Here is a 61,004-nt window from a genome sequence, read left to right as displayed (position 1 = left end):
GCTTGCCTAACTTCACTCCGCTGTTGCATAAAGAAGAGAAGGAAGCCTGGACATTTTGGCAAGGGGTTTCCAGGAAGGAACTCTTGGCGCACCCTTTCAGTCAGCTGAGTGATCTATAAACGCGATAACAGTAAATAACTTTTCTTTCGTAACTTTAATTTTTTTTTTATAAAGCGAGGAGGAGCGGGAAACATCAATCTAGGCGTGCAACTAGAAGGGGGAAGGGAACCTAATCTCCTTTCATCACCTCTGTCAAATTCAGGGGCAGCCAAACGTAATGTAAGAAATATAAGATCACCACAGGAAGCAATTAAACTTTCATGCAAAGCTTGTAAATATGCGTATGTAGTGAGAACACTGAACATTCTTGCAACTTGGCAATAGATTTTTCACCTGTTTTATAAGGGCCTTTAACACAGTATCAGTGCCCTTGCCCCTTTGGACAAGTCTAGGTTCAGAATAATTAATTGTTTGGCCTCTCTGCCCTGTTGTTGGCCCTGCAGAGGAACTGGTTGGCCACTGTGTGAGACAGGATGCTGGACTAGATGGACCTCACTGGTCTGATCCAGCTCTTTTAATGTTCTTTTCAGGGGAAGGCCTCGGCCTCTCTGCCCTGTTGTTGGCCCTCCAGAGGAACTGGTTGGCCACTGTGTGAGACAGGAGGCTGGACTAGATGGACCCTCAGTGGCCTGATCCAGCAGGGCTCTTCTGATGTTCTTATGAAGGCCTCGGCCTCTCTGCCCTGTTGTTGGCCCTCCAGAGGAACTGGTTGGCCACTGTGTGAGACAGGAGGATGGACTAGATCAGGGGTCCTCAAACTTTTTAAATAGGGGGCCAGTTCACTGTCCCTCAGACTGTTGGAGGGCCGGACTGCCGTTATTGTACAAGGCCGCGGGCCATCAGTTCTCCATCTTCTGCATCTCTCTCCCTTCCCCACACCACACACCCCGGCCTGGGAACTCACCTCACCTCGGTATCACCTCACACTCTGTCTCCGCTGCCTCAGCCCAGTGCCGGAAGTGTGCGTTGCTAATGCAAGTTTAGGTCAAACGTCACTTCCGGTCTGATTTTGCCATAACCCGGCGGGCCGCATAAACATCCTCAGCGGGCCGCATCTGGCCCGCGGGCCATAGTTTGAGGACCCCTGGACTAGATGGACCCTCAGTGGCCTGATCCAGCAGAGGTCTTCTTCAGCTGAAGAACCTGGTTCCAACTAATGGAGAAACATCTTGTGTCATTCAGGCCTTAGAAAGCCCTGAATCAGGGAAACCCCATTCATTAAAGCCATAAGTCTGTTTCTGACAAAAAAAATTCTTAGAAACAGCTCTCAGTGTTTTCCCTCTGGTGTTAAAGGAATTCTTCCATTTCTACTAGAACTTCAGAAGTTTCAGCAATGTTATTTTTCTCCTGTTTGCTTGTTTGTTTTTAAGGGATATGGTGTACCCTCTCAAACCTTTTCTCTCTCTCCTTATTCAAATTTTACATCTTTCTTCACCTCCATGACAACTGTTGGCAGTTGACTGAAATCATTTATATTATCTCACTAGCAATAACACAATATCAAAACAAAAGCCATCAGCTGGCGGAAAGGGGGGGGCGGTACCCAAAACCACTTTTGCATTGAGCAATTGTTTTTTTTGGGGGGGTATCACTGCTACCCATGAAGTGCTAGGCGCTGTACAGTCTTTTCCGGCCATTTCATCTCTTCACAACTCAAGAGCCGCACCTTCTCTTCTAAGTCCAAGCTGCGTTTCACGATCTGCCCCAAATTCTGCCACCACCAGTGGGGCTGTCCAACCGGTGTCCCCTCGGCCAATTACTGGGTCCAATTCCTCTGCACCAGTCTGTGGTAGGGTCCCCTCCGGCTCATCAGCTCCTCGTGGGTCCCCTCCTCCACCACTGTCCCGCCTTCCAGCACCAGGATCTTGTCGGCACTCTCCACCGTCTGCATGCGGTGAGCGATCACCAGCACCGCCCGGCGTCGGCCGCTGACCACTGACCTCTGGATCTAGCGGAAGAAATGGTGAACGGTCAGGAGTCAGAGTGGGAAAGATTCCGGCACTTCCCGCCGTATTCATGCGCAGCCCCCATCCTTCCCCATCTACATGTGATTAAGCAGAACTGGAACGGAAGTGGTGCTGAGCCCCTGACCCAGGACTGCCCCTAGGGCGTGTGGCGCCTCAGGAAGGCTCCCTGGCTTTTAAGCGGAACCCAAAAATCCTGTCTCTTCCTCACAAGGCTCTAGCTCATTCTTTGTCAAGACGGAGCCATCGGTCTTGAAAGAGGCAACAAAACGCTTGACACCGGCTAACGTGGACTGGCTCTGTGCGGATGAACTTATTCTTTATCCCACACCTCACTGAAACAATAGGGGACTGAACACGCAAGACTGTGAAGCAGGATGAATATATATATGTACATATGAAGCTGCCTTATACTGAATCAGACCCTCAAAGGTCCATCAAAGTCAGTCTTGTCTACTCAGACTTGGCAGCAGCTCTCCAGGGTCTCAAGCTGAGGTTTTTTACACCTACTTGCCGCGGCGCAGAGTGGTAAAGCAGCAGTACTGCAGTACTGTGATCTGTACTCTCTGCTCACGACCTGAGTTCCATCCCAGCGAAAGCTGGTTCAGGTAGCCGGCTCCAGGTTGACTCAGCCTCCCATCCTTCCGAGGTCAGTAAAATGAGTCCCCAGCTTGCTGGGAGGAAAGCGTAGATGACTGGGGAAGGCAATGGCAAACCACCCCCTAAAAAGTCTGCCGTGAAAACGCCGTGAAAGCAAAGTAACCCCAGAGTAGGAAACAACTGGTGCTTGCTCAGGGGACCTTTCCTCCCGGCGCTCTAGGCAAATGCCTAGTTGCCTAGTGGGCGAACCAGCCCCGCTCTTACCTGCAAGACCCCTCATGGATCCCTGGACATATGAAGCTGCCTTATACTGAATCAGACCCTCGGTCCATCAAAGTCAGTCTTGCCTACTCAGACTGGCAGCGGCTCTCCAGGGTCTCAAGCTGAAGTTTTTCACGCCTATTTGCCTGGACCCTTTTTAGCTGGAGATGCCGGGGATTGAACCTGGGACCTTCTGCTTACCAAGCAGATGCTCTACCACTGAGCCACCGTCCCTGTCCGAGAAGATCTGTTTACTTGGCTGCAAAGCCTCTCTCTCCAATTTTCAGCCAGTCGTGCTCACTCAAATGATTTATGATTTGTTTAAAACATCTCTATACGGTATATCAACATTAAAACAGCATTTAAAAATAAAGTATATATATGGAATAATTATATAAGATGGGGGGATTACTTTGTGGGGTTTAAATCATAATGCTTTTAAAACAGCCTTGAGACAGGAAGAAAGGTGGGATACAAATAGTCTGATAAACAGAATATTTAATAAGCAAAAAGGGGTGCATCACATGACTTCTGACCACACCCTGAAAGGTTAAAACGGTTGGGGCTCTTTAGCTTGGAGAAATATCGACTGAGGGGTGACATGATAGAGGTTTACAAGATTATGCATGGGATGGAGAAGGTAGAGAAAGAAGACCTTTGTTTCTCTTTCTCACAATACGAGAACTCATGGACATTCAATGAAATTGCTGAGCAGTCGGGTTAGAACGGATAAAAGGAAGTCCTTCTTCACCCAAAGGGTGATTAACACGTGGAATTCACTGCCACAGGAGGTGGCGTCAGCTACAAGCATAGCTAGCTTCAAGAGGGGGTTGGATACACGTGTGGAGCAGAGGTCCATCAGTGGCTATTAGCCACAGCGTATTGTTGGAACTCTCTGTCTGGGGCAGTGATGCTCTGTATTCTTGGTGCTTGGGTGGGGGGGCAGAGTGGGAGGGCTTCTGGGTTTTTTTTGGCCACTGTGTGACACAGAGTGTTGGACTGGATGAGTCACTGGCCTGATCCAACATGGCTTCTCTTCTGTTCTGAACATTTCCCACCAATCAATATACAAACCATTCTTGGTTTCGCAATAAGCAGTTTGCTTTAGAAAGAGAAGCAAAACCCCTCAGAACAGACAGAAATGGTGGATGAGGAATGAGTTACAAACCCCACCCTCTTCTCAACTCTAAACTGTCTTCTCTTGCAGCAATTTCAGTTTAAACAGCACCAGGACTTGCTTATCAATATCTACAAATATCGGTTAGTCATAAAGGAAGGAACCCCAGACATGCTCAGGGGGACTCTCATTGTTCAGGCTGCAATGATGAGTAGGAGTCTGACACCAAGAACAAGGTCCAGGGTCAAACCACTTAACAGCCACCTGTCTCTTTTAGCCCTGCCCAGTGGCGAGTGTGAATCCTGCCCCTTCCCCCAGACTCACAGCTGCTTCGCACTCCACATCCAAGGCACTTGTAGCTTCGTCCAGGATCAAGACCTTCGGGTTGCGGAGGAGAGCTCGAGCGATCGCCAAGCGCTGCTTTTCTCCTACAGACATCTGGCCCCCCTTCTCACCCACATCTGCCGGGAAGCAGGACAGGAAAGAGATCGCATGAGCGTGTGGAGCTGCCTCATACCGAATCAGACCGTTGGTCGATCAAAGTCAGTATTGTCTACTCAGGTTGGCAGTCGCTCTTCAAGCTGAGGTTTCTCACAGCACCTACCACCTGGTCCTTTTAACTGGAAATGCCAGGGATTGAACCTGGGCAGGGCCAGCGTGTGGGACTAGGCAACCTAGGCAATTGCTTAGGGCACCAGCTCCCAACAGGGGCGGAGGGCAGGCACCCCCCCCCTTGCATAATCCCTGAGCTTCCAACTGAACGCTGAGGAGACGGAGGAACTCCCCCGACCCCTCAGCGCTAGAAACAACTGCGCTTTCAATCCTCGGCACTCTCTGAAAGCACCACACATTTTTCTGGCAGATGAGGGGCTGGGGGAGTTTCTCCGGCCCCTCAGCGCCCAGAAACAACGTGCGGTACGGCACTTTCAGCCCTCGGTGCTCTCCAAACTCTGAGAGTGCCAAGGACTGAAAGTACCATACCGCACGTTTTTGGGTGCAGAGAGGCCAAAGGAACTCCCCCGACCCCTCAGCGCTAGAAACAACTGCGCTTTCAATCCTCAGCACTCTCTGAAAGCACCACACATTTTTCTGGCAGATGAGGGTCCGGGGGAATTCCTCTGGCTCCTCAGCGCCCAGAAACAACGTATAATAAGGCGCTTTCAGTCCTCCGAACTCGGAGAGTGCCAAGGACTGAAAGTACCACACCACACGTTTCGGGGTGCTGAGAGGCCAGAGGAACTCCCCTGGCCCCTCAGCAGCCAGAAACAACGGTGCTTCAGTGAACAACGTGATGATGTCACCTCTGGGTTTTCCCTGGTGTGTGCGTGAAGGGGTGGGCATGCATCGGAGTTTTCCTGGGGTGTGCGCGCGCGCTGGGATTCTGCCTCAGGTGGCAGAACCCCATGTGCCAACCCTGAACCTGGGCCCTTCTGTGTGCCAAGCAGATGCTCTACCACTAAGCTGCATCCCCTTCCCTTCTCAGACTGAGCTGCGTTTTGTGTATGACAAGTCAGAGATGAGGTAGGATTAAAACATCTTGGAAAACAAGAAGAAGGGACTGAAAATGCCTTGGTATATGGGACAGAGCAAGAGCGATGCATGCGACTGTGTGGAGACGTTGGAGCTTGCATTCCCAGGATTCATAGCACCTGTAACAAGACATCCTGGCTCGGGGAGAGGCTGTGGCTCAACGGAAGAGCATCTGCTTGGCATGCAAAAGGTCCCAGTTTCAATCCTTGATATCTCCAATAAGAGTCAAGTTGTAGATGATGTGAAAGAGCTCTGCCTAAGAACCAATGGTCTGATTTGGTGTAGAGCAGGGGTGGCCAATGGTAGCTCTCCAGATTTTTTTTTGCCTACAACTCCCATCAGCCCCAGCCATTGGCCATGCCGGCTGGGGCTGATGGGAGTTGTAGGCAACAAAACATCTGGAGAGCTACCGTTGGCCACCCCTGGTGTACAGCATGCGTGTGTGTGAGAGAGCATTTGCCAAAAAAAGGGGAGGGGGGAAAGAAAAGCTAGCAGGAGACCCTCCCCTGGGGGGAGCTGCGCACTATTGCTCAGTGAGGTGGGTTTTTATATTTCAGGGGGGCAGGGCTGCTAAGACCCAAGACAGCAGGGTTCTGAGAGCCATGGGGGGGGAGCAGTTTGTCATTTTAAGGCTCCCTCCATGCACTAACCCAGCTACACCCCAAGGGGGCTCCACGAATAGCAGCAGAGAATTTGGAGATTCTCTAACTTTGCAAAAGGGGGAGGGGCAAGGGAGCAACCAGCTTTTGCAGGCACCTGCGTCAAGCCCTCCTTCCAGGTCCTGGATGAACTCCCAGGCATTGGCGTCTCTCGCTGCTCCGATCACGTCTTCCTCTTTGCAGCCTTCCACCCCGTAGGCGATGTTGTCCCGAATGGACCCAGAGAAGAGGACGGGCTCCTGGCTCACCAGCGCCACCTGCAGGCGACACCGGAGGGATCTCGCCTAAATCGCTGCTTTTCGTTTAAAAGCCCAGTTCTGAGTTCCGCCCACCCTCTTTAAAAGACAAACTGCCAACACGCAAATGCTGTTTCCGATAAGCCAGCCAAAAATGCAACGCATTTCGGAACCAGGAATAAAGTCGGAGTCCCATGGCACCTTTGAGACCAACACAGTTTTATTCTGCGTGCACACAAAAGCTTATACCCAGAATAAAACAAATCACAGGAACTGCTGTCACCCTTCTCAAACGGAGACAGTTCTATTCAGGACTCCATACGACTAAGTTTAGTTTTCATTTCTTGGCAGTCCTGAATTTAAATTGTGCCTTTTAATGTGTTCTTACAAGTGTTTTATTAACTTTCATTTGTACAGTTCTTATTTTGGATTTTTTTCATTGTTTTATTCATATTTATTTATAACGATTCATTTATAATTACCGGGCTCCTTTTCTAGCAGGAGCTCCTTTGCATATTAGGCCACGCCCCCTGACGGAGCCAATCCTTCTGGAGCTTACAGTAGGCCCTGGAAGAACCCTGGAAGCTCTTGGAGGATTGGCTACATCAGGGCTGTGTGGCCCAGGGGTGGAATTCTAGCAGGAGCTCCTTTACATATTAGGCCACGCCCCCTGACGGAGCCAATCCTTCTGGAGCTTACAGTAGGCCCTCAAAAATAATTATTTATAATTATTTATTTATAATGGTTTTATTTTATTTTTTATAACTGTTTTATTTATATTTGAGAGCCACCTTCAGTTTCTCAAGGCCAATCCTAGATTTGGGAGGGGTCTCCCGGGTCATCTAGTCCGGCCCCCTGAACAACATAGGACAGGGGTGGCCAACGGTTGCTCTCCAGATGTTTTTTGCCTACAACTCCCATCAGCCCTAGCCATGCCGGCTGGGAGCTTCAGGGATTCAGATGGTGCAGGGAGTTTCGGGCGTGGGGAGCTTCAGGGCTTCGGGCAGCTTCGTCATCAGCTCCCTTTGAGCAGGGGCGTTGTGAGCCAGCCTGAGCACTTTGGGCGTCGGGAGCTTCAGGACTTCGGGCGGCACGGGGAGCTTTGGACGTGGGGAGGCAGGCGGTAGTGGATAGCCGCAAGTGCGGGGAGGTGGGCGGCAGCGAGTATGGGGAGGCGGGCGGCAGCGGGCGCCGGGAGCCAGAGGGCAGCGTTCGCAGGAGAGGCAGCCGCCTACTTAGCCTACTACCACATGCCAGCCCTGGGGGCCACACCTCACTGCAACACACATGCCCCAAACCAGTGCTCCATTCCTTGTTCAATGTCCTCTGCCATTTTACAAAGAAGGATCCTGCCTTTCCCTCTCCCGGCTGCTACCCTCCCTCCATCCCTGGCTCATTTGGGACTAGCAGGACGAGATTTCTGGTTCCTTGTTCTTGCTCTCTGACTCAAATCGGGGCTGCCCCTTACCTGGCTGTGCAGGTATTTGTGCTCATACTCGTGGATGGGGGTCCCGTCCAGCAGGATCTCCCCAGACTCAGGCTCGTAGAACCGCTCCAGCAGGGCCACGCAGGTGCTCTTCCCGCTTCCGTTCAGCCCCACCAACGCCGTCACCTCTCCGGGGCGGAGCTCAAAGGATATGTTCTAGGGGAGAAGAGAGATCAATGTACAGCTGCCAAGCCTCACTCAAGAAACTACTGGGGACTTTGGGGGTGGGGCAAGGGTGCAACAAGCACAACTGAACTCCAAAGGGAGTTCTGGCTATCACATTTAAAGGGACTGCACGACTTTTAAATACCTTCCCTCCATTTGGAATAAGAACATAAGAGAAGCCATCTTGGATCAGGCCAATGGCCCATCCAATCCAACACTCTGTGTCACATAAGAACATAAGAGAAGCCCTGTTGGATCAGGCCAATGGCCCATCCAGTCCAACACTGTGTCACATAAGAACATAAGAGAAGCCACGTTGGATCAGGCCAATGGCCCATCCAGTCTAACACTCTGTGTCACATAAGAACATAAGAGAAGCCTTGTTGGATCAGGCCAATGGCCCATCCAGTCCAACACTCTTTGTCACATAAGAACATAAGAGAAGCCCTGTTGGATCAGGCCAATGGCCCATCCAGTCCAACACTCTGTGTCACATAAGAACATAAGAGAAGCCATGTTGGATCAGGCCAATGGCACATCCAGTCCAACACTCTGTGTCACAGAAGAACATAAGAGAAGCCATGTTGGATCAGGCCAATGGCACATCCAGTCCAACACTCTGTGTCACAGAAGAACATAAGAGAAGCCCTGTTGGATCAGGACAATGGCCCATGCAGTCCAACACTCTGTGTCACATAAGAACATAAGAGAAGCCACGTTGGATCAGGCCAATGGCCCATCCAATCCAACACTGTGTCACATAAGAACATAAGAGAAGCCACATTGGATCAGGCCAATGGCCGATCCAGTCTAACACTCTGTGTCACATAAGAATATCAGAGAAGCCACGTTGGATCAGGCCAATGGCCCATCCAGTCTAACACTCTGTGTCACATAAGAACATAAGAGAAGCCACGTTGGATCAGGCCAATGGCCCATCCAATCCAACACTGTGTCACATAAGAACATAAGAGAAGCCACGTTGGATCAGGCCAATGGCCCATCCAATCCAACACTGTGTCACATAAGAACATAAGAGAAGCCACGTTGGATCAGGCCAATGGCCCATACAGTCCAACACTCTGTGTCACATAAGAACATAAGAGAAGCCACGTTGGATCAGGCCAATGGCCCATCCAGTCCAGCACTCTGTGTCACATAAGAACATAAGAGAAGCCATGTTGGATCAGGCCAATGGCCCATCCAATCCAACACTGTGTCACATAAGAACATAAGAGAAGCCACGTTGGATCAGGCCAATGGCCCATCCAATCCAACACTGTGTCACATAAGAACATAAGAGAAGCCATGTTGGATCAGGCCAATGGCCCATCCAGTCCAACACTCTGTGTCACAGAAGAACATAAGAGAAGCCATGTTGGATCAGGCCAATGGCCCATCCAGTCCAACACTCTGTGTCACATAAGAACATAAGAGAAGCCACGTCAGATCAGGCCAATGGTCCATCCAGTCCAACACTCTGTGTCACATAAGGACATAAGAGAAGCCATGTTGGATCAGGCCAGTGGCCCATCCAGTCCAACACTCTGTGTCACGGAAGAACATAAGAGAAGCCATGTTGGATCAGGCCAATGGCCCATCCAGTCCAACACTCTGTGTCACAGAAGAACATAAGAGAAGCCATGTTGGATCAGGCCAATGGCCCATCCAGTCCAACACTCTGTGTCACATAAGAACATAAGAGAAGCCACGTTGGATCAGGCCAATGGCCCATCCAATCCAACACTGTGTCACATAAGAACATAAGAGAAGCCACGTTGGATCAGGCCAATGGCCCATCCAATCCAACACTGTGTCACATAAGAACATAAGAGAAGCCACGTTGGATCAGGCCAATGGCCCATACAGTCCAACACTCTGTGTCACATAAGAACATAAGAGAAGCCACGTTGGATCAGGCCAATGGCCCATCCAGTCCAGCACTCTGTGTCACATAAGAACATAAGAGAAGCCATGTTGGATCAGGCCAATGGCCCATCCAATCCAACACTGTGTCACATAAGAACATAAGAGAAGCCACGTTGGATCAGGCCAATGGCCCATCCAATCCAACACTGTGTCACATAAGAACATAAGAGAAGCCATGTTGGATCAGGCCAATGGCCCATCCAGTCCAACACTCTGTGTCACAGAAGAACATAAGAGAAGCCATGTTGGATCAGGCCAATGGCCCATCCAGTCCAACACTCTGTGTCACATAAGAACATAAGAGAAGCCACGTCAGATCAGGCCAATGGTCCATCCAGTCCAACACTCTGTGTCACATAAGGACATAAGAGAAGCCATGTTGGATCAGGCCAGTGGCCCATCCAGTCCAACACTCTGTGTCACATAAGAACATAAGAGAAGCCATGTTGGATCAGGCCAATGGCCCATCCAGTCCAACACTCTGTGTCACAGAAGAACATAAGAGAAGCCATGTTGGATCAGGCCAATGGCCCATCCAGTCCAACACTCTGTGTCACATAAGAATATCAGAGAAGCCACGTTGGATCAGGCCAATGGCCCATCCAGTCTAACACTCTGTGTCACATAAGAACATAAGAGAAGCCACGTTGGATCAGGCCAATGGCCCATCCAATCCAACACTGTGTCACATAAGAACATAAGAGAAGCCACGTTGGATCAGGCCAATGGCCCATCCAATCCAACACTGTGTCACATAAGAACATAAGAGAAGCCACGTTGGATCAGGCCAATGGCCCATACAGTCCAACACTCTGTGTCACATAAGAACATAAGAGAAGCCACGTTGGATCAGGCCAATGGCCCATCCAGTCCAGCACTCTGTGTCACATAAGAACATAAGAGAAGCCATGTTGGATCAGGCCAATGGCCCATCCAATCCAACACTGTGTCACATAAGAACATAAGAGAAGCCACGTTGGATCAGGCCAATGGCCCATCCAATCCAACACTGTGTCACATAAGAACATAAGAGAAGCCATGTTGGATCAGGCCAATGGCCCATCCAGTCCAACACTCTGTGTCACAGAAGAACATAAGAGAAGCCATGTTGGATCAGGCCAATGGCCCATCCAGTCCAACACTCTGTGTCACATAAGAACATAAGAGAAGCCACGTCAGATCAGGCCAATGGTCCATCCAGTCCAACACTCTGTGTCACATAAGGACATAAGAGAAGCCATGTTGGATCAGGCCAGTGGCCCATCCAGTCCAACACTCTGTGTCACAGAAGAACATAAGAGAAGCCATGTTGGATCAGGCCAATGGCCCATCCAGTCCAACACTCTGTGTCACATAAGAACATAAGAGAAGCCACGTCAGATCAGGCCAATGGTCCATCCAGTCCAACACTCTGTGTCACATAAGGACATAAGAGAAGCCATGTTGGATCAGGTCAATGGCTCATCCCGTCCGACACTCTGCGTTCCTCCCCCCACAACAAACATCCTATGAGGTGGGCGGGGCTGAGAGAGCTCTCCCAGCAGCTGCCCTTTCAAGGACAACCTCTGCCAGAGCTATGGCTGACCCAAGGCCATCCCAGCAGCTGCAGGTGGAGGAGTGGGGAATCAAACCCGGTTCTCCCAGGTAAGAGTCCGCACACTTCACCACTACACCAAACCGGCTCTTTACTAAAATAACTCCCTTCAAAGGAAGAGGTGCAAGTTAAAATAGCCCCGGGAGTACCCAAGGGGAGCCCCCATCTCTCATACACCATGACTTGTTCCTTGAATATCGAGTACCTTTAAGACCTGGATATCCGGGCGAGACGGGTAGCAGAAGGAAACATTTCGGAAGGAGACACGGCCTTGGGGAACTGCTGGGGCCAGCGTCCCATCTGTGCGGACTCCCGGCTCTCGATAGAGATACTCGAACACCTTCTCTGCGGCCCCCACATTGCTCAGAAGATCTCCGTACATGTACACCAGAGTCTTTTTGGGGAGGAGGACAGAAAGAAGGGAAGGGTTAGGGAGGAGACGAAGAAGGCCGTAAGAGGGCTGAACAGACCGGTGGCAGAGATCTCAGAGAGATGAACAGACCGGTGGCGCATGTCAGACAGAAACCAGCGGGGTGACGTAAATCTCATCCGACCGATGCAGTCAGCTAGCAGACACAAACTGTGAACGGACTGCCTTATACCAAAATAGCCCTTCGGTCCAGTGGCTCTCCAGCATCTCAGGCAAAAGTCTTTCTTGTCACCAGTCGGTCTCCGTAGGGAATAATGGGTAGCACAGCAGACATTTCCTCCCCCCCCCCCCAATTTCTGATGACCCTGAAGCGGGGCGGGGGAGGGCCTCCAAACTGGGGATTTCACAGTATTGACGGGACCACGATGGAGAAGCTAAGCCACAACAAAGGAAAAACTTGTCCGTGTAAAACACAATTCTGACTTGTTAGAAGAAGAAGAAGATATTGGATTTATTTCCCGCCCTCCACTCCGAAGAGTCTCAGAGCGGCTCACAATCTCCTTTCCCTTCCTCCCCCACAACAGACACCCTGTGAGTTGGGTGGGGCTGAGAGGGCTCTCACAGCAGCTGCCCTTTCAAGGACAACCTCTGTCAGGGCTATGGCTGACCCAAGGCCATGCCAGCAGGTGCAAGTGGAGGAGTGGGGAATCAAACCTGGCTCTCCCAGATAAGAGTCCGCACACTTGACCACTACACCAAACTGGCTAGGAATAACAGGTATCAAAATGCAAAAAGAGTATCGGCAGTACCCAGCACCTCAGTCATGCACAAAGTTAAAACCTCTTTAAGTTCCACAACACTCCTACTGTCCTTTATGTGGCTCAAAGCCACTACATTATATTCAGTGCAACATTTGAGAAAAAGGTCCAGTGGAGAACCGGTCTGCTTTGCAAGCCATTTTGGATCTCTTGTCCTTCTTCTAGGGACCAATCTTGCATATTATATGCAATTTTCTAGGCCCCGTAGCGCCAAAAATTATTCAGTCGTCAAGCATGTCAGTCCAGAATTCCTAGCTTTCTCTAATTTTCACACAGAATAGTGGGAACGCCATAGTTAATACATTCCTTGTCAGGCTGATGACTGAATAATGCGGACTGGCAAACCCTATCTAGTCCAGCTCCCTGCACAATGCAGGGACTTCACAAATCCCTCTCCCTATGTAGCCCCGTGGCGCAGAATGCTAAAGCTGCAGTACTGCAGTCCTAAGCTCTGCTCACAACCTGAGTTCTATCCCAGGTGGAAGCTGGGTTTTCAGGTAGCCGGCTCGAGGTTGACTCAGCCTTCCATCCTTCCAAGGTCGGTAAAATGAGTACCCAGCTTGCTGGGGGGAAAGCGTAGATGACTGGGGAAGGCAATGGCAAACCACCCCACAAAAAGTCTGCCGTGAAAATGTTGTGAAAGCGACGTCACCCCTGAATCGGAAACGACTGGTGCTTGCACAGGGGACCTTTCCTTTATCAGAGCCCCGTGGCACAGAGTGGTAAAGCTGCAGTACTACAGTCGGAGCCCTCTGCTCATGACCTGAATTCAATCCCAGTGAAAGCTGGTTCAGGTGGCCAGCTCCAGGTTGACTCAGCCTTCCGTGGTCAGTAAAATGAGTCCCCAGATTGCAAGGGTGGGGGAAGTGTAGATGACTGGGGAAGGCAACGGCAAACCACCCTGTAAAAAAGTCTGCCGTGAAAACGTTGTGAAAGCAACGTCACCCCCGAGTCGGAAACGACTGGTGCTGGCACAGGGGACTACCTTTACCTTTATGTAGGCGCAAATAGGGTTGCCAGCTCTGGTTTGGGAAATACCTGGAGATTTTGGGGGGTGGAGCCTGGGGAGGGAAGGGTGGAATACCACAGAGTCAAGGCCGGCTCGCCCACTAGGCAAACTAGCTGGTTGCCAAGGGCGCCGGGACAGGGGCTCCCTTGGGCTCCCCCCCTCCGGTGCCCAGAACAACCACCAAGTTTGCCTCTCCCTCCTGTCACCGCTGCTGCCGCCACCATCAGCCCCCTCTCTTCTACCGTGCTTCCCCCCACCCCCTGCCGAAGCTTGCCACGATGAGGCTGGGCCCTTCTGCCTTTGAGGCAGCCGCCTGTTTTTTAAAGCCAGTGCTGGAGGAGGCTTTGCTCCCCTTCACTTCTGGTTCCGGAAAGGGTCGGGGGAGAAACCTCCTCCCAGGCTGGCAAAAAACGTGCGGCTGCCTCGAAGTCAGTAGGGCCCAACCTCGTCACGGTGAGCTTTGGGAGGGGGGGCACATGATGGAGTGCAGCACGGCTGAGGGTGGGCAGGAGGCAGAAGTGGCTGGGGGGGGGGCAGGGAGCCTTCCTGGGGCATGATGCGCCCTAGGGCCGGCACTGCACAGAGTCCACCCCCTCCACAGCAGCCGTTTTCTCCGGGGGAACTGATCTCGCTCGTCTGGAGATCAACTGTGATCGCGGGAGATCTCCAGGTCCCACCTGGAGGTTGGCAGCCCTAGGGGAGGATCACCCACCTGTACGTGTTTCCCCACGTCCCCTTGGTAGAGGATGAAGGAGATGAGGTTCCCCTTGGTGAGCAGGCCGGCCTGGATCTGCTGGTAGCCGCTGTAGAGAATGAGGAGCTGGACGCCCAAGCGGATGAACTGCAAAGACAGAGAGGAAGGAACAGGGAACATCAGGCTGACTGCCACCTTTCTTCATTTATATCCTACTTTTCAACAGGAAAGGAAAGGTCCCCTGTGCAAGCACCAGTCTTTTCTGACTCTGGGGCAACGTTGCTTTCACAACGTTTTCATGGCAGACCTTTTTATAGGGTGGTTTGCCATTGACTTCCCCAGTCTTTTACATTTCCCCCCCAGCAAGCTGGGGACTCATTTTACTGACCTCAGAAGGACGGAAGGCTGAGTCAACCTGGAGCCGGCTACCTGAAAACCTAGCTTCCGCCGGGGATCGAACTCAGGTCATGAGCAGAGCTTAGGACTACAGTACCACAGCTTTAACACTCTGCACCACGGGGCTCCTACTTTTCAACAACAACCACCTTTATTGGCATAACGGCATAGGGTGACATGATAGAGGTTTACAAGATAATGCATGGGATGGAGAAAGGAGAGAAAGAAGTCCTTTTCTCCCTTTCTTACAATACAAGAACTCGTGGGCATTCGATGAAATTGCTGAGCAGACAGGTTAAAATGGATAAAAGGAAGTACTTCTTCACCCAAAGGGTGATTAACATGTGGAATTCACTGCCACAGGAGGTGGTGGCGGCCACAAGCATAGCCACCTTTAAGAGGGGTTTAGATAAAAATATGGAGCAGAGGACCATTAGCCACAGTGTGTGTGTGTGTGTGTGTATACGGTATATATATATATACCGTATATACCGTGTGTGTGTGTGTGTGTACACGGTATATATATATATATATACCGTGTGTGTGTATATATATATACCGTATTTTTCGGACCATAAGACGCACTTTTCCCCCCCAAAAAAGTGGGGGGGAAAGTGTGTGCGTCTTATGGTCCGAAGGTACGTACCTTCGGGGGGCGATCTGCTGCCTCTTCCTCCGATCCGGCGCTTCCCCCGCGCCTGCTTGCCTGGCTCCATCTTCTTCAGGCAAGCGCTGGGATCGCTCCACGTGGCCCCAGCGCTTTGCAAGCGCCGGCTGCGGAGGGGGCAGCGTGCTTCCTACTTCCCTCTGTGCCTGCCTTCAGCTGTGATGTTTAAAGCAAGCTCTGGGATCGGAGGGGGGAGGGAGTGATCCCAGTGCTTGCTTTAAACATCACAGCTGAAGGCAGGCACAGAGGGAAGTAGGAAGCACGCTGCCCTCTCCACAGCCGACGCTCGCAAAGCGCTGCGTTTGCGGAGGGGGCAGCTGCTTCCTACTTCCCTGTGTGCCTGCCTTCAGCTGTGATGTTTAAAGCAAGCGCTGGGATTGGAGGGGGGAGGGAGCGATCCCAGCGCTTGCTTTAAACATCACAGCTGAAGGCAGGCACACAGGGTAGTAGGAAGCACGCTGCCTCCTCCGCAGCCGGCGCTTGCAAAACGCTGGGGCCACGTGGAGCGATCCCACGCTTGCCTGAAGAAGATGGAGCCAGGCAAGCAGGCGCGGGGGAAGGGCCGGATCGGAGGAAGAGGCAGCGGGTCGCCCCCCAGGAGGAAGGTGCGTCCTATCCTCCGGAGCGCCTTATGGTGCGAAAAATACAGTATATATAAATTTTTGCCACTGTGTGACACAGTGTTGGACTGGATGGGCCATTGGCCTGATCTAACATGACTTCTCTTATGTTCTTATATGCGCAATCGGCAAGGGAGAAAACATCTATCACCGCAACATTTGAGACATTTCTCTCCTCTTAGAAGCACAGCACAGATATTTAGCCACAGTCTCAATAATTTCAGGGTTACAGGAGGACAATGGGAAGAGAGTCTTACCCTCATCAGATTGTCCCTCATGATTTCGAAGAAGAGGACCTAAGTACATGGCACTAATATCACAGTAAAATGTGCAATGCAGGAGAACATGTTCAGTGCTTTCTATATCCCTTGAACCACAACCACAAAACCTGTTGGAATATGGAATTTTCTTAAACCTCCCATAAGCACAGCAGAAGGGAGGACATTAAAGTGAGCTGACATGAAGGCTCTACGAAGTTTAGGGGAAGTCAAGGTGATGATGATATACTACTTTGCACTCACTCTCCAGTTGGGACTCAAAGCGGCTTAAAACACTATTTGCCCTTCCTCCCTTTTCTCACCGCCACAACAACCCTGTAAGGGAAGCCAGGCTAAGAGTCTGTGACGGGTCCTAGGCCACTCCACCAGGGAGGAGCTCACAGGAGCAGTGCTCCAAAACCTCTACATTTTATTGTGCTCTTTCTTTCTTTCAACCCCCCCCTGAACCAAATACTTGCTCCAGGGCTCCATTGTTCAAACCCCTTGTGTGAATTTTGCCGAACTCTAAGATCTGACAGATGCTGAAGCTGAAGCTCAAATCCTTTGGCCACCCAATGAGAAGGGAGCCCTCCCTGGAGAAGCCCCTGATGCTGGAAAAGACAGAAGGCAAAAGAAGAAGGGGACGGCAAAAGAGGAGATGTCTGGACAGCATTACTGATGTAACAAACATGAATTTGAGCGGACTTCGGAGGATGGTGGAAGACAGGAGGGCCTGGCGTGACTTTGTCCAGGGGGTCGCAAAGAGTCGGACTCGACTGTGCGACTGAACAACAACAAGATCTGACAAACTTTCTAATATTTTCCCCTCAAAAAATGGGGAAAATAACCAAAACACATAAAGCAAACAGATGGAAAACTATCGTGCCACTGTGGCCACATAGGAGACAGCAATTTAAACAGTGTGAGGGGAGTCAGGTTTTATGATCATTCTAATTCAAGAAGCATTTTAAGGTAGATGCTGAGATGATATAAGGTAGATTTAAGGTAGATGCAGAGAGCCAGCATGATGTAGTGGTGAAGTGTGCGGACTCTTATCTGGGAGAACCGGGTTTGATTCCCCACTCCTCCACTTGCACCTGCTGGAACGGCCTTGGATTAGCCATAGCTTTGGCAGAGGTTGTCCTTGAAAGGGCAGCTGCTGTGAGAGCCCTCTCAGCCCCACCCACCTCACAGGGTGTCTGTTGTGGGGGGAGAAGATATAGGAGACTGTAAGCCGCTCTGAGTCTCTGATTCGGAGGGAAGGGCGGGGTATAAACCTGCAGTCTTCTTCTAATTTAGTACACCTTTGGGTGATGTCAGCGGTGTGCGGCAGTTGCAAAAGAGTTACGCAAACGAGTTGTGCTAATGAGTACGGCATCTCTTCTTCTGCAAAAACGACCCGCCTGGGACTCACCCGCTGGACGAGCAGATACAGCGCCCGCTCCAGATCTCGCTGGTTCTTGAGCCTTTGGGTCTCAGCCAGGGCCGCATCGTAGCGCCGGGACTCTTCCTCCTCCGTGGCGAAGCTGCGCACCGTCCTAATGGAGGAGAGAGTTTCACGCACCACCTCCCCAGAGCGCGCCAGAGAGTCCTGGATGGCCTGAAGGAAAGCCTGGAGACAGAAGTTACAAGGGGACAGGGTTACAAAGGACACCAACCGGTGTGGCTCAGAGGTGGAGCCTCTGCTTGGTGCACAGAAGGTGCCTGGTTCAATCCCGGGCATCCCCAGTTTAAAGTTTCAGGCAACGGGTGATATGAAAGACCTCCGCCTGAGATCCTGAAGAGCTGCTGGCAGCTGTGGCAGGATTTCTTTTGGGTTGGCCCTCTTTTATGAAAATTGGCTACAAGAGCTTTTTATGAAAATTGGCCCTCAAGGGTTCAAGCATTCATAGTGCCAGCAGCCTAGGCTGAGAATCTAGGTCAACGGGTGAAAGTTGAAAGCCGTCTCAGCGCAGGAATGGCCTTTGGTACGAGCCTTATATGGTATTGCAGGAAGCACGAAGCAGCTGGAGATTGTTGACGTATATGATAACACGGATGACGAAGTTTTAGAGATTAAGTGATAAAGTTTTGTGGGCGGAAGCCTTTAAATGTCCTGGATTTCTGAGCAGAAGCTGCTAATCTGCACTGGAGACAGGAGACTGCCTCTGTGCTGGTCATGACAAACTAGCTGGGACTTAGACTCTGGGCTGGCCTGCATGAGAGACATGGGGTCTCTCTGCAGGTCATTCCAAGAGATTAACAGCCTTTGTTGATTTCAAGCCATCCCCTGTTCAAGGCCTCGAACATAGCCTAAGTGCTCAAACATAGAACACAGAGCCTTTCTCAGCCTCCTGTCCAGAGAAGAAACTTGGGAGTCTGATAACTAATAGGGAGAAGTCCCTGTTTGGACTTATATTTTGGGACCGGGTTTGATTCCCCACTCCTCCACTTGCATCTGCTGAAATGGCCTTGGATTAGCCATAGCTCTGGCAGAGGTTGTCCTTGAAAGGGCAGCTGCTGTGAGAGCCCTCTCAGCCCCACCCAGCTCACAGGGTGTCTGTTGTGGGGGAGGAAGGGAAAGGAGATTGTAGGCCGCTCTGAGCCTCTGTCCTTGAAAGGGCAGCTGCTGTGAGAGCCCTCCCCAGCCCCACCCACCTCACAGGGTGTCTGTTGTGGGGGAGGAAGAGAAAGGAGATTGTAGGCCGCTCTGAGCCTCTGTCCTTGAAAGGGCAGCTGCTGTGAGAGCCCTCTCCAGCCCCACCCACCTCACAGGGTGTCTGTTGTGGGGGAGGAAGGGAAAGGAGATCGTAGGCCGCTCTGAGCCTCTGTCCTTGAAAGGGCAGCTGCTGCAAGAGCCCTCTCCAGCCCCACCCATCTCACAGGGTGTCTGTTGTGGGGGAGAAAGGGAAAGACCATTGTAGGCCGCTCTGAGCCTCTGTCCGTGAAAGGGCAGCTGCTGTGAGAGCCCTCTCAGCCCCACCCACCTCACAGGGTGTTTGTTGTGGGGGAGGAAGGGAAAGGAGATTGTAGGCCGCTCTGAGCCTCTGTCCGTGAAAGGGCAGCTGCTGTGAGAGCCCTCTCAGCCCCATCCACCTCACAGGGTGTCTGACGTAGGGGAGGAAGGGAAAGGAGATTCTAGGCCGCTCTGAGCCTCTGTCCTTGAAAGGGCAGCTGCTGTGACAGCCCTCTTAGCCCCACCCACCTCACAAGGTGTCTGTTGTGGGGGAGAAAGGGAAAGGAGATTGTAGGCCGCTCTGAGCCTCTGTCCTTGAAAGGGCAGCTGCTGTGAGAGCCCTTTCAGCCATACTCACCTCACAGGATGTCTGTTGTGGGGGAGGAAGGGAAAGGAGATTGTAGGCCGCTCTGAGCCTCTGTCCTTGAAAGGGCAGCTGCTGGGAGAGCCCTCTCAGCCCCACCCACCTCACAGGGTGTCTGTTGTGGGGGAGGAAAAGAAAGGAGATTGTAGGCAGCTCTGAGCCTCTGTCCTTGAAAGGGCAGCTGCTGGGAGAGCCCTCTCAGCCCCACCCACCTCACAAGATGTCCGTTGTGGGGGAGGAAGGGAAAGGAGATTATAGGCCGCTCTGATCCTCTGTCCTTGAAAGGGCAGCTGCTGTGAGACCCCTCTCAGCCCCACCCACCTCACAAGATGTCTGTTGTGGGGGAGGAAAGGAAAGGAGATTGTAGGCCACTCTGAGCCTCTGTCCTTGAAAGGGCAGCTGCTGTGAGAACCCTCTCAGCCCCACCCACCTCACAAGGTGTCTGTTGTGGGGGAGGAAGCGAAAGGAGATTGTAGGCCGCTTTGAGCCTCTGTCCTTGAAAGGGCAGCTGCTGGGAGAGCCCCCTCAGCCCCACCCACCTCACAGGGTTTCTGTTGTGGGGGAGGAAGGGAAAGGAGATTGTAGGCCGCTCTGAGCCTCTGTCCTTGAAAGGACAGCTGCTGGGAGAGTCCTCTCAGCCCCACCCACTTCACAGGGTGTCTATTGTGGGGGAGGAAGGGAAAGGAGATTGTAGGCAGCTCTGAGCCTCTGTCCTTGAAAGGGCAGCTGCTGGGAGAGCCCTCTCAGCCCCACCCACCTCACAGGGTGTCTGTTGTGGGGGAGGAAGGGAAAGGAGATTATAGGCCGCTCTGAGCCTCTGTCCTTGAAAGGGTAGCTGCTGTGAGAGCGCTCTCAGCCCCACCCACCTCACAAGATGTCCATTGTGGGGGAGGAAGGGAAAGGAGATTATAGGCCGCTCTGAGCCTCTGTGCTTGAAAGGGCAGCTGCTGTGAGACCCCTCACAGCCCCACCCACCTCACAAGATGTCTGTTGTGGGGGAGGAAGGGAAAGGAGATTGTAGGCCGCTCTGAGCCTCTGTTCTTGAAAGGGCAGCTGCTGTGAGAGGCCTCTCCAGGCTAGGTTGAGGGACTGGGGTGGGCCCCAGATCACCCAGCAAGCTTCCCTGGTTAAGCCAGTTTGGTGTAGTGGTTAAGTGAGTGGACTCTTATCCAGGAAAACCGGGTTTGATTCCCCCACTCCTCCACTTGCACCTGCTGGAATGGCCTTGGGTCAGCCATAGCTCTCTTATCTGGGAGAACCGGGTTTGATTCCCCACTCCTCCTCTTGCAATTGCCGGAATGGCCTTGGGTCAGCCAGAGGTCTCTTATCTGAGAGAACTGGGTTTGATTCTCCACTCCTCCACTTGCAGTTGCCGGAATGGCCTTGGGTCAGCCATAGGTCTCTTATCTGGGAGAACCGGGTTTGATGCCCCCACTCCTCCACTTGCACCTGCTGGAATGGCGTTGGGTCAGCCATAGCTCTCTTATCTGGGAGAACCGGGTTTGATTCCCCACTCCTCCACTTGCACCTGCCAGAATGGCCTTGGGTCAGCCATAGCTCTCTTATCTGGGAGAACTGGGTTTGATTCCCCACTCCTCTGCTTGCAGCTGCCGGAATGGCCTTGGGTCAGCCATAGCTCTCTTATCTGGGAGAACCGGGTTTGATTCCCCACTCCTCCACTTGCAGCTGCCGGAATGGCCTTGGGTCAGCCAGAGCTCTCTTATCTGGGAGAACCGGGTTTGATTCCCCACTCCTCCACTTGCAGCTGCCGGAATGGCCTTGGGTCAGCCATAGCTCTGGCAGAGGTTGTCCTTGAAAGGGCAGCTGCTGGGAAAGCCCTCTTTGCCCCACCCACCTCAAAGGTGTCTGTTGTGGGGGGAGAAGATGGAGGAGATTGTGAGCTGCTCTGAGACTCTGATTCAGAGAGAAGGGCGGGGTATAAATCTGCGGTCTCTTCTTCTTCTGAGGTGACCCCAGGCTCTCCCAAATCTCACGCTGCCCGAATTCCCAAACCAGTTCTGGCCCCACCTGACTGCTCCGCAGCCACACACCTGGTGACGAGTGTCATAGACCCTCCGGAGGGCCATCATGAGGGGTATCTCAATGAGGATCAGCAGAGTCAGGCGCGGCGAGAGGCCAAGCATGAAGACGTAGAGCCAGACGGCCGGGACCAGGGAGCGCAGGAAGATGTTGGCGTTGGCCGGCACCGAATGGCTCATCATGGTTGTGTCTTTGGAGAGGCGGGAGGTCAGGACCCCTGCAGGTCAAAGAGGAGGACTCTAGTAGGATCAGGAAAACCTTCTCGGACAGAATCAGAACAAGGCAAGAAGGTGAACAGGCAGGAGTTGTCTTTAGAATTTCTCCCTCGGTGGTAATTTGGCTACATCCATGGATGAGTCCCAAACGTCAAGATCAACCTATTCCGCCAGGTCTTTGGCTGAGGCAACGGATGTCCAATCCGTCTCGGCCTCCCCTGCCCTTGGAAATACGTTGACTTACATAGACTGTTCTGGAGTTGTTGTAGGTTTGCCGCCATCTTGTCTTAATTGTTTTAATTCTGGTTTTAGTGTTATTTGTCTGTATCTTATTGTGAGCTGCCCTGAGCCCATTTTTTGGGATACGGCGGGATATAAACCTAATAAATAAATAAATATTTATTGGCCTACACAGCCCTTATCACCTCCAAGGCCAGAGATGGAAGTATAATAAGTGACTTATCATGAGAACCTGCAGCTTGAAGGATGGGAGCATCAGGGTGATGAGGTAAATTTCTACAGGCTTCTCCTGGGAACATGTCCTGATTGGATATCACCATCAATAGAGGTTGTTGGGGGAAAAAGATATAATTGAATTAAGGCCCAGAAGAAGAGAGACTAATTCAGATTCTGTGGGACTGAAGGCCTGAGTTTTGATATGCTCAAACTGCGATTGCTAGTAACAATAGAGAATGCCTGAGCTGTGGCCCTCTGTTTTTGGATGTAAGGTTCATGCCATCTAATGCCAGTTCTGGAAAGTGTTAAAATAGTGCCAGGGAGTGAGGGAAGGTGGGCGGGGCAAACTAGTCATCGTGGACATCGGGAGCCCAATTTGGCGCACCCTCCTCCCAGCACCCTAGGCAACCACCTAGTTTGCCTAGTGGGCGAGCCGGCCCTGGGTACAACTGCCCTTGGACTCCTTGACAAGAGAAATGGGAATAGGTGAAAGATATACACATCCCAGAAATGGTGAATCACAGCAGCAGCAAACATGAGAAAGAAAAAGCTGGATTGCAGAAATAGGTCTGGCCTGGACGGGTCACTCCAGGCCCCCTCACCTGTCTTCACCTCCTGGAAGAAGGCCAGATCCTGCCGCACCAGAGAAGAGAAGAGCAGGCCGCGCACCCGGAGGTTCATCCGGGACATGCTGAACATGAAGAGCCCCCCGCGGCAGCCAGAGAACAAAGAGCTGAAATGGGCACAAGAGAGAGAGAAATTGTGGTTCCCTCCATGCAGCTGCATCCTTCAGGCAATGAGTCACTCTAGATACCCAGATCGCCTTCCCAAAGAGTTGAGCTCTGGGCACTCCTGAGGCGCATGCGCCCACCAGGCCTCATTTTGGGCAGGGGCTCACAGGAACCTCTCAATTTTATTGTGCTCTTTCTTTCTTACCTTCCCCACCCCCGCCAAGAAAATACTTGCTTCTGGGCTCCATCGTTCAAGCCCCCTGTGAGAATTTTTCTGAACTCTTAAGATCTGACGAACTTTCTAACATTTCCTCCCACAAAAAATGGGAAAATAACCAATAGCTATAAAGCAGGCGGACGGAAATCTCCCTCACGCCACTGTGGCCACACAGGAGAAAGTAATACGTTTAAAAAGTATGAGGGGAGTCAGGTTTTATTACGGCACTTATCATTGTCATGGTAAATTTTCTGAGCGCTGTTGAGCTGTCTGTTTATAAAATGTTTTTAATTTAATTTTATTGTTTTATTACATGTTGTACTCTGCCCTGAGCCCTACGGGGAATGGCGGAATAGAAATATACTAAATAAATAAATGAACTAAATAAATAAATACTTCAAGAAGCATTTTAAGGTAGATGCTGAGGTGATATAATTTAGTAAACCGCCCGGGGATATCAAGGGTGTGTGGCAGATGCACATGAGGCATGCAAATGAGTTGTGCTAACGAGCTCCGGCACCTCTTTTTCTACAAAATGACCCCACGATCAGAAGGGCAGCGGGGAAGTCCAAGGAAAAGGTGCCACAGTGTTCCCTCATGCCAACTCTACGCTGTGGCCTGGTTGGGCAGCACAGCCCCCACCCTCTACACCTGCCAGGACTCAAGGTTTCATAAGAAGGGTTGCCAACAGGGCCTGGAGAAAAAATTTCAAGGCTGCCAAGCAGAAAGACACTAAATTCTGGGGAAGGGCTGGATAGCCTCTTGGGAGGGCAACTACAAATTCAGCAAGGAGAAAGGAAGGAGGGCTTGACTTTGGACCTATTGTTCTCTCTTGTCCTGACCAACTATTCAGGATTGCTGAGGAAAAAATAAGGGGACTAGATAGACAGCCTTTGAAGGAACATGAAGAAGAAGATCATAGATTTATAAACTCTCAGAGTGGCTCACAATCTCCTTTATCTTCTTCCCCCACAACAGACACCCTGTGAGGTGGGTGGGGCCGAGAGCTCTCCCAGAAGCTGCCCTTTCAAGGACAGAGACTCAGAGTGGCTCACAATCTCCTTTCCCTTCCTCCCCCACAACAGACACCCTGTGAAGTGGGTGGGGCTGAGAGAGCTCTCCCAGAAGCTGCTCTTTCAAGGACAACCTCTGCCAGAGCTATGGCTGCCCCAAGGCCATTCCAGCAGGTGCAAGTGGAGGAGTGGGGAATCAAATCCGGTTTTCCCAGATGAGAGCCCAAACACTTAACCACTATAGCAAACTGGATCTAGATTTATATCCTGCCTTATACTCTGAATCTCAGAGCGGCTTACAATCTCCTTTATCGTCTTCTCCTTCCCCCACAACAGACACCCTGTGAGGTGGGTGGGGCTAAGAGGGCTCTCACAGCAGCTGCCCTTTCAAGGACAGAGACTCAGAGTGGCCTACAATCTCCTTTCCCTTCCTCCCCCACAACAGACACCCTGTGAGGTGGGTGGGGCTAAGAGGGCTCTCACAGCAGCTGCCCTTTCAAGGACAGAGGCTCAGAGTGGCCTACAATCTCCTTTCCCTTCCTCCCCCACAACAGATACCCTGTGAGGTGGGTGGGGCTGAGAGGGCTCTCACAGCTGCCCTTTCAAGGACAGAGGCTCAGAGCGGCCTACAATCTCCTTTCCCTTCCTCCCCCACAACAGACACCTTGTGAGGTGGGTGGGGCTGAGAGGGCTCTCACAGCAGCTGCCCTTTCAAGGACAACCTCTGCCAGAGCTATGGGTGACCCAAGGCCATGCCAGCAGCTGCAAGTTGAGGAGTGGGGAATCAAACCCGGTTCCACGCTCTTAACTCCGACAATAAACTGGAGAAAGGAATTTAAAAACTCAGGGATATGCGGCTACACACCTCAGGAACTGAATGAAGGGGGTGCACAGAGAGAGAAGGAGCTAACTATTCACGGCAACTGCAAGTCCTGGGATTGGCTTCCAAGTTATCCGTAGCCTATGGAGGGACCCAAAGGGAGTCTCTGCCCAGTGGAGGCTCCTTCTGCTACCTGGAAGGCCAGCTGGTTGTTGCTCTCTTCCTGTGCAATAACCCTGAGAGTGCAATAGTGTGCTACTCAGGGCGTTTTTTGTAGCAGGAACTCCTTTGCATATGAGACCACATACCCCTGATGCAGCCAATCCTCCTGGTGCTTACAGCAGGCCCTGTAAGAAGAGCCCTGTAAGCTCTTGGAGGATTGGCTACATCAGGGGTGCATGGCCTAATATGTAAAGGCGTTCTGCTACAAAAAAAATGCTATTGTGTTGCTGCACAAAAACAGACTAATCCACCAGGGACACAAACTGACCAACAGTGTTCCAAAGAAGATCAGTTGCCGCAGTGTCCAAGGGCAGCTCACAGTACAGCTTTGAGTGGCCATGATGAGGGGGGCACAGTGGCCCTATGTCCCTCCTCCCCCTCTCCCCAGGTGCTGCTGGGTCTGTCTTGTCTGCTCACCCACCTCCTATAACCCAAGGGGCGTTTCATTCATTCATTCATTCACTGGCTGCTTTATGCCGTCTGATGACACTTTTTCCCATCCTGCAATTCACCTTGAAATTCAGTTGATATACCGTATTTTTCGTTCCATAAGACGCACCTGAGCATAAGACGCACCTAGTTTTTAGAGCTGTTTGTGTGAATTTAGAGGCATTTGTGTGAATTTTTTGCAGTATTCGCTCCTTAAGACGCACACACTTTTCCCTCCACTTTTTTGGGGGGGAAAAGTGAGTCTTATGGTGCAAAAAATACGGTAATTAAATTAAAACGAAGAGGGAAATCCTGATTCTTAACGATGAGATGACGCTTTCCAATCCTAGCGACAAAGAGGGGAGGGGGTCGAAAGTCGGGGGGTTGCAGGAGAGAGGGCGCGACTTCTTTGGCTCTCCACCGCCGCTGTGTCCAAACTCTGCCACGCACTGACTCCATCTTTAGCTCTGATGCTTTAAAGGTGTTGGTGGGAATATCAGGGGATGGGGGGGGGGGGAGGGAAGCATCTCACCTGCCCAGGGACACTATGCAGACGAGGAAGATGGCGTCCGAGAAGACTTCAGAGTTGTATTTCTTGCCCAAGATATCAATCACGCGTCCCGTATAGTAAGGGATGAACGTTTCAGCTAGAGAGAGAGAGAGAAGGCAGAGATAACATTTTAGTAACAGTGAAGAGAATCTAGACCAAAGGAAGCCCTTCTTCACCTGAAGAGTCATTAGCACATGGAATTCACTGCCACAGGAGGGGGTGGCAGCGACAAGCACAGGCCGCTTCAAGATGGAACTGGATAAACATATGGAGCAGAAGTCCATCAGTGGCAATTAGTCACAAGGTAGAGATGTGTCGCAGGGTGGTAGAGCTGCAGTACTGCAGCGGGAGCCCCTCTGCTCACGACCTGAGTTCGATCCCAGCGGAAGCTGGTTCAGGTAGCCGGCTCGAGGTTGACTCAGCCTTCCATCCTTCCGAGGTTGGTCAAATGAGTACCCAGCTTGCTGGGAGGGGGAAAGTGTAGACGACTGGGGAAGGCAATGGCAAACCATCCTGTAAAAAGTCTGCCGTGAAAATGTTGCGAAAGCAACGTCATCCTAGAGTCAAAAATGACTGGTGTTTGCCTTTACCTTTTTTTTAGAGATGAAACACTTGTGTCTGGGGCAGGGATGTTCTGTACTCTTGGTGCTGGGGGGGGCAATGGGGGGGCTTCTGGAGTTTTGGCCCCACTGATGGACCTCCTGATGGCACCTGGGGTTTTTGGCCACTGTGTGACACAGAGTGTTGGACTGGATGGGCCATTGGCCTGATCCAACAAGGCTTCTCTTGTGTTCTTGTGACACAGAGTGTTGGACTGGATGGGCCATTGGCCTGATCCAAAAGGGCTTCTCTTATGTTCTTATGTGACACAGAGTGTTGGACTGGATGGGCCATTGGCCTGATCCAACATGGCTTCTCTTATGTTCTTATGTGACACAGAGTGTTGGACTGGATGGGCCACTGGCCTGATCTAACATGGCTTCTCTTATGTGACACAGAGTGTTGGACTGGATGGGCCATTGGCCTGATCCAACAGGGCTTCTCTTATGTTCTTATGTGACACAGAGTGTTGGACTGGATGGGCCATTGGCCTGATCCAACAGGGCTTCTCTTATGTTCTTATGTGACACAGAGTGTTGGTCTGGATGGGCCATTGGCCTGATCCAACCTGGTTTCTCTTATGTTCTTATGTGACACAGAGTGTTGGACTGGATGGGCCATTGGCCTGATCCAACAGGGCTTCTCTTATGTTCTTATGTGACACAGAGTGTTGGACTGGATGGGCCATTGGCCTGATCCAACAGGGCTTCTCTTATGTTCTTATGTGACACAGAGTGTTGGACTGGATGGGCCATTGGCCTGATCCAACAGGGCTTCTCTTATGTTCTTAACTCAAGCCTGCGTTCTTGGTCTGTTTCCACACAGAAGTTCTGTTTTATGTTGGCTTCTATGCAGTAATGCTGTTTTGGGGAGAATCCACATGTCATCTCCCAGTTGTTCACGGTCTGTGTTTTTCCTGCTTTGCTCAGATCTTTCTCTAAACACGGTTTGATATTATCTTTTCGGGAAGATCACAGTCAAAGCTCCTTTGAATGCCACATGGACACAAAAGCACATTTGTACATGTCTGTCCACATTGGTGCCATTCTGCTTTTCTCAGTCTCTGTGGCTGCCGCCACCCCCCCTCCCACGCACACACAAGTACCTTGGATGGCTTTTTAAAATGTAACCGAGAGAGCTCTGCCGTACAATAACATTTTCACATCCCTGTTGCCCCATTCTGCCAGTTTCCTGCTTTTAGTTTTTTTTTAAAAAGTCTCTAGCTCTTTTGATTGTTATGCGATAAACTTTCCCCCTTATAACTCCACTATGAAAAGGGCTAGAAACATGCTTTTTTCAAAAAACAAAAGGACAAACAAAAACCTGAAGGCTCAGAAGTGGAAGACAGAAGTGATAAATATGCTCAGGGTTGGGGTTTTTTGGCAGCAGGAGCTCCTTTGCATAGTAGGCCACACCCCTCTGATGTAGCCAATCCTCCTGGAGATCACAGTAGGCCCTGTACGAAGAGCCCTGTAAGGAATTCTAGCAGGACCTCCTTTGCGTATTAGGGCACACCCCCTGATGCAGCCAATCCTCCTGGAGCTTCCAGTAGGCCCTGTACTGAGAGCCCTGTAAGGAATTCTAGCAGGACCTCCTTTGCATATTAGGCCGCACCCCCCTGATGCAGCCAATCCTCCTGGAGCTTCCAGTAGGCCCTGTGCGAAGAGCCCTGTAAGGAATTCTAGCAGGACCTCCTTTGCATATTAGGCCACACCCCGATGATGTAGCCAATCTTCCTGGAGCTTGCAGTAGGCCCTGTACAAAGAGCCCTGTAAGCTTTTGGAGGATTGGCTACATCAGGGGTGTGTGGCCTAATAGGCAAAGAATATGCTATAATGCTAAAGTGCATTACCAATTCCTGATTGGAAGGAGGGGGGAATGTAGCTGGGGGGGGGCTAAAACAAAGATAATATGGGGGAAACTGCTCTCTAGTCGCTGCAGGAGCAACAAGAACCATAGAGTAAATCAGGTCTTTGGGGAAGCAGCCCAATTCAACCTTTTCCCCTCCCTTATCTTTTCCTTTTTTATTAAACACAACCCGATTGAGAAAAATCTCTCCTGCACATCCACCAACCTGCACATTCGCCAGGACTTGTGCACGGACAGGCCGTGCTCACACTCACCAATCACTGCAATAGTGAGGAAGACAAACGCGCCGCCCAGGTACGGGGCATCCGGAGTTAATAGCCTCAGCAGTTTCCACAAGGTGGCCCTGTCTTCTTTCTTGCTTTCTCCCCTGCTGCCCCCCTGCCCCAGAGCCCACCAAGTGAGGCAGACCGCAGCCACTGCCCCATAGCCCAGCAGCAGCCAGGACCGCGGGGCTGAAGAGAGCAGGAGAGGGGGGTCTCCGAACCACTGCCCCACGGAGTAGTAAAGGGTGGGTAACAGACACAAGGTCACCACGGCCTCAGGAGGGACCTGGGAGGGCCAGGCCAGAGACAGCAGCCTCCAGACCCCCAAGAGAACTGTCAGGCGCAGCCCGGCCTCCAGCCATGTCGCCGGGACCCCCAGGAGGGCTAGGGAGGGCCGCCCCAGGTCTAGCAAGGAGAGGAGGGCAACGTCGCAGAGAAGCAGGAGGGCAGCTGAGCAGAAGGTGGTGGCGAGGCCCATGGCGGCAGAAACTGTGGGGAGAGGGAAATAAAAGTCAGCTTTTCAAGGCCTCAAAAGAGTTTCAGATCGGTCCCTGGAGGATTCATTTCAGCCCACTGAACTCTGCCTGCATCTCTGAGGAACAGATGTCTGGGCAACGTGTCGGGTCCGGATGTTCTTTCGCAAGAACCCGCCTTGAGGCTTGGAGCTGTTTTGTCGGTTTGGATGCCACAACTTTTGCTCTTGCTTTGAAAATGGGCCTATAGGAGTGAAACAGGGAGGCTGAAACGATGCCAAAGGGACGGCTCTGCTTCAACCAGGCTGGTTCATGCTTGTTTCTTATCCAGCTATTATTAATATTTTAAATAAAAGCTTTAAAAGGATGCATCATTCCAACACTTGCTCCCCCACCCCCGCTAGAACGTCCAACCAACAGATTACCTTCCCTCTTTTTGGATGGACAAAGAAACAGTTCACTCCTTTAACTGGGCTGCTAACCTCACAGAGTTGCACTCAGGGCTTTTCTGTTTTTGTAGCAGGAACGCCTTTGCATATTAGGCCACACCCCTCTTATGCAGCCAATTCTCCAAGATCTTACAGTAGGCCCTGTAAGAAGAGCCCTGTAAGCTCTTGGAGGATTGGCTCCATCAGGAGTGCGTGGCTAATTGGCAAAGGAGCTCCTGCTAGAAAGAGAGAGAGAGAGAGAGAAAGAGAAAGAGAGAGAAAGAGAAAGAAAGAAAGAAAGAAAGAAAGAAAGAAAGAAAGAGAGAGAGAGAGAGAGAGAAAGAGAAAGAGAGAGAAAGAAAGAAAGAAAGAAAGAAAGAAAGAAAGAAAGAAAGAAAGAAAGAAAGAAAGAAAGAAAGAAAGAAAGAAAGAAAGAAAGAAAGAAAGAAAGAAAGAAAGAAAGCTTGCTTCCATTCTCCTGGCTTTCTGCAACATTTGCAAAATGGAGTTATTCAAGGGGGTGAGATAACCCCTTCCCACCATTAAAAGCCTGGGTAAAAAGATGTCTTTGGGGCTGGGGCCTGAAATAAAGTAAAGGAGGCACTCGGTGAGCTTTGAGGGTGTTCCAAAGGCTAGGGGGCCACCACTGAAAGTGACTTGTGTGGGGATCCTTGGGGCTGAACCAGAGACTGTCTGCATGCCCAACGAGTGGCCAGCCCCACAGCCGTGGCCCCTCCCCTCCTGCCCCCTTTTGCTCCCTTCTGTAACATGGGCATTAGCGGAGCAGCTCAAAATTGTGTTGCCAGTCCAAAAGGAGAGCAAAGCAAGCCATGGTTGCACACTTGCCAGATTTCCCCAAAAGGAACATCTTTGTCAGGAAGAGGTCATTACTGGCTTGCCTGGGGCGGGGGGCGGTGACCCCCAAGTGGGAAAAAAAATCCCCATCAGCCCAAATGCACATCTTCCTTCCCATAACTGAATAAAACTCCACCCATAATTCCCAGTCCCACAAGGAAAAGCAGAATTGCTTTTCACAGCAATGGTGGAGGGTTTTTCCCAGCCTACCCCCCCAGCTGCAGCTAGTGGTGGGGGTGGTGCCCTCTATTGCATCTGCAACACCCCCCACCCCAATCTTCCTCAGTCTTCTCTTTCTTGTCTGCATTTAAATCTGAACATTTTGTTTAAAGCCATGGCGCTTTGGGCAATTTCCTTCCTTCTTTCAATTAGTTCGCAGGGGTGTGTTTGTTAATTTTAATCTAGTAATTAGTAAACACAAACACACGCCCGGCACCCTGATACCTTCCCCTACAAAAAGATTTCTGACAACGGATCTTCCCCTTCCACCTTTCTGAAGCCAACTAAAAACACAGCAAAAACCAGCCGGGAGCGAGCCCTAGGCCGAGGAAACCAAACTCTAGGCTCCCTCTCTCTGCCACAGCTTCACTGCGGCAGCCTTGGTCACGTCACCTCTAGCACCTCATCTGTAAAATGGGCACAAGAGGAGCCCTCAAGGGGAGGTTTCAATATCCCCAGCTGAGACTCTGGCCGGCTTCGGTTGGCCTTCCAGCCGCGACCCTTTCCCCAGAGACCTGCTGTGGCCACAGAAACCTGTGCTCTGAGCAGTGTTCCCTCTAAGCTGAGTGAGCGTGAACTAGCTCATAGATTTTTACCCTCCAGCTCACACCTTTTTGTCTTAGCTCAGGAAGGATGGCCCCAGAGCAGTGTTCCCTCTAAGCTGAGTGAGCGTGAGCTAGCTCACAGATTTTTACCTTCCAGCTCACACATTTCTGTCTTAGCTCAGGAAGGATGGCCCCAGAGCAGTGTTCCCCGTAAGCTGAGTGAGCGTGAGCTAGCTCACAGATTTTTACCCTCCAGCTCACACCTTTTTGTCTTAACTCAGGAAGGATGACCCCAGAGCAGTGTTCCCTCTAAGCTGAGTGAGTGTGAGCTAGCTCACAGATTTTTACCCTCCAGCTCACACCTTTTTGTCTTAGCTCAGGAAGGATGGCCCCAGAGCAGGGTTCCCTCTAAGCTGAGTGAGCGTGAGCTAGCTCACAGGTTTTTAGCCTCCAGCTCACACCTTTTTGTCTTAGCTCAGGAAGGATGACCCCAGAGCACCCTAATTGATGCAGGGGCTCACCAGGCCTCAGATGCAGTGGGAGCTCACAGGAGCACAGCTCCTGCACCTTTCTGAGAGTTCCACCTCCTTGTCCATTGAACAGTAGGTGCCGCTACATAACAAGCCCCGGATGAGCTCCACCACTTATTTTTCTACAAAATGTCCCCTGCAGCTCACAGTTTTGAATGCCAGGAGCTCCCAACTTGAATGCCATTCGCTCCCAAAGTTGACTTCTTGCTCCCAGGACTCTGCAGCTCAGAGCGAACACTGGCAGCGCCTGGACCACAGACTCCTTTCTGCTGAAACGGAGCTGGGCCGATTTTAAAAACAGCAGAAAAAAGGACGCTTTGGGGTCCTGCCCTTTCGAGATCAGGAGATCCCCCGAGCCGAGTTAATCCTTGAAGAGAGGGAGCCAGGGCGGTTGCCCCCACCAGAAACTGACCCACCGTTTCGAAAAGCAAAGCAAAAGAAACCCGCGTTCCGCTTTGCTGCGTGCCCGTCCAGCCCCCTCCAATGCACCCACACTCCCCCGCCCCATAACTCTTGCGTTGGCTCCTTCTTCTGCCCCAAACCCCGTCTTACTTACCCCCGCGCCCCGGAGCTCTTCTGGAAGGGAGCTGCGAAGGAGTCTCGAATTGGTTAGTTTCGTTTTCAACGGGGGAAACCCAGCCCCGGTCCAGCCCCCGCCGCGCCACTTCCTCTTCCGGCCACAAGAGGGAGCCCGCGCTCCGCATATGGAACAGCCGCCGCCGCTGGACGACAGAATCGGATGAAAAGCCGGAACGGAGCTAGGAGGCCAGCTAGGTGGGGGCTGCTAACCCGTGCTAGGAAATCCAAGCTGGTCTTCCTTTTCACACGTGACCTGATTTTTTCTGGCTTGCTAATTAGCACCTGAGCTCAAAAATCCAGGGTTGCCAACTCCAGGTGGGAAAATTTGGCGTGGGGGGGATTTTGTGGGTGCAGTTCCGGGAGGGTGGGGTTTGGAGAAGGAACCTCAGCTAGGGTTGCCAAGTCTAGTGCAGGAGATATTTGGGGACTTTGGGGGAGGAGCCAGGAGACTTTGGGGGTGGAGTCAGGAGCAAGGGTGTGTGGCAAGGAAATTGAACTCCAAAGGGAGTTCTGGCCATTGCATTGAAAGGGACCACATGCTTTTTAAATGCCTTCCCTCCATTGGCAGTAATGGATAGGGGCACCTTCTTTTGGGGTTCATAGAATTCGACTCCCTGCTCCAATCTTTTTAAAACTTGGAGGGAATTTTGAGGAGAGGGCTTGGATGCTATGCTGAAAATTTTGTGCCTCTATCTAAAAAAAGACCAGTAACACCTCTCCCAGAGCCTCAGATACCTGTGGATCAATGCTCCGTTATACCCTATGGGAATTGATCTCCATAGGGAATAACGGAGTGCCCAGGAGACATTCCCCGCCCCCCCCTTCCTGATGATCCTGAAGTGGGGAGAGAGCCTGCAAACTGGGGGATCCCCTGCTCCCAACTGGGGATTGAAAACCCCACCCTCCAAAACAGCCATTTTTCTCAAGAGAAACTTCCCACTGTGGTCTGGAGATCAGGTGACATTCCGGGAGATCAACAGGCCCCACAAAGAGGCAGGTGACCATTCCAGAACCTCTTGGAGACGGGAACTAATATTAGATAGAAAACATGGCAAACTATATGGATGTTATAATCTCTTGAGAAACCATGCCCTCTATTTAAACTAACAAAGCCAGAATGCTACCTAGATTTATGGCACTTCGCACCTAGGACAGCAGTCTGCTTTTATCACCTTCCAGTGTTTTCTCAGCCCTGCTTTGTTCTAACACTAACAAACACAGATCCCTATTTGTGATTCTTTTAATCTGCTAAAAACATCCCCAGGATTCTACGTACCAACTCAGTGCCCACTTATATTAATAACTGCTGCTTGCCATTCCCATTTTGTCTGATGAAGTCTGCTTAAGAGCATACGAAAGCTTACATTCTGAATAAAGCTTTTTTGGTCTTAAAGGCGCACTTGTCTACTGCTTTGTTCTAAGGCTGAAGTCGGTTGTTTTCCGGTTCCTGATTCATGCTTCTCGTTCCTTAGATATGAATCCAATTGCAATTATCAAAAACACCAACTTTAAAAGTTCCACAGTAAGTTCCAGACAGCAGGGAATCATGCATCCCCATAGTTAGGGGGCTCTGCCCTACAAGCAGACTTAAGCTGTTCCCTGATCCACAGCCTAGTCTTCTGTAAAGTTCTGCATTAGGTAGGAAAAAGCCAATGCCTGGTTATAGGATGGGGAGACTTGTCTGGGCAGTAGTCTGTGCAAAAAGGATCTAGGAGTCTTAATGGACCATACGCTGAGCATGAGTCAACAGTGTGATGCGGTGGCTAAAAAGGCAAATGCAATATTGGGCTGCATTAACAGAAGCAGGGTGGTAAATTTTGTGGTAAATTTTCTGAGTGGTGTTGAGTTGTTTGTTTATAAAATGTTTTTATTGCATTTTCTTGTTTTATTATATGTTCTGCTCTGCCCTGAGCCCCACCGGGAATGGGCGGAATAGAAATATACTAAAACAAATAAAGAAAGAAAGAAATTGTGTGGAAAAAAATAGGTGAAAGAGAAGAAGACTGCAGATTTATACCCCGCCCTTCACTCTGAATCAGAGACTCAGAGCAGGTTACAATCTGCTATCTCTTCTCCCCTCACAACAGACACCCTGTGAGGTGGGTGGGGCTGAGAGTACTTCTTCACCCAAAGGGTGATTAACATGTGGAATTCACTGCCACAGGAGGTGGTGGTGGCTACAAGCATAGCCAGCTTCAAGAGGGGATTGGATAAAAATATGGAGCAGAGGTCCATCAGTGGCTATTAGCCACAGTATATATATATATATATGTGTGTGTGTGTGTGTGTGTGTATGTACGTATGTATATGTGTGTGTGTGTGTGTGTATATATATATATATATACACAAACACACATATACTGGCCACTGTGTGACACAGAGTGTTGGACTGGATGGGCCATTGGCCTGATCCAACAGGGCTTCTCTTATGTTCTTGTGTGACACAGAGTGTTGGACTGGATGGGCCATTGGCCTGATCCAACATGGCTTCTCTTATGTTCTTATGAGAGAGCTCTCCCAGAAGCTGCCCTTTCAAATAAAACTCCTGCGAACGCTATGGCTGACCCAAGGCCATGCCAGGAGTTGCAAGTGGAGGAGTGGGGAATCAAAAGTCTGCCATGAAAACGCTGTGAAAGCAACGTCACCCCAGAGTCGGAAACGACTGGTGCTTGCACAGGGGACCTTTCCTTTCCTTTTCCCCCAGATGTTTGTAACAACCTTCTCAAATAACAAACCAAAGCAAATATTCCAGGTCTCTTTATTGTCACGAAGCCCCCGTCCCTTTTCCCCTTCAGCCCTGAGTGTCAAAAAACTTCCAGCACATAAGGTTCTTGGCCCATCGTGTCTCATTTCTTGGCCTCTGCGTACTGGTCGAGCAGCATGGCGACGTCGGTGCGGCCGACCCGGATCCAGCCATCTTCCTTCATGTGATACACTGCAGGGCACAGGGAGACACCACACCGCCAGTGTGAAATGAGCAAAACTGGAGCAGGCTCTCACCGAACGCCTGCATGTTCCCCCCAGGAAAAAAAACCCAATGGGGCCAGACTGAGACAGGCAACACTGAAGGAGGCCAGGAGTAGTTCCAGGGCAGAGGTCAAGAGAACTTACTGTTCACCGCCCCTCCAGAATAGGCGTCCCGGTGGGTGGCATAAGTGATAGCCCGCCTGCCCAGGTCGTAGGCCTCTTCCACGCTGAGATCGGGGCGGTATCCGCTGTCCAGCACCCCGTAAGCATAAGAGTTTCCACTTCCCGTGGAAAAGAGGGGGCCCGATAGGCGCACCCCATTGTCGTCTATGTAGTAAAGGCCAGGACCCTGTAGAGAATTGGGGAGGAAGGGGCTGCTGTAACCCTGGAGCTCAGTGGATGCTCTTCTCCTCAGAAGCTAAGAAGTCCTTGATATCATTCTTTCCATGTTATTTAAGATGGTCCCTGGAGTCCTATCATTCCCCAGTCTCTCAGTCGGCTCTAAGCATCCTGGCAGACAAGTACACTGTGATCTCTCCTTTACGCCAGTGGAACGTGCAAAACTAAAACAGGCTCTCACCAAAACCAGCAACATGCTCCTGGGGCTAGAGATGAACCCCTTCCCTCCCTTCAAATTGCCTTTGAGAAGCAATGCGGATCCTGTGAATTCAGGGGGAGGTGTTCGTGAGTTTCCTGCATTGTGCATGCAAAAGCATGGAGGCACACCGTCCACCAGGCTGTCTCTTCCTTTGAGAACGCACGCATAGCTGGTCTTGAGGACAAAAGGAGATTGAGGAAGAATCGCACTGCTACAGCACCAACCCCAAATCAGACTTTTCCCTGCAGCCACTGTGGCCGGACCTGCCTGTCCCGCATTGGTCTTGTCAGCCACCAGCGAGCCTGCAGCAGACGTGGACTACTGCACCCTTCTTAAATCTTCGTTCGTGAAGTCAAGCCGAGAGAGAGAGAGCAGGGGGCTGGACTAGATCAGGGGTGGCCAGCGGTAGCTCTCCAGATGTTTTTGGCCTACAACTCCCATCAGCCATTGGCCATGCTGGCTGAGGCTGATGGGAGTTGTAGGCCAAAAACATCTGGAGAGCTACCATTGGCAACCCCTGGACTAGATGACTCTGGAGGTCCCTTCCAACTCTAGGATTCTATGATTCTAAGGACCCCAACACACGTTACACTTGATGGACCCAGATTTAATTTTGGGGTTTAATAAAATGTCCAAGATACAGAAAGGCTTTGAGGCCAGAATTGATTTGAGTTCTCTGACTATAGATTTTAGAGAACGCAGTAAATAAGAAACGTCTGGTTTACCTGGCTGACTGGCGGAAGGAGTTGGAGGCAGGAGAACTGGTTTTTACTTAATTTAGCTAACATATCTGTGTTCTATATCAGTCCGCATATTGATGAGGTTAGTAGGATGCTTGCTCTTTGAACCAAATAATGTATTCTTTGAATTGCAAAGAACCCCTTTTATGTATACCTGGACCCTTCAAAAGGTTACTTCCACACCCCTGTAATGTTGTAATCATTTGTACTAACATGGTAACTGGGAAATGAGCTAAGACGTGTGATTTTAGCTTATCAGTAGGTGTTCTGTCCATTAAGATGTGTATAAATTTCCTGCTTGCTGCACTTCTAATTTGGGAAGGATAGTTTGAATCCTTTCCCTCTCTTAATGCATTAAACGTTTGCTTCATTACAGTATTGGTCTCCTCCTTGTATGGTATTGACTTGCGTGCGGGGAGGACAGGTTTGGGACAACACACTTGGGATTCTGACCTGACCAGCTCTTCTATCTGAGGTAGAGGCACCAAATTTTCAGCGGAGCATCCAGTGCCTCTCCCCAAAATACCCTCCACGTTTCAAAAGGACTGGACCCGGAGGTCCAATTCTACGAGTCCCCAAAGAATAATAATAATAAATTTTATTTATATCCCGCCCTCCCCGCCTAGGCAGGCTCAGGGCGGCTATCTGTGCCCCTATCCTTCATTGTTTCCAATGAAGGGAAGGCATTGAAAAGGTGTGCGGTCCCTTTCAATGTGATGGCCAGAACTCCCTTTGGAGTTCAATTATGCTTGTCACACCCTTGCTCCTGGCTCCACCCCCAGTGTCTCCTGGCTCCACCCCTAGTGTCTCTTGGCGCCACCCCCGAAGTTCCCAGATAGTTCTTGAACTGCACTTGGCAACCCTACATCTGGGAGGGCAAAGAGCCCCAGGGTCTCCCCCGCACTGCAGCACCCTTTATTGTGAGGGACCCATCTTTTGAGCATGGCTCTTCTCATGTTCTCCTCCCCCCCTTGGCCAGCAGCCCCCCCCCCCAAAAAACAACCCCCAGTGGGGTGGGTACCTTTTTGTCCCAGCCGCAGAGCATGCTGCCCACGGAGAGGCCCATCCCCCGGTACTCGGAGAGCATGTTCGCCAGGAGCTTGGAGGCCGCCGAGACGCTGATCCGTTCCTTGTTGCGCAGGTAATACAGCCTGGAGGTGGGAAAGTGTGGCAGAGAGCGGGGAGTCAAAGCGGGGCCAGTTCCAGAACCGGGTTTGATTCCCCCACTCCTCCACTTGCAGCTGCTGGAATGGCCTCGGGTCAGCCAGAGCTCTTGTAGGAGTTGTCCTTGAAAGGGCAGCTTCTGTCAGAGCTCTCTCAGTCCCACCCACCTCACAGGCAGTGCTCCTTCTAAGCTGTGGAGACTTGTGAGCAAAAACTCTACTTTGTGAGCTTCTGGCGCTAAAGTTGTGAGCTGCTACATGAATTAGTTTGCCTTGCCATATTTCCTGAGCTGAGACGAAACTGTGTGAGCCGGAGGCTAAAAAACTCCACTTAGAGGGAATACTCACAGGGTGTCTGTTGTGGGGGGAGGAAGGTCAAGCGCCACCGCTGGGCACCACCCGTGTGTCCCTCCTCCATGACTCTGGACAATTGGAAGCACGGGCAAGGACAGGTGGCAGAAGAGGTTCATGGGGGAATCTTCAGAGGTTTCCCACCTCCGAACCTGGAAGTCCCCTATAAGAAGGGCTCCGCAGGGCCAGACCAGTGGTCCCTCTAGCCCGGCATAACTGGCCTGCCATTCTTTCAAACAAGCGACATCTTCAGATGAACCAACGGGAGTGGAGGAGAGTCCCAGATTCCTCCCAACCAGGCCAGGCCCAGAGGGAGTCCTCGCTTAAACACCCCCCCCCCCCTCCCGAAGACTCACCTGCAGTGTTTGGCCAGGAGTCGCTCCCAGTACTGGCAGTCGGCCGCACTTCCGGACATGGTCCCCAGCAGGTAAGGGTTGATCTCGATCACTTTGTTGCAAAGCAGAGTGGCTGTGAGGGGAGGGGAGAGTGGAGAGATGGACGGGGGGGAGAGGAAGGGTGACTCCACATCCAGAACAGCACCCCAGTGTTCCCTGTAAGCTGAGTTACAACAGCTGGCTCACGGTTCTTTCGCCTCCAGCTCGTGCATTTCGGTCTCAGCTCAGGAAAAAAATGGCCCCAGAGCAAACTAATTTTCCCTTTTTTTGTTTTTGAAGCGGCCCCGTGCCGCAGAGTGGCAACGCTGCAGCACTGTGATCTGAACTCTCTGCTTACGACCAGAGTTCGATCCCAGCGGAAGCTGGTTCAGGTAGCCAGCTCAAGGTTGACTCAGCCGTCCATCCTTCCGAGGTTGGTAAAATGAGTCCCCAGCTTGTTGGGGGGGAAGTGTAGGTGACTGGGGGAGGCAATGGCAAACCACCCCGTCAAAAGTCTGCCGTGATAACGTTGTGAAAGCAACATCACCCCAGAGTTGGAAACGACTGGTGCTTGCACAGGGGACCATTCCTTTCCTTATATTTTTTTTACATGACTTTCTCCTGCGTGGCCCCAGTGGCATGAGGACAATTTCTATCTGCCTGCTTTGTACATTTGAGTTATTTTCCCAGGTTTTTTGGGGGTGGGGAAAAATCTTAGAAAGTTTGTCAAATCTGAAGTGGTCTGCAAAATCCTCACAGGGGGCTTGAAGCATGGAGCCCAGAAGCAAGTCTATTTGGGTGGCGGGAGGGGGGGAGAAAGAAAGAGCACAATAAAATGTAGAAGTTCCTCTCCTGTGCGCTCCTGCCCCAAACAAGGCCTGGTGATAGTAACTATTTGACACTTCAGGCAGAAGCTCACTATAACTTTTAATCTTAGGGCCAATCAGATGCCTTACTGGGCAAATAGCCAACCACCCCCACCCCCACCCCCGCTTTCAAAAACCATTTGGTGGGTGCCAGGAAAGATGTCGACAGGTGCCAAATTGGGCACAACGTTTGGGACCCCTGGCTTAAAGAGCTTTGAGAGGGACACTATGCTGCGTTCGGTCAAACAGGTCCGGCTGGTATCCGCAGAGCTCTGAAAGCCTGCCAACCTGTGCTGCTTTTCACAGCCACACGTCTGAAGGTGGCCTGTTGCAGGGATGCCCAAAGCCCAGGAGAAAGAAGAAGAAGAGATTGGATTTATATTCTGCCCTCCACTCACAGAGCGGCTCACAATCTCCTTTATCTCCCTCCCCCACAACAGACACCCTGTGAGGTGGGTGGGGCTGAGAGGGCTCTCCCAGCAGCTGCCCTTTCAAGGACAGAGGCTCAGAGCGGCCTACAATCTCCTTTTCCTTCCTCCCCAACAGACACCCTGTGAGGTGGGTTGGGCTGAGAGGGCTCTCACAGCAGCTGCCCTTTCAAGGACAGAGTCTCAGAGCGGCCTACAATCTCCTTTCCCTTCTTCCCAAACAGACACCCTGTGAGGTGGGTGGGGCTGGAGAGGGCTCTCACAGCAGCTGCCCTTTCAAGGACAGAGGCTCAGAGCGGCCCACAATCTCCTTTCCCTTCCTCCCCCACAACAGACACCCTGTGAGGTGGGTGGGGCTGAGAGGGCTCTCACAGCAGCTGCCCTTTCAAGTACAGAGGCTCAGAGCGGGCCACAATCTCCTTTCCCTTCCTCCCCCACAACAGACACCCTGTGAGGTGGGTGGGGCTGGAGAGGGCTCTCACAGCAGCTGCCCTTTCAAGGACAGAGCCACAGAGCGGCCTACAATCTCCTTTATCTCCCTCCCCCACAACAAGCACCATGTGAGGTGGGTGGGGCTGAGAGGGCACTCACAGCAGCTGCCCTTTCAAGGACAGAGGCTCAGAGCAGCCCACAATCTCCTTTCCCTTCCTCCCCCACAAAAGACACCCTGTGAGATGGGTGGGGCTGCAAGGGCTCTCATAGCAGCTGCCCTTTCAAGGACAGAGCCACAGAGCGGCCTACAATCTCCTTTCCCTTCCTCCCCAACAGACACCCTGTGAGGTGGGTGGGGCTGGAGCGGGCTCTCACAGCAGCTGCCCTTTCAAGGACAGAGGCTCAGAGCAGCCTACAATCTCCTTTCCCTTCCTCCCCAACAGACATCCTGTGAGGTGGGTGGGGCTGAGAGGGCTCTCACAGCAGCTGCCCTTTCAAGGACAACCTCCGCCAGAGCTATGGCTGACCCAAGGCCATGCTAGCAGGTGCAAGTGAAGAAGAAGAGGACTGTAGATTTATACCCCGCCCTTCTCTCTGAATCAGAGTCTCAGAGCAGCTTACAATCTCCTCTATCTTCTCCGCTTACAACAGACACCCTGGGAGGTGGGTGGGACTGAGAGGGCTCTCACAGCAGCTGCCGTTTCAAGGACAACCTCTGCCAGAGCTATGGCTGACTCAAGGCCATTCCAGTAGCTGCAAGTGGAGGAGTGGGGGAGGGTGTCGTTGTCGGACTCCAAACGCCCCCCTCTCCCCCCCCCCCGAAGAGCTGCAAGGGAGAAGAGGGTGGGGCGACTCACCGATATATTTGCCCGCCGAAGCCCGGGAGTCGGTGGCCACCACGACCCCGTGCTGGAACGTGAAGGCCAGGGTGGTGGTGCCGTGGGCCAGCTCGATCCGGTGCCCATCTCCACTGCCCGCATGGAGGGACTGAAGGAACTCCAAAGGCTGGGGAGAAAGGAGAAGCAAAGGAATTTAATCTTTGGAATCTGAAATCATGCCCAGCCACCTGCCTTTTGTCTTGTGATTTCCACCTTCACCCTTCTGCTGTCTGCCAATCAGGCACTTGGCTGGAGGGAGCAGTGGGGGAGTGGGGGGGCTTTCTTTGGGCATCCACCTCTTGGGACAGGAGGTTCTGGGTTCAAGTCCACCCAGAAGCTCTGCACTTTGGTCCCAAAGCTTGCCCTGTTGTTCCTGGGAGTGCTGAAAGGGAAAGCTCTCGGCGTATGCTCTAAGGCAGCCCCTTTCTTCACTGCCCAGGGCCTGCCCCTGAAAAGGAAGTCGGAGGGGGGGATACACAAAGAGAACGATCGAAGCACAATGCAGTTAGCCAGAGATCTGATGGTAGCCAACCTCCAGGTGGAACCTGGAGATCTCCTGGAAATGCTGCTGATCTCTGGGTTACAGTTCCCCTGGAGAAAACTGAGAGTGGAATGTGACACTTAGCTGAGGTCCCTCTCCAAACTCCATCCCCTCCACCCCAGTCTCCCAGCCGGGAGGTGACAACTACTTCCCAGAAGCACAGGGTCTCTGGGGTGGGGGAAGAAGAAGAATTGCAGATTTATACCCCACCCTTCTCCCTGAAGCAGAGTCTCCAAGCGACTTACAATCTCCTCTACCTTAACCCTAACCCTCACAACAGACCCCTGTGAGGTGGGTGGGGCTGAGAGGGCTCTCCCAGGAGCTGCCCTTTCAAGGACAGAGGCTCAGAGCGGCTCACAATCTCCTTTCCCTCCCTCCCCCACAACAGACACCCTGTGAGGTGGGTGGGGCTGAGAGGGCTCTCCCAGCAGCTGCCCTTTCAAGGACAACTCCTGCAAGAGCTCTGGCTGACCCAAGGCCATTCCAGCAGCTGCAAGTGGAGGAGTGGGGAATCAAACCCGCTTCTCCCCGATAAGAGTCCGCGCACTTCACCACCCCCCAAACTGGCTCTCAGGCTCCCGAGCAGACTTCTGCAGGCGCCGGGGGTGGGGGGCGCTCTCCCGGCTCCTGGGGCATGGGGGTCCCGGCGGGGAGGGAGTTTCCGGGCTCAGCTGCGCGGGGGCCCCCCAAAAGCTCACCTGCCTGCCGGGGGGCACCGCGATGCGCGCCTCCTCCTGCGCCCCGAAGGCGTAATGCGCCACTCCGCCCGGCTGCAGCCCCAGAAGAGCCCCTCCGGAGCCCGGCGCGCCCCACTCCCCCCGCGCGGGCAGCCCGCACACCGCCTCCAGCGCCATCCCGCCTCCCCTCTCGGCCTCGCAGCGAAAGCGAAAGCGGCAGCCGCCACGCCACGCCGCGCCCTCCCTTCCCCTCCCTTCCCTTCCCCGCCTCGCCTCCCCCAGCCGGCAGCGGGAGGGTGGCCGGGAGGGGGCGCTCGGGGGAACCCACAAGCCAAGGCTCCCTCTGCTGAGGTCAGGGGCTGCCTCCCCCTCCCCAGGCAGAAAATAGGGTTGCCCAGTCCGATTCAAGGAATATCTGGAGACTCTGCGGGTGGAGCCAGGAGACTTTGGGATGAAGCCGGGAGACTTTGGGGGTGGAGTCGGGAGACTTTGGGGGTGGAGTCAGGAGACTTTGGGTGGAGTCGGGAGACTTTGGGGGTGGAGTAGGGAGACTTGGGGGTGGAGTCGGGAGACTTTGGGGGTGGAGTAGGGAGACTTTGGGGTGGAGTCGGGAGACTTCGGGGGTGGGGTAGGGAGACTTTGGGGTGGAGTCGGGAGACTTCGGGGCAGAGCCAGGAGACTCTGGGGCGGAGCCAGGAGCAAGGTTGTGCCAAGCACGATTGAACTCCATTCTGCCCAATGGGAATCAGTCTCCCTAGGGAATCATGGAGTGGCCAGCAGACCTTTCCCTCCCCCCTCCTTCTGATGACCCTAAAGCGGGGGGGGGGGGCGGAGGGGGAGCTGCAAACAGCTAGATCCCCTGCTCCCGCCTGAGGATTGGCAAGCCTAGCAGAAAGCAGGGGAAGAGGGACAGGGTTGACGGGGGGTGGGGCTGTGAGAATTGGGAAGGGGGGGAGTCTGGGCCACTGCTATGGGGGGGCTCCCGCCCCGGCTGGGCCAACCTGCCAAAGATTCCCTGAGCGCCTCCCACCCAGTGGATCTTGCAGGCTCTTCTCACCAACGGCGTAGGGAGGGCAAAGCTGGGCCATGGGGACCTCCCCTCACTTCTCTTCATAACCATACCCCATTCATCACATCCCCAAAGGGGACCCAAAAGCAACTTCCAATATTTGCTCCCTTCCCCCCCCCCCCCACAGCTTCCGTGGCGTGGTGGGGATTTGAATTCCGGGCTCTAAGACATTATGCGCTACACCGCACCGTACTTTAAGCTCCGCTCACAGCCATAATAGTGAGAGGTGTGTGTGTGCACGTGTTAAAGAACGTACAAAAGAAGTACTTTTCTCCTTTCTCACAACTCAAGAACTCATGGGCATTCAATTAAATGGCTGAACAGTCGGGTTAGAACGGATAAAAGGAAGTCCTTCTTCACCCAAAGGGTGATTAACATGTGGAATTCACTGCCACAGGAGGTGGTGGCGGCTACAAGCATAGCCAGCTTCAAGAGGGGATTGGATAAACATATGGAGCAGAGGTCCATCAGTGGCTATTAGCCACAGTATATATATATATGTGTGTGTGTGTGTGTGTGTGTGTATGTATACATACAAACACACACATATATATTGGCCACTGTGTGACACAGTGTTGGACTGGATGGGCCATTGGCCTGATCCAGCATGGCTTCTCTTATGTTCTTATGTGACACAGAGTGTTGGACTGGAGGGGCCATTGGCCTAATCCAACATGGCTTCTCATGTTCTTCTGTGACTCAGAGTGTTGGACTGGATGGGCCACTGGCCTGATCCAACAGGGCTTCTCTTATGTTCTTATGTGACACAGAGTGTTGGACTGGAGGGGCCACTGGCCTGATCTAACATGGCTTCTCTTATGTTCTTATGTGACACAGAGTGTTGGACTGGAGGGGCCATTGGCCTAATCCAACATGGCTTCTCATGTTCTTCTGTGACTCAGAGTGTTGGACTGGATGGGCCACTGGCCTGATCCAACAGGGCTTCTCTTATGTTCTTATGTGACACAGAGTGTTGGACTGGAGGGGCCACTGGCCTGATCCAACATGGCTTCTCTTATTTGACACAGTGTTGGATTGGATGGGACATTGGCCTGATCCAACATGGCTTCTCTTATGTTCTTATGTGACACAGAGTGTCGGACTGGATGGGCCACTGGCCTGATCTAACATGGCTTCTCTTATGTTCTTATGTGACACAGAGTGTTGGACTGGAGGGGCCATTGGCCTGATCCAACAGGGCTTCTCTTATGTTCTTATGTGACACAGAGTGTTGGACTGGAGGGGCCATTGGCCTAATCCAACATGGCCTCTCATGTTCTTATGTGACACAGAGTGTTGGACTGGAGGGGCCACTGGCCTGATCCAACATGGCTTCTCTTATTTGACACAGTGTTGGACTGGATGGGACATTGGCCTGATCCAACATGGCTTCTCTTATGTTCTTAAGAGAAGCCATGTTGGATCAGGCCAGTGGCCCCTCCAGTCCAACACTCTGTGTCACACAGCGGTCAAAAACGAACAAGTGCCAACAGGAGGTCCATCAGTGGGGCCAGGACCCCAGAAGCCCTCCCACTGCGGCCCCCCAAGCACCAAGACACAGCATCACTGCCCCAGAGAGTTCCATCGATACGCTGTGACTAATAATAGTCATTCATGTATCTTTTCTTTGATCCTGCTCTAAACAGAGGCTGGCTGTTTTTGAAGGGCCACTGCAAAAGCCACGGGGGTGGGGGCGGGGGACGAGTCTTAAACAGAACCGGGGAAGCTTTTCATGGCAGGGGGATGCACGAACAGCCTTGGCATCTATCAGAGGCACCTCTGTTCGTTTCTCCTCCCTTTTACTCAAGTAAGAAGAAGACATTGGATATATATACCACCCTCCACCCTGAATCTCAGGGTCTCAGAGCGGCTCACAAGCTCCTTTATCTTCCTCCCCCACAACAGACACCCTGTGAGGTGGGTGGGGTGGAGAGGGCTCTCACAGCAGCTGCCCTTTCAAGGACAGAGGCTCAGAGCGGCCTACAATCTCCTTTCCCTTCCTCCCCCACAACAGACACCCTGTGAGGTGGGTGGGGCTGAGAGGGCTCTCACAGCAGCTGCCCTTTCAAGGACAGAGGCTCAGAGCGGCCTACAATCTCCTTTCCCTTCCTCCCCCACAACTGAAGAAATAGAAGAAGAAGATACTGGATTTATATCCCGCCCTCCACTCCGAAGAGCGGCTCACAATCTCCTTTCCCTTCCTCCCCCACAACAGACACCCTGTGAGGTGGGTGGTGCTGAGAGGGCTCTCCCAGAAGCTGCCCTTTCAAGGACAGAGTCTCAGAGCGGCCTACAATCTCCTTTTCCTTCCTCCCCCACAACAGACACCTTGTGAGGTGGGTGGGGCTGAGAGGGCTCTCACAGCAGCTGCCCTTTCAAGGACAACCTCTGCCAGAGCTATGGCTGACCCAAGGCCATTCCAGCAGCTGCAAGTGGAGGAGGGAGGAATCAAACCCGGTTCTCCCAGTTAAGAGTCCGCACACTTAACCACTGCACCAAACTGGCGCTCGTCCTGCTGAATTCAGTATAGGAGCTCTGACTGCAGGACTTTGAGGAGTCGGTGTCTTTTTCTGCAAAGGGGAAGGTCGAACTTTGTGCCAAGCAAACAGATGTTCAAAATAGATGGCCATCTGACAGCAATGAAGATCCTGTGAATTTAGGGCGAGTTTCCTGCATTGTGCAGGGAGGTGGGGATGGACTAGATGACCCTGGAGGTCCCTTCCGACTCTATGATTCTAGGAGAACACTGGAAAGAGATTGGCTAAATTGCAGGCAGCTGGGAAAAGATGAAGGCCCAGCATGCAAGACATGGATCGACTCAAGTTAAGGCTTTCTGGAGCACATGAATTCATAGCGTCGCCACAAGACGGAAGCGACTTGATGTAACGTAGTAATACAGCTTTAATAAAGTTTGTGTTGCCCTGCGCGGCTCCTTTCTAACACCAGGGGGCGCCGGCCACGTGTGACGCGTCAGCAAAGGGGAATCCCCGCGGCCGCGTCAACCTGCCGCCTCGGATTCACTCTAGCAACTGATGACGCGCTACACGCCTTCCTGAACCATTGGCTGCTAGAGAGCACATCCTTTCCAAAAGCGGTGCGTGAAAAAACGACACGAGCAAATGGCAAAAATGGCGGGGGGGGGGAGAGGGGGGTTTCCAGTCACTGCTAGCCCCTCCCCCTCTTCCTTTTGGCTGGACCGACTTCTTCCCCATGCTGCCAAAGCTGTTTTATCTTCTTTACAGAGCCCCACCCCAACTTTCCCAAGTAAAGTTTCTCCTTCGCGGGTTGCAGTTTCTGCTCGCCCCCCCCCCTTCCCCAAGCAGGGCTTTTTGCACTTAGGGTAAAATGAATTATTTCCAAAGAGAAGCTCCCCCCCCCCTTGCTCCATCACTGCACTTTTGGGGGGGGGCGGGGGGGAATGCAACAATAGAATTTGCTGTTAGGCACAGAACTACATTTGGCAAGAAGGAAGAAGAATTGCAGAAGAACTGCAGATTTATACCCCACCCTTCTCCCTGAATCAGAGACTCAGAGCGGCCTACAATCTCCTTTATCTCCTTCCCCCACAACAGACACCCTGGAAGGTGGGTGGGGCTGAGAGGGCTCTCACAGCAGCTGCCCTTTCAAGGACAGAGGCTCAGAGCGGCCTACAATCTCCTTTCCCTTCCTCCCCCACAACAGACACCCTGTGAGGTGGGTGGGGCTGAGAGGGCTCTCACAGCAGCTGCCCTTTCAAGGACAGAGGCTCAGAGCGGCCTACAATCTCCTTTCCCTTCCTCCCCCACAACAGACACCCTGTGAGGTGGGTGGGGCTGAGAGGGCTCTCACAGCAGCTGCCCTTTCAAGGACAGAGCCACAGAGCGGCCTACAATCTCCTTTCCCTTCCTCCCCAACAGACACCCTGTGAGGTGGGTGGGGCTCGAGCGGGCTCTCACAGCAGCTGCCCTTTCAAGGACAGAGGCTCAGAGCGGCCTACAATCTCCTTTCCCTTCCTCCCCCACAACAGACACCCTGTGAGGTGGGTGGGGCTGGAGAGGGCTCTCACAGCAGCTGCCCTTTCAAGGACAGAGCCACAGAGTAGCCTACAATCTCCTTTCCCTTCCTCCCCAACAGACACCCTGTGAGGTGGGTGGGGCTGAGAGGGCTCTCACAGCAGCTGCCCTTTCAAGGACAACCTCTGCCAGAGCTATGACTGACCCAAGGCCATGCCAGCAGCTGCGAGTGGACGAGCAGGGAATCAAACCCAGTTCTCCCAGATAAGAGAGCTATGGCTGACCCAAGGCCATTCCAGCAGCTGCAAGTGGAGGAGTGGGGAATCAAACCCGGTTCTCCCAGATAAGAGTCCGCACACTTAACCACTACACCAAACTGGCTATCGGGGTGGGGGGAGGTGGAGGGCACAACTACTCCCCATAGGAATGAGAAGCAGGCATAGTGGATGGGGGAAACAGGACTGTAAATAGCAGCCACCAGTGCGATGCAGCGGCAAAAAAGTCTAATGCGATCCTTCCCGGGGTGTATCCACAGAGGCATAACATCCAAATCGCATGATGTCCTAGTCCCGCCGTACATTGCATTGGTCAGGCCGCACCTAGAGTATGCTGCATGCAGTTCTGGAGGCCTCGCTTCAAGAAGGCTGTGGACAGAATGGAGCGAAGGAAGCCTACGGACTTGGGAAGGTTCGGTCTGGAGCAGAGGAGGTTGAGGGGGGACACAAGCACTTTCTTGAAGTATGTGAAGGGCTGTCTCTTAGAGGGGCATGGAGCTGTTCCTGTTGTCAGCAGAGGATAAGAGGACTTGTGATAGGGGGTTTAAATTACAGGAGGGAAAGTACCAGTTGGATATTAGGTTTTTTTAATATAGCCAGCAGGATTGGCTGCTTAAGAAGAGTGTGAGCGGTGCTCCCCCTCATTGGCAGACTTCAAACAGCAGCTGGACAAACATTTGTGAGGAATGCTATAGCTCAGGGGTGGCCAGACTGTGGCTTGGGAGCCACATGTGGCTTGGAGACTGTGTTTAAAGTTGTTTTCTTTCCACCTCTCCCTCCCTCGTTCATTTGTCTGCCTGCCTGCTTGCCTTCCTGTCTGGTGGCTCTCATAACACCTGATGTTCATATCTTGTGGCTCTCAAACATCTGTGGCTCTTACGTGAATAAAATTTTGGCCACCCCTGCTGTAGCTTGAGCTGCACTGGGGGTTGGACTTGATGGCCTTCTACACCCCCTTCCAACACTATGATTCCATCAGTTGTCAATCCTCAGGTAGAGGCAGGAGATCCCCAGTTTGGAGGCCTTCCCCCCATTTCAGGGTCACCAGAAAGTTGGGGGTGGGGTGAAGGAAATGCCTGCTGGGCACCCCATTATTCCTTATGGAGAATGATTCCCATAGTGCATAATGGTGAATTGATCTGCGGGTATCTGGGGCTCTGGTGGGGGGGCTATTTTTTGAGGTAGAGGCACCAAATTCTCAGCATAGCATCTGGTGTGTCTCATCAAAATATCCTCCAAGTTTCAAAAAGATTGGACCAGGGGGTCCAATTCTATGAGCCCCCAAAGAAGGTGCCCCTATCCTTCATTATTTCCAGTGGAAGGAAAGCATTTAAAAGGTGTGCAGTCCCTTTAAATGTAATGGCCAGAACTCCCTTTGAAGTTCATAGTGTTGGAAGGGGGTGTAGAAGGCCATCAAGTCCAACCCCCAGTGCAGCTCAAACTTCTCACACCCTGGCTCCAGGCTCCACCCCCAATGCCTCCTGGCTCCACCTCCAAGGTCCCCAGATGTTTCTTGAATTGCACCTGGCAACCCTAAATGGGAAGGGAGTCGTTATTCAGACAGAGTGGCAGAAACCTTGCAAAGGGACCATCGACAGCGGGGGAGAGGGGAAGCAAAGCACAAAAGAGACAGAGAATCTCAAATCAATTTTTTATTTATTTACACAAGTACCTAAGAAAACACCCTCCCCCCCATTTCATCACTAAGAAAGCTCTTCCTTGGAAGAAACGGTGTATCTGTCTTCTTCCAACACCCCAAATCTGGAGACTCTCGTGCCCAGAATGGATTTGGGTGGGATTTTAGCAGGAGCTCCTTTGCATATTAGGCCACACCCCCTTGATGCAGCCAATCCTCCAAGAGCTTACAAAAAAACAGCCTTGGAGGATTGGCTACATCAGGGAAGTGCGGCCTAATTGCAAAGGAGATCCTGCTAGAATCCCACTCCTGGTTGGGATTGTGGCTCTCTGCCCCACCCCAGGCCACGGAGTGGGGGGAGCACCTTCACATTAAAACTACTATTTAAAGAGTGTTTCTTCAGAAGAATCCACCGAGAAAGAAGCTGCAGATCCAATGTGGACGGAGGTTGAACCTCTGAACTGGAGGAATCGCTCCAGAACATAATAAATAAACTCTGGTTTTGCCTTCCATCTCCCTGCCTGCCGAGGAAGGGCAGAGAGGAACAGCTTCACGGTCAGGAAAGGAAGGGGGGCTGGGCCTTCCGCCTCCCCCCACCAACGTGTCCAGCAGGAGACTCGGCCCTGGCTACAAGGAAGGGGAGAGAGCCTCAGCCACGGACGCCCACTCTCTGGACTGCTGGCACTGCCCCTCCGCCCCGTTCTGCTGAGTCTGCAGCAGCTGCCAGTAGGCGCCCCGCTTCCTCAAGAGTTGCTGGTGGGTCCCCTGCTCCTGGATCTGCCCCTCTTCCATCACCAGGATGCGGTCGGCTCGTTCCACCGTGCGGAGGCGGTGGGAGATTAGCAGGACGGAGCGGCTGGCGCGAGACGGACTTTCGTAGATTTCCCTCTCCACCTGAACAAGGAAAGAAGATTATAGTTTAGTTTTATTCTTATATCCCGCCCTCCCCCGCCAAAGGCGGGCTCAGGGCGGCTCACAAGACATTATATTTATATCCCGTCCTATACTCTGAATCTCAGAGCAGCTCACAATCTCCTTTACCTCCCCCGCCCCCCACAACAGACACCCTGTGAGGTGGGTGGGCCTGAGAGAGCTCCCACAGCAGCTGCCTTTTCAAGGACAACTCCTACGAGAGCTACGGCTGACCCAAGACCATTCCAGCAGGTGCAAGTGGAGAAGTGGGAGACTCAGACCCGGTTCTCCCAGGTAAAAGTCTGTGCACTTAACCACTACACCAAACTGGCTCTCTACACCAAACACCAAAAGGACGTTTCTTTCACAATTCATTCCCCCAGCACACAGCCTGCCTTCACCCAGGGGTCTCGTAGAATATTCATTTAGTCAAGACTTTGTTTTGTAACAGGAACTCCTTAGCAAATCAGGCCACACACTCCTGATGTAGCCAGTCCTCCTGGAGTTCACAGTAGGCCCTATATGAAGAGCCCTGGAAGCTCTTTAAAGGATTGGCTACATCAGGGGGGCGTGGCATCATATGCGAAGGAGTTCCTGTTGACAAGGAGTCTGCATAAGGAGTGAAGAAGCATGCTTAGATCTGGATCTGACAGCCAGTGACAGCTGAATCATGTGAGCTGGAGTCAGGTGGGTAATGACTCAACAATTTGTACATTGCTCCCATTGGCTGGCTGTTGTATATATGTAGATAAGTGTCTTCGTTCTTTTCCCTTGAGGATTATTGGATGTACGGCAAAGCACTTTGTTGGTTTGTTCCAGTATCTGTATATAGTCACTGTTGTAGATAATTGTATAATACACACTGCTTTGATACAAGCTGGAGTGTGTGTGTGTCTTCTTGCGGGGTCCACTGGAAGAGTCAGCAGTAAGCATAACTCAGCCACACAGAGTTCCCCAACTCTTCTTCTTCTAAATTCCTTTCTCTTTGATAGGAAGGAGGACACGATTCCATCTTCTGTTTCTATTTGCACAAGAGCCTCAGGAGGTAGGTTAGGCCAAGTGTTTGTAACTGGCCCAAGCGTTTGTAACTGGCCCATCCTTTTTAAGATGGCCTCTACCTGACTGAACGACTGATGAGCCGCCTTACGTGATTCCGCCATAGTATTTACACCTAATAGAGTAGCACTAGGAATGTTAATTTTAATTGGAATGTTTTTAAGTGAATGTGATTTTAAAACCTGTTGTATAATTTATTGTATGGATTGAGATGTTGTTAGCCGCCCTGAGCCTGCTTCAGCGGGGAGGGCGGGATATAAATAAAATATTATTATTATTATTATCATCATCATCATCCCGCAAGCTTCCATGGCAGAGAGGACATTTGTTTAAGACTACCACTATGCCACACTTGGTGGGAAAGGAAGAAAAGGACCTGTGGGTTAACATTGCCCTATGATGCTCAGATAGCTAGAACAGAGAGCTCAAGCAAGCGAGCCAAGACACAGACTACATACTGGGTTGTAGGCTTCCTTCCAGGGGAGGGGCAGGGCTCCAGTGCCTTTAACCAACTGCAAGGCAGGCAGCGTAGTGCAGTGTAAATAGTCAAGGCATGACCAGAGACCTGGGTTCAAATTCTCCCTGAGCTGTGAAATTCACTGGGTGAACTTAGGCCTCTCGCTCTCAGTGTAACAAGATGGTTGTGATAACCACACACCACTTTGGATTCCTTGCAGGAAGAATGGGATATAATAATAATAATAATAATAACAACAACAACAACAACAACTTTTTATTTATACCCCGCCCTCCCCGCCGAGGCAGGCTCAGGGCGGCTTACAGAGCATGATACAATATCATATGACAATAACAGATAAAATCAATCAAGAATATAAATACAAATATAAATTAATTTTAAAAATACAAATAAAAATGCAACTGACCCACAGGGATTTTGCATGAACAGGAGTCCCAGTGCTCCAGACCGCTTTTCTCCATGCTTGGAGCCCCCCCCCTCCCCCGCTCACTCACCTGCCGCTGACTCTCCGTGTCAAGAGAGCTGGTGGCGTCATCCAGGATGAGCACTTGGGGGTCTCTGATCAGGGCCCGGGCAATGGCCAGCCCCTGTCTCTGCCCCCCAGAGATCTGGCCCCCCGTTTCCCCGGCATCTGCAAGAAAAGAAATGACTTCAGAGGCCTTCCTTTGGCCCCCTTTGCAGGCGCAATTCAAACTCAGGCCCCGCCCCACCCCTCATCTGAGGCCCCCTTTTGATTGCTTAGTCCCCTCTTCAGCGTATCCCATTCAAAATCACCTCAAGAAAGGTGTCTTCTCTGAAACTGCTGAGCAGTCGCATTAGAACGGATAAAAGGAAATCCTTCTTCACCCAAAGGGTGATTGACACATGGAATTCACTGCCTCGGGAGGTGGTGGCGGCTACAAGCATAGGCAGCTTCAAGAGGGGATTGGATAAGCATATGGAGCAGAGGTCCATCAGTGGCTATTAGCCACAGCGTACTGTTGGAACTCTCTGTCTGGGGCAAGTGATGCTCTGTATTCTTGGTGCTGGGGGGGACAACAGTGTGAGGATTTCTAGTGTCCTGGCCCCACAGATGGACCTCCTGATGGCACCTAAGGGGTTTTTTTGGCCACTGTGTGACAGAGTGTTGGACTGGATGGGCCATTGGCCTGATCCAACAGGGTGTCTCTTATGTGAACCACAAAAGGGGGAGATTCTGGGAAGGCACCTTTACCTGTGTCGTAGCTGCGGCTCAGCCCATCAATGAATTGGTGTACCCCAGCTCTCTGGGCCGCCTGCCTCACCTCCTCCAGACTCCGCTCTCCCAGTCCATAAGCAATGTTCCCGTGCAGCGATCGCGCAAACAGCACCGGGCTCTGGCTCACCAGCGCCACCTGCAGGGTGGGAGGAAGGCTTGAGAGGGTCTGGATGGCTCAGCCAGGCCCAGAAGATGTGAACAACAAGCAGCTGAGAATGAAACAAGCATTCTGAGCCAATGAAACACATTTTCCTGAGTGCTGCATTCACACTCAGTGGGGCGGGGGGGGGGGGGGAGAGAGGAGAGATAGAACAGTTTGTCTTTTAGACTAACAAAGCTTTATTCTGCAGGTAAGCATGCAAAGTGTGCATGCAAAAGGATCACATTTCAGGAAAGTATTTGTGTTGGTCTGCAAGAAAAGAGCTAGATTCGAATCCAGGAGTACCTTTGAGACCAGCGGTGCCCAACCTGTGGCTCAGGATCCACTTGTGGCACTTTCACACATATTGTGCGGCTCTCAAAGCCCCTACTGCCCCCTTAGGCCTGCTTGGAGAAGGCATTTCTCTCTTTAAAGCTGGTGGCTTGGAGAATGCATTTAGTTAAAGTTGCTTTCTTAACACCTCTCCCTCCCATCTATTTTTTCCTTCCTTCCAACATCTGACATTCAAGTCTTGCAGCTCTCAAGCATCTGACGTTTATTCTACGTGGCTCTTATGTTAAGCAAATTTGGCCACCCCTGTTTGAGACAAATGAGATTTTGGGGACATAAGCTTACAAGAGGCGAAACTCCCTTCCTCTAGTAGAAGTAGAATCCAGACCCCTGAGCCCAGGCTGGGATAGAAGGACCCAGAGATCTCATTTCCTACTTATATCTGATAAAGGACCCCCAAAATCTCATCAGGCTCTAAGATGCTTCTGGAGTCAGATTTAACTCCAGGAATTAAATGGGGGGTTTCCATAAACAGTGCAAAATGGAATTATTCAAGTGGTCTTTTCTGCCCAGTTAATAGGACCGCACTGTACAAATGGGGGTCACAAAGTTGTTGGGATCAGGGTTCTTTTTGTAGGAGGAATCCTTTTGCATATTAGGCCACACCCCTCTGATGCAGCCAATCCGCCAAGAGTTTACAGGGCTCTTAGTACAGGGGCTACTGGAGACACCAGGAGGATTGGCTACATCAGGGGGTGTGGCCTAATATGCAAAGGAGCTCCTGCTACAAAAAAAGCCCTAGTTGGGATGAATGATTGGGAATTTTGGCCTATACTGCAGGGCAGAGCTTTCTGTAAGCAAGATCCTACTCTGTTATTTCTTGCCCTGCTTAATCTGTTGTATTAATACTTAAGCTATGCTTCCGGTTTCTGGTTGTTTCCAGTCTTCTACAACCATAATTCTATAGCAGTGTCCATTAAATGTCCCATCCTGTTGACTGAAGGGACGAAGCCGCTTTCTACTGAATCAGACTGTCAGAACTTGTAACTTTCCTGTGTGCTGAGCAACTGATATTAGCTTAACTGACTCCATATTAGAAATGTCTACTAACCCTGTAGCTTTGCATTTCAAACAAACACTAACCATTGAAGGGTGACAGATAGCCCTGGGAAACAACTGCAGGTGGCCTTTGAAGCCAAGAGGCCAGAGAAGAGCAGCGGGGTTCCTTCCCCCGCGTTTGGAGATAAGGGGCCTGGGAACAGACGCCTGTCTCTTTGGGTGTGAGAAATGGTTTTATTGTTTCTGTTACCACTGCATAAGAACGTGCCGATAGCTGTGAAGGCTATCAGAGTCAACCTGCTCTTTTCCTGGACACTAAGTTCTCAATAAACGTCTTAACTTTTGAAACAAAGTAATGCGTCGTTCTTGAAGTTCCCAGTTCTGACACAGACCCCTGGTCTCTCAAAGTCAGTATTGTCTATTCAGATTAGCAGCGGCTCTCCAAGGTCCCAAGCAGATATTCTCATCGCCTACTTGCTCGATCCTTTTGTCTGGGATTGAACCTGGGACCTTCTGCATGCCCAGCAGAACCTTCTCCGCCCCTGAGCCGCTCTATGTAATCCACCTTGAGCCCCCGTGAGAAGGTGAGCTATCCGTAACGTCAGTCAATACAAATGATGAGATTGGGGAAGGGTGAGGAGTCTGGGATTTTAGGGCTGCCAAAGGGGAACATGAAGGAAGAGGGGGCTTCCTTTCATACCCCGAGTTCTGCAGGAAAATAGGAGTGGTTCTCCCACCCTTCGGTCTCAGGGGGAAGTGGTCCGTACCTTACGATGCAGGAAGTGATGCTCATATTCCTGCAGGTCTCTCCCATCCAGGGTCACCCGTCCTCGCTCCGGATCATAGAATCGTGCCAGCAGGGCCACCACGGTGCTCTTCCCAGATCCCGATGGGCCGACCAGTGCAGTCACTGTGCCAGGGCGCAGCTCCAGGGTCACACCCTATGAGGAATGGAGAGAGCTTTGGCAGGCTCGCTTTAGGGACAGAACCCTCTAGCCCAGGGGTGTCAAATATCTGGCCCAAGGGCCGGATCAGGCCCCCTAGCAACTGGCAGTCATCCTTCTCCCTCTCTCTTGCTTCCCTTTGTGTCACAGTTTGCTTTGCCAGGCTTGCTGAATCACACAGGCGCTAAAGACCAAAGCCTCTGTTTTCTCCATTGGCTGAAGCTCCTCCCTTAGGGAGGAAGGGGGGGAGGGACAGCTTGTTTTGCCAGGCTCTCTCAATCGCACAGCAGAACTATTGAGTCAAGCCTCTCTTCCTTCTATTGGCTGAGGCTCCTCGGAACAAGAGGTGTCCCTTATCAGAGACTGTTAAATAAACAAAATACTGCAAGGGTGCTAATGTTTTAAGTTTTTAAAAAAAAACAAAAACCTTTGTGTTTGTCTCTGTTCTTTTAAAAGTTTATATCTCCATTGCCTGGCATTACATTTTATGACATGCGTGGCCAAGCCTCACGAAGTCCCATTTATGTCAGATCCTGCCCTCTATAAATGAGTTTGACACCTCAGCTCTAGGCGGTAGCCAGAGATGACCTGAAGATCAGGCTTCAAAGATCAGTTCCATGTACTGGCCTTTCATAATCTTGTTGATCTCCCCAAGCTTCTACAGAGCCAGTTTGGTGTAGTGGTTAAGTGTGTGGACTCTTATCTGGGAGAACCGGGTTTGATTCCCCACTCCTCCACTTGCACCTGCTGGAATGGCCTTGGGTCAGCCATAGCTCTGGCAGAGGTTGTCCTTGAAAGGGCAGCTGCTGTGAGAGCCCTCTCAGCCCCACCCACCCCACAGGGTGTCTGTTGTGGGGGAGGAAGGGAAAGGAGATTGTGAGCCGCTCTGAGACTCTTCGGAGTGGAGGGCGCGATATAAATCCAATATCTTCTTCTTCTTCTTCTACAGGATTCAAACTTAGCAATACTAAAATGAAAGAACTGCTGAAGACCAGGCCTCCAACATGGTGGAGATGGGACTTTGCTCTCCAGCGCACACAGAAGCATCAAAGATCCTCTTTTAACAAAACAGACCGGATTTCTCTGATTCTCGTGTCCAGGGAAAACGCTCAAGGTTCCCTTGGTGCCCCACTTGTGACCCCCTGGCCTGGCACTTCTGCTACCCCCAATCTCAGCCCCACACACCCCCACTTCACGGTACCTTCAGCACCAGAGTATCATCCCGGTCTGGGTATGAGAACCAGACGTCCTGCAAGACGACGTGTCCCCGTAGATCTGGGGGCGCCAGTGTCCCTGAAGGGCGGATGCGGGGTGCCCGGTCCATGTATTCGAAAATCTTCTCAGAAGATCCAACAGCTTTTTGCACATTTGGATAACACGAGAGGAGGACCTGGGAGGGAAATAAATGGGGTGGGGCGGTGGTGGTGAAGGAGAAATAGCCAAGAAGAGCCACAAACAATCTAACCTGCCTGCAGAGACATAAGAACATAAGAGAAGCTATGTTGGATCAGACCAGAGGCCCATCCACACCAGCATCTATGTCATACAGTGGCCAAAACCCAGGCGCTATCAGGAGATCCACCAGGCAGAGCAGAATTTCATAAGCCCTCCTACTGTGTCCCCCCCAGAACCAAAAACAGAGCATCACTGCCCTAGACATAAGAACACAAGAGAAGCCACAATGGATCAGGCCAATGGCCCATCCAGTCAACACTCTGTGTCACATAAGAACATAAGAGAAGCCCTGTTGGATCAGGCCAATGGCCCATCCTGTCCAACACTCTGTGTCACATAAGAACATAAGAGAAGCCACAATGGATCAGGCCAATGGCCCATCCAGTCAACACTCTGTGTCACATAAGAACACAAGAGAAGCCACAATGGATCAGGCCAATGGCCCATCCAGTCAACACTCTGTGTCACATAAGAACATAAGAGAAGCCATGTTGGATCAGGCCAATGGCCCATCCAGTCCAACACTGTGTCACATAAGAACATAAGAGAAGCCCTGTTGGATCAAGCCAATGGCCCATCCAGTCCAACACTCTGTGTCACATAAGAACACAAGAGAAGCCACAATGGATCAGGCCAATGGCCCATCCAGTCAACACTCTGTGTCACATAAGAACATAAGAGAAGCCATGTTGGATCAGGCCAATGGCCCATCCAGTCCAACACTGTGTCACATAAGAACATAAGAGAAGCCATGTTGGATCAGGCCAATGGCCCATCCAGTCCAACACTCTGTGTCACATAAGAACATAAGAGAAGCCCTGTTGGATCAGGCCAATGGTCCATCCAGTCCAACACTCTGTGTCACAGAAGAACATAAGAGAAGCCTTGTTGGATCAGGCCAATGGCCCATCCAGTCCAACACTGTGTCACATAAGAACATAAGAGAAGCCCTGTTGGATCAGGCCAATGGTCCATCCAGTCCAACACTCTGTGTCACATAAGAACAGAAGAGAAGTCATGCTGGATCAGGCCAGTGGCCCATCCAGTCCAACACTCTGTGTCACACACTGGCCAGAAGCCAGGTGCCATCAGGAGGTCCACCAATGGGGCAGAACTCCAAAAGCCCTCCCACTGTGCCCCCCCCCCCAAGCACCAAGAAGATGGAACATCACTGCCCCACTCAGTGCGAGACCTCTATGGGCTGCTGTTTTCTCTCCTCCTCCCACCCCACATGTGCCCCCAACTCACCCGCACCACCGTGGAGAACTCCATCTCGTAGAGGACAAAGGTCACCAGATCTCCGCTGCTCACACCACCCAGCGTGACCAGGCGGCCCCCGTAATACAGAATCCCCACTTTGAGAGCCAGTCCTGAAATCTGGAGCAGGGGGAGGGCGGAAGGAAGAGAAGCTACATGAGAAAAACTGCTTTCCCTTCTCGAAGGACTGGGGTCTCTGACCTTTTTGAACCTATGGGCACCTTTGGAATTCTGGCACAATGGCCATAACCACAAAATGGCTGCTGCAGGAGGTGGAGCCAGACACAAAATGGCTGCCACAGGTTACCTTCAGTCATGCAGTGAAGACCCTTGTGACAAAGCAGCAGGACACTTTTTGCAGCAGGAATTCCTTTGCATATTAGGCCACCCTGATGTAGCCGATCCTCCTGGAGCTTACAGTAAGCCCTGTACAAAAGCCCTGTAAACTCCAGGAGGATCGGCTACATCAGGGGTGTGTGCCTTTGTGGAGAAACGCCGTTTTAGTCAGTGGGGTGCTTCATTTGGCAGGGGTCAGTAAATCCCTCAGCAGGCTTTGTAGCCTTCCCCTCACTCCCCCCCTCCTTCCAGAGCCAAACCAACAACGCTAGGGGGAAAATCTCCTAGAGAGGCAGGAAGTGCTTTTGTTCTTGGCATGTGTGTTAGCAGGAAGAGAAGGGCAGTTGGAGGCCAGCGCTCGAGCAAGCATGAGGTGAGCAATGGAGGCTCCTGCCTGGGGGGCCCCCAGGCAGGCAGACTAAGTAAGTAATTCACAAGACAGGACAAGTTTAGATCAGGGCCAGCAGGAGCCGTTTATAACACATTTTGTTTGTCAGGCTGTTTGCTGTGCTGTGCTGTGCTGTGCTAATTTTGTAGATGCAACTGTTTTTGTTTTGTTTTTCTTTCCCTATCCTTTTCTCTTTTAAATAAATGTTTTTTCTGTTTAAATGCTGGCAGTTAATCTCTGTACCACATAGATCCCCAGACCGCTTTAGACCACGCTGTGTGAGAAGGGGGCCCCAGGTGAAGGGGGGAAGGCATGCAGTTGGATAGGTGCCAATCCTCCAGGGGTGCCCCAAAGAAGCGCTGAGGACTCTGTGAACCAAGTGCAGGGTGGCAGAGACCTTGAGGCCTGGCCTCATAGCGGAGAGGGGATTGGGAGTCCTGTTCCTCTCAATCTGAACCCCGGGACTGAGCAGGTGGGTCGGCAGCGCGCCCAAGGGCGAGGAGAGAAATAGCTCCTCCAGGAGTTGGCGACTCCATAGGGAGCTGACGGGACCCGGTCTGAGGTAGAATCAGGCCGGTTCCGTCACAGCCTTATATGCGAAGGAGTTCCTGCTACAAAAAAAGCCTGGCAAAGCAGCATTGTTAAAAATCTGCACAGTGCATCAAATCTCAAAGGGCCAATCAGAAGCCTTTGTGGGCAAAAACCCACCTCTCCCAACTTTCTAAAAACACACTGAGGGCAGCAGAAAAGGTATCTGCAGGTGCTACCGATGGGCACCATGTTGGAGAAGCCCGTTGTATGATCCCTGGGGCCTCCCAGTCCCCCGCCCCCCCAAGGTCCACTCCTCCCAGAGGGAAGCCCAATTCCTGCCCCGGTGCTCCATTGCCTATTCAGAAAAGCAAAGGGAGTCGTGGCATCGCTTACATTGCTAGTCCACGAGGAGCTGGCGTAGGCCGCGGCCTCCCACTTGTTGAGCTTGTAAGTCCTCTGCAGTTTCTCCTCATACTGCCGAGCGACCCCCTCTCGTTTGCAAAGCTGCGGACTGTGGGAGATGGCCTGGAAGGTCTCCAGCGCCACTTTCATTGGCCTTGGCCAATGACTCCTGCACCTTGCGCGCCAAGTCCTGTGGAAAGGACACAAGGCACGTCAGTTAAGCAAAGCCTCTTGCCTCTTTGCAGAGAGATGTCTGTTTCAGGATCAGTTCGGTGAGTTTGAGCAGAGGGCACTAGATCTATGATCAGGGAGGGAACGTTTTCAATAATATAAAGTTTGACTTACTATCCAAAGATTCTGGAACTCTTTACCTATTGAGTCTCTACGAGAGAATGTCTGCTTTAAAGCAGGGGTGGCCAAAGCTGCTTAATCTAAGAGCCACACAGAACAAATAGATGTTTGAGAGACACAAGACAGAAAGGAAGGAGAAGGAAGGAAGGAAGGAGAGGTAGGAAGGAAGGAAGGAAGAAGGAAGGAAGGAGGAGGGAGGGAGGAGGAGGGAGAGGGAGGGAGGAGGGAAAGGATGGAGGGGAGGAAGAGAGGGAAGGGAGGAAGGGAGGAGGAATGAAGGAGGGAAGGAAGGGAGGAGGGGGGAGGAAAGAGAGGAAGGGGAAGGAGGAAGGAAGGGAGAAGGAAGAGAGGGAAGGAAGGAAGGAGGAGGAAGAAGGAAGGAGGGAAGAAGAATGA

The 61,004-nt window shown here is 51.8% G+C and overlaps 2 protein-coding genes across 2 annotated transcripts; both read right to left on the bottom strand.

The window, feature by feature from the left end:
• Positions 1-1,509: 1,509 nt before the first annotated feature.
• Positions 1,510-60,428, bottom strand: LOC132571665 (uncharacterized). The gene is made up of 25 exons (XM_060238457.1): positions 60,249-60,428; positions 58,592-58,720; positions 57,090-57,278; positions 55,712-55,885; positions 53,432-53,591; positions 52,713-52,849; positions 50,404-50,666; positions 42,822-42,987; positions 41,562-41,709; positions 38,961-39,072; positions 38,112-38,241; positions 35,897-36,101; positions 35,654-35,720; positions 29,731-29,873; positions 29,148-29,645; positions 26,407-26,521; positions 23,045-23,175; positions 21,783-21,988; positions 17,847-18,044; positions 14,511-14,639; positions 11,807-11,995; positions 7,896-8,069; positions 6,289-6,448; positions 4,327-4,463; positions 1,510-2,008 (listed from the first exon to the last, which is right to left on the bottom strand). The coding sequence occupies exons 1-25, from the start codon at positions 60,405-60,407 to the stop codon at positions 1,817-1,819; spliced, it is 4,311 nt and encodes a 1,436-aa protein (XP_060094440.1). The 5' UTR covers positions 60,408-60,428; the 3' UTR covers positions 1,510-1,816.
• LOC132571121 (proteasome subunit beta type-8-like) lies at positions 35,528-42,984 on the bottom strand. Its single transcript, XM_060237803.1, has 6 exons — positions 42,822-42,984; positions 41,562-41,709; positions 38,961-39,072; positions 38,112-38,241; positions 35,897-36,101; positions 35,528-35,720 (listed from the first exon to the last, which is right to left on the bottom strand). The coding sequence occupies exons 1-6, from the start codon at positions 42,975-42,977 to the stop codon at positions 35,632-35,634; spliced, it is 840 nt and encodes a 279-aa protein (XP_060093786.1). The 5' UTR covers positions 42,978-42,984; the 3' UTR covers positions 35,528-35,631.
• Positions 60,429-61,004: the final 576 nt, after the last annotated feature.

The sequence above is a fragment of the Heteronotia binoei genome, chromosome 5, assembly GCF_032191835.1.
Source record: "Heteronotia binoei isolate CCM8104 ecotype False Entrance Well chromosome 5, APGP_CSIRO_Hbin_v1, whole genome shotgun sequence".
In the NCBI taxonomy this organism is placed as follows: domain Eukaryota; kingdom Metazoa; phylum Chordata; class Lepidosauria; order Squamata; family Gekkonidae; genus Heteronotia; species Heteronotia binoei.
Note: the sequence above shows the minus strand (reverse complement) of the source record. Positions and strands in the feature narration are given on the sequence as shown.

What these genes read in the sequence shown, in the direction of transcription:
- LOC132571665 (XM_060238457.1), bottom strand. Translation starts at nt 60,407, where the DNA reads ATGAAAGTGGCGCTGGAGACCTTCCAGGCCATCTCCCACAGTCCGCAG. An exon ending in GCTCCTCGTGGACTAGCAAT is followed by an intron (nt 58,721 to 60,248) that starts GTAAGCGATGCC and finishes CCCCTGCTCCAG; the next exon opens with ATTTCAGGACTGGCTCTCAA. An exon ending in GTCGCCATGCTGCTCGACCA is followed by an intron (nt 29,874 to 35,653) that starts GTACGCAGAGGC and finishes TCACTCCTATAG; the next exon opens with GCCCATTTTCAAAGCAAGAG.
- LOC132571121 (XM_060237803.1), bottom strand. Translation starts at nt 42,977, where the DNA reads ATGGCGCTGGAGGCGGTGTGCGGGCTGCCCGCGCGGGGGGAGTGGGGC. An exon ending in TTCGGCGGGCAAATATATCG is followed by an intron (nt 39,073 to 41,561) that starts GTGAGTCGCCCC and finishes CTCCCCTCACAG; the next exon opens with CCACTCTGCTTTGCAACAAA. An exon ending in CTCCTGGCCAAACACTGCAG is followed by an intron (nt 38,242 to 38,960) that starts GTGAGTCTTCGG and finishes TCCCACCTCCAG; the next exon opens with GCTGTATTACCTGCGCAACA.